At 39.5% G+C, this 71532-nt stretch overlaps 3 protein-coding genes across 5 annotated transcripts; 2 read left to right on the top strand and 1 right to left on the bottom strand.

Moving 5' to 3' along the window:
• The first annotated feature begins 22085 nt into the window (after positions 1-22085).
• ACTL6A (actin like 6A) lies at positions 22086-47583 on the top strand. 3 transcript variants are annotated; one of them, XM_016218091.2, is made up of 14 exons: positions 22086-22190; positions 31087-31163; positions 31331-31505; positions 34286-34386; positions 35242-35339; positions 37745-37839; positions 38140-38246; positions 38340-38429; positions 39534-39595; positions 40746-40860; positions 41009-41089; positions 42870-42965; positions 45848-45934; positions 47041-47583. In XM_016218091.2, exons 1-14 carry the CDS (start codon positions 22166-22168, stop codon positions 47119-47121), a joined length of 1290 nt encoding a protein of 429 aa, XP_016073577.1. In that variant the 5' UTR covers positions 22086-22165; the 3' UTR covers positions 47122-47583. The 3 variants fall into 3 exon arrangements, with proteins under 3 accessions (XP_016073577.1, XP_087674423.1, XP_016073578.1); XM_087818297.1 differs by lacking the exon at positions 22086-22190 and adding an exon at positions 22739-22837; XM_016218092.2 differs by lacking the exon at positions 22086-22190 and adding an exon at positions 22864-22951.
• A 232-nt stretch (positions 47584-47815) lies between these two features.
• On the bottom strand, positions 47816-57552 carry MRPL47 (mitochondrial ribosomal protein L47). The gene is made up of 7 exons (XM_016218087.2): positions 57442-57552; positions 54671-54816; positions 53596-53656; positions 50762-50858; positions 49616-49746; positions 48398-48493; positions 47816-48295 (listed from the first exon to the last, which is right to left on the bottom strand). Exons 1-7 carry the CDS (start codon positions 57537-57539, stop codon positions 48172-48174), a joined length of 753 nt encoding a protein of 250 aa, XP_016073573.1. The 5' UTR covers positions 57540-57552; the 3' UTR covers positions 47816-48171.
• A 105-nt stretch (positions 57553-57657) lies between these two features.
• Positions 57658-71320, top strand: NDUFB5 (NADH:ubiquinone oxidoreductase subunit B5). The gene is made up of 6 exons (XM_016218089.2): positions 57658-57855; positions 63437-63525; positions 64652-64718; positions 65530-65591; positions 67040-67146; positions 70624-71320. Exons 1-6 carry the CDS (start codon positions 57732-57734, stop codon positions 70742-70744), a joined length of 570 nt encoding a protein of 189 aa, XP_016073575.2. The 5' UTR covers positions 57658-57731; the 3' UTR covers positions 70745-71320.
• The last annotated feature ends 212 nt before the right edge of the window (positions 71321-71532 follow it).

Raw genomic sequence — 71532 nt, 5'->3', positions numbered from 1 at the left:
TATAAATTTCCCCTCACTTGACCTTTTCCTCTACCAGTAATTCTCCATCCCACGAAGATGTTACCATTCAACATATATTAATCCATTAATTTGTTCTGAGGATCCAACTAAAATCCATCTGCACACACATGAAATGCTAATTACTCTCAAGGAAGACATTATGAACCTGGGAAAGTTCCAAAGTAGAAACTAAAAAACAAACAAACAAAAAGCAAAGGAGAGAGAATGACCTCCAGGGGCTTGGACTCTGAGCCCTAGGCCTGTGGTAAAGACTCAGGAGAGGAGCAGGATCCAGGCCCAGGAAGTCAGGAAAAAAGTGAACTGTGGGATTGGACACAGAATTTTTCATCAAATTCCATACAAAAGTGCACATGGTTTGAAGCCTGCATCTTACAATTTTAAGATGAACAAAAAACATTATGCTACAATCTTACACACTTGGTACTAAGTTTACCGAATCTTTTGCCCAAGAAGTGGTTCAGGCTGAATATAGAAATTGTATCAAAAAGTTTATATTCAATCATGAAATCGACAATGGGTTATTAAGAAAACCTAAGGCTGTTTGAGGGCAAATATATTCCTGACCCTCTATAGTTGTCATCCTAGAGGGAAGTGTGCTCAAGAACAAAAAGTTCCTATATCTCATATATTCTAAAATGTTTATTTAAAAAAATTCTGTATCTTCCAAAGGATTTTCCTAGAAAACAACATTTGTTTAGTGTTTTCAATTTCAGTTGAAAAGTAAATAAATGAATTTCAATAATGCCAAAACATACAGACTTCAGAATATACAATAATAAAAGCTTATTTTGAAATAGAAGAATCATCAACAGAAATTAGAATACCTGAGATACATGCCAGCATTTAGTTTTCTAACATTAGGTTGATTTTATTTCAAAACAGAATGAAATTCAACTTACCTATGATGGGGTTTCTCCTCAACCCACAAGGTTAATTTTTTAAAAATTGATTCCAGAGAGGGAAGAAGGAGGAGAGGAGAGAGAGAGAGAGAGAGAGGGAGAGGGAGGAACATCAATGTGAAAGAGATACATCGCTCGGCTGCTTCCTGTACGTACACATCCTAAGTGGGAATCAGGCCCACAACCTTTCGATGTACAGGTCCATCCCCCAACCGACTGAGCTGCACGGGCCAGGGCCACAGTGGTCAATTTATTGCTGCCACAAAATAAAAACGTATTTGTTAATGTACTTTTGTGGATATAAAAGTTGAAATTAGTGTAATGGGACAGATCTGTTCCATTAGAAACATATCAATTAAACATGTTGATTGATAACACTCAGATTACTTCTTAATTTTTAAAAATTACTTTCCAAGGAATATGAAATATTCCTTTTTTAACAGGTCCTAATTTCTCCCATGACTGCATTTGAGGTAAACTAGGTCTTTCTATTGACTTTACCAAAATGATTTTATGAAATACAACCAGCACCTCCTCATGATTTTTTCCCCAGATAAAAACTGTAGCATATGTAAAAGTCTATAAACAGTTTTTTTAAAATCCAGTAATTAAAAGCAGAGCTGCAAAAAAGGGGAGGCGGTGGGGGAGTTCTTTACTGTGAAGTTTGGTTTTTCTGTGAAGTAGAATTTCATCAAACTGAATGTGTTATGAATTTTAAATATATTTGATGCTGAAAGGGAAAAAATAAGTATGCTGTCCTTTCTTGCAGGCTTTTCTTTAGATGTGTCTGGTCATTACCTTGGCAACACTTACAAATGCCAGCTGACGTCAAGAAAAGAGGAAAAACACTGCTGAGAGCATCCACTCCATGCATTATAGATCATTCCAAGGACTTAGCATTCTTAGGCACATGCAAGCACGAAATGGCTTTAAGATGAGCACAAACAATCTTCTACTTTACAAACATTCTTCATAAATTTTTAAGGACTTGCAAGTCTGAAAAGAGCATCTTTGGGTTTTTAATTTAAGCAAAACACAATTCAGCTATTGGCTTAGTTGTTCTGTCTCAGTAACTGCCAAGTCCACTAAAATGTTGGCACTAGTAAATCTCATAAACAAATGGAAACTGCCTTTTTCTTTTGAAAGTATATTTTCCCAACAGTTATTATAAAAAAATGTTTAGTCATAGAAAGTTGAATTTTATAATGAACATCTATATACCCGTCACCCAGAGTCTTCCATTAGTATTTTATCTGGCCTCATCACATATTTATCCATCTGTCTGTCTGTCTATTTATCATCTAACTACCTATCTATCTGTCCATCTATCCCTTAGCCATACCTTCATCCATCTCATTTTTGATGCATTTCAAACATCAAAATTGTAGGCATGAATATACTTACCCTTAAATATTTTAGCATGAATATCACTAACTAGAGTTAAATAGGTTTTTTTTTGATATAACATTTACAATGAAATGCACAAATTTTAAGTGTACTTTTGCTGAGTTTTTAAAAAATACATAAAAACATCTATCAAGATATAAAACATTACTATCACCCCAGGCATTTCCCATATGATTTTTCCCATCCAATCCCCACCCCACCCATCCTCCCACAGGCAACCACTCTTCTGATTTCTGAAAATATTTTTAAGAGCCTTGTAATAGGGCTGATTACTTCTAAGAACCTCCTCCCTTGAACTGTCCCAAGAACCTCATTCAACCTTTAGATTGTAAAGTGCACACGCCCGGTGTGTACTGTGAACGTGCTCAGCATTTGCTTTTCCTCCATTACAGCTTTTCCCCGACTTCAACCATGTACTCACAATATACCACCTCCAGGGATGAAACAGGCTACATAAGTTTCAAGGTTTAGTGAAAAATGAAGATGCAAGACCCTTGTTCAAATTTTATTAAGAATTTCCAGATGGTGACAGCCAAACATTAAACTAAGTGCAGGACCCTCCGAGCACAGCGCCTTTTCCATTGCACAGTTTGCACACTCAACGGAGCTGGCCTCAGTCAAAATATTCTTTTCCTCTGGAAACTGAAACATTTATTCAGGCAACTGTACAGCTTTATAAAGAAAAATAACAAAGGCAAATGTGTTAGCACTAGAAATTCTTAAGTATCTTAAGATCTACCAATTTCAACATCTGCTGAGTAAAGCAAGCTGAAGCAGGTAGCAACATTGTCTCTTAGTTTTCCTTTCCTTCCTTAGTGGCTGAATCAATGGATATCTTCATAAACAAAATTATGTTGAGTTAGTAAAGGTTAATTGTTTCACAGGACTACACATATCGTGAAACCAGTCACCTCAGTACCAGTCATCTCTGTCCTGGTTGTAATTATACAAAGAAGTCACCATATTTACATTTTAATTCACTAGCATCTTAGGGAACATATTTCACTAAAAATAAAAAACAGTTTTCTATTCAAAAAGTTAAGAAATATCTAGGAGAAAATACAAACAAATTCTAATCATGAAGCAGTATAATAAAGCAGTGGATGTCTTTCTGTTTAGAAATAACAACAGAACATTTTAAAGTGATGACCAAATGGATTCAAGTGTACTCTTAAGTGGCACCTAACAGAGCAAGTTTCACTGGACTCAGGAGCCTCTGGGTTAGCGAGCGTGGGGCGGTGCCGGGAGAGCCGTCACCAGGAGAGGGCCTGGAAGCCCGCACCCTTCCCCAGCCCTTGGCCTGCGCGTCCCTCCCATCTGGCTGCTCCTGCCCTGCCTCCGCCGGCCTTAGAAACAACGCCTCGGGGCTTGACGACATGGCTAGTCTTTTTTGTTTTTGTTTTTTGTTGTTTTTTTTGCAACTTCCCCAAATCTCCAGAAAGACCAGAGTTGCTTATTTCTTGTTCAACGATTCTAATCTGACATCATACAGATAAAACCACAGCATTTTTCTTAATCAGGCAAAACCAGTGGTGGGTTTAGAAATTGCCTCTGTCTTTCAAGTGACTCTGCAAAGCTCTCTGGTTAACGATGAATCAATGGAATTTTTAGTCATTCTTTCCTCTGCACAATTGAAATCCCTTATTAATGGCAATGCAACAGCCAAATAGAGAGATTCCTAGGGCAAGGTCTTGAACAAAGAGCTTCTGTTGTCATGGAGCTTGGGGCCCCGGCATGCTGGGACCTAAAAGCATCCTGAATCCCTCAACCTGGAAGCTCCCCGGTCAAAATACTTAACAAACTATATGATGTGGCCCGATTGATCAAATGGTAAATCAGCCATCGTAGCCAAGCTGAGTTGTGGAGTTGCTCTTTCCATAGCTGGATATTAAGAGGAGGTCTAGGGGATACGGTGAAGGGCCAAGGTGGTGGGCAGCGGAGAGGTACTTACTTGGTGGGTTTCAACAGTGGTTATCTAACACTGTATATGGGTGTGTCCGATTTCAGCCTTGGGGACGTCCCCGTTGGTGTCCACTGGCTTACCCTGTGAATCTGGCTCAGGCTTTCTTAGTCTTTCCTAAGTCGGGCAGTAGGCTTATAAACCAAGTTAGATTAATCAGAGTTCTTCTCTATGGTTTTTCTATTTGGAGCTGCAGAAGCAGTGCCTCCCCACCTCCTCCCTATCTATTGCATTCTTGTAAGACTACCAAGACTACCAAACCAGGGTTTTTCAGGGTTCTGATTACTTTCAAAGTGTAGTGGGACAGTTTTTCTAGATTTATGGTCCTTTTTCTCCAGGGTCTCCACACATTCTTTTTTAAAACTAGACTTTATTTTTAGAGCAACTTTAGGTTCTGAAGTACAGAGATTTCCCACATACCCCCTGCCTCCACACGTGCATAATTTCCCCTCCCCGAAACTATCAACATCATGAACTAGAGTGGTCAATGTATTACAACCAACGATCCTACATTATCACCTGAAGTCCATAGTTTACATTATTGTTCACCCTTGGCATTTTACATTCTATGGGTGTTGAAAAATGTATAATTGCATGTATCCATCATTATAGTCTAAATACAAAATAGTTTCACTGCCCTAAACATCCTCTGTTTTTTATCTATTCATCTCTCCCTCTCCCCTGTCCCTTGGTAACTACTGATCCTTTAGTCATCTCCATAGTTTAGCCTTTCCTAGAACGTCAAGTGGAAATTCAGGAAATGTCCAGTAGGCCATTGTGATTCAACTCAAAAGGTCAGGGTTGGAAATATTTTATTTTATTTTATTTTTTTTAATATATCTTTATTGATTTCAGAGAGAGGAAAGGAGAGGGAGAGAGAGAGAGAGATAGAAACATCAATGATGAGAGAGTCACTGATTGTCTGCAGCCCGCAACCCGGGCATGTGCCCTGATCGGAATCGAACCCCGATCGCCTGGATCCTAAGCTGCTGAGCCACGCCCAGCAGGGCTGGAAATATTTTAAAAATTGGGAGCCTTCAACATATGAGAGTGTGTTGGATATATTTGTAGGCCTTCTAGATTCTCTCCCTGTGCCTTGCCACCCCTGGTGTCTGCCTCTATACAGACTAACCTATATGGATGAATTCAATGGACTCCAACCCTCTGGTTTTCAGTTAGATTCAGCCAGCTGGGCAGCAGATCAGAAGGGAGGAGATCAAGATGAGACGGTTTATTCCTCCAGATCCCTCCCTGCAGTTCCCCCTCAGTTGCTTGAGTCCCTCCATGAAATTCACAGTTCCTGTCAGGCAAGTCTCCATATGGCTTTCTCTCTCCAGATGCAGCAACTGATCGCTCCTTTCACCTCTACAGGTCCTCGGGTGGTAACATCCCCTCCCTTTACAACCCTCAGAGTAGCGCTTCCCTTACACTTTTATAAATACAATAGTTCCCACCCCCATTCACAGATTCACTTTCCCTAGTTTCAGTTACCTGCAGTCAACCACAGACCAAACATATTAAATGGAAAATTCCAGAAATAATCAATACATAAGTTTAAAATTGCATGCCATTCTGAGTAGTGTGATAAAATCTCATGCCACCTCACTTCAGCCCACCCCATCCGTGAATCATCCCTTTGTCCAGCATATCCTCAGGTTGTAAATGATTCCCACCTGTTAGTTACTTAGTCACTGTCTTGGTTATCAGATCTACTGTTGTGGTATTTCAGAGCTTGTGTTCAAGTAACCCTTATTTTACTTAAAAATGGCCCCAATGTGCAAGAGTACTGATGCTGGCAATTCTGCCATGAGAAGGAGAAGTGTAAGGTGCTTCCTTTAAGTGAAAAGATACGTTTGTACAGGAAAAAACAGCATATGTAGGGTTTAGCACTATCCGAAGTTTCAGGCATCCATTTGGAGTCTTGGAATGTATGCCCTGCAGATAAGCAGGGACTAGGGACCACTGTAGTCCCTTTCGTGAATCCTGCTTGCTCTATCTTAATTCCAGTGTGCAATCTGTTTCCTTTTAGGGCCCCAAGATTGGATGAGATCATGTAGGGAATGGGAAGAGATAGAAAAGAAAAGAGATTTGAGGACTGACTCCGAGGACACTATTTAGGAGCTGGAAAGAAAAGTTCTGCAAAGGGGGGGATCAGTGAGGCAGGAAGAAAATCAGGAACATGTGATGCCTGGTGGTGACTCAGAAGGTAGGCTCAAGAGAGAGCTCTATTTCCCTGGGATTCCCAGAACCTCTTATTGCCCTTGCTTGTCATTCCTGACTCCCTCTTGCCTCCGGAGAATTATCTCCCAGAGGCCTTGTAATTGCTTTGCAATTTGGCTTCTGCTATCCCCTTATCAGCTGATATGTTGTATGGTTGTATGTATCTAACCTCAAGGGAGATGATGGTTTGCGTTCTCAGAAGCTTTGAGCAGCTGTGCAGATCTATAGATGGCAGGAGAGGGAAATAGAGGAACCTCCAAGGGACATGCACACATAGGCAAACACAATTATTTTTAAACCTGTCTCAGGTAATGTACTGTGAATATAACCAAGGCAGAAAGTATTTCATATCCACTGTTGTTGTTGAGTGCCTAACATGATATTCAGTTCACTGGCAGCTCGATATATTTTTTTGGATGAATAAATGTATTTTTTAAAAATGGCTTATTGTTAAACTGATGAACAAAATAGATCTAGAGACATAGAAGCATGGTACAAACTGAGGGATCTCAGAGGGGAGGCTGGGGAGGGGGAGTGGGTGGGGAGAGATTAATCAAAGAACTTATATGCTTATATGCATAACCCATGGACACAGACATTTGTTTGGGGAAGGTCTGGATGTGAGGTGGATGCAGGGTGGAGGGGATCAATTGTGGAAAAAAAGGGGACATGTGTAATACTTTCAACAATAAAGCTATATTTAAAAAAATAATAAAATGTAAAATTCATTATTAAAAAAAACAGCTTATTGTGACACAGTTATACTATGCTTCTGGCACATGAAGGCCCCTTTACAGAATTAACAACTAATCCTTTGAATTGCCCTATTATGTTACGTCTCTGATTATGCTTTTCTATACTACGTAATGCCTGGGTGTCAATGAATTTTTTTTTTTTAACACAATTGCATTGAGATGACAACATAAGCTCTGCAGAAACAAAGACTGTGGATTTTGGTCACTTGGGCTCTGTGGCCCTCAGATAAATGGATCAGTACCATACTTCTAACAGTGATCTGCTTTGTTTAAAGTGTGAAACTGCTATTCACCAATATTTTGATGCCATTTCTAGAAAGCATGCTTCATATAGTTGTCAAGTTTTTGCAGAAGTTCTTCTCTGTATGCATCCTCCATATTACTGATTTCCTCAACTCTCTGTGTCCTATCGTGACTCAGTATAGGTGAAAAACTCCTACTAAGTAAAGTTTGAATCCTGGCTGTGTCACTTTCACAAGCTATAATTTTGTGAAAGATCTTAACTGCTTTGAGTCTTAGTTTCCTCATCTATAAAATGGGGTTAATAGTACAGCTGATCCCCATTATTCACAGATTCCATTTGTGAATCCATCAAATTGCTGGAATTTATTTGTAATCCCCAAATCAGTACTTGCAACCCTTCTGTAGTCATTTGTAAATACATGCAGTGCAATGAAAAACTTGAGTCACCCAACATGCATGCCCCAAGCAGAGTTCAAAGGAGGTGATGCTTTGCCTTCTTGTCTCAGGTCATACTATAAACAAATAACCTTTTTTATGGTCTATTTAGTGCCACATTTTTGCATTTTTGTGCTGTTTCTTTAAAATGGACCAAGTGTAGTGCTGAAATACTGTTCAGTGGACAGGTCTTGGGCACAAGAAGGCTGTGACATGCCCTTGTAGAGATAATGCGTATGTCAGACAAGCTTTGTTCAGGAATGAGTTATAGTGCTGCTGGCCACGAGTTGAAAGTTTTAGAATTGACCATATACTAAATAAGGTGTTTTTAACAGAAATGCACATAAAAGAAGTTATGTATTGATTGGTTGATGAAAAGGTTGTGATCAGAGACTCACAGGAACTTAGTCTTGTATTTCACTTAGGAATAATCACTCAGTATTGGCCAATTCAGTATTTGCAATGAATTTATAATAGATAGTTAGGATTTAGATTAGGGTCCACATTGAAGACCTCATTTTAACTACCTCCTTAAGGAGCTTGTCTTCAAATACATTTGCATTTTTGAGGTGACTAGAGGTTAGGACTTCAACATATAAATTTTAGGGAGAGTCACTTCAGCCCACAGCACAAACTATTCAGCTTTAGTCCCCATATCTGATTGTAACTAGCCAAACTGGCCACTCGTCATTTCCTTGCCTCTGGGCTTTGCTCATAATATCACATCCTTACAGCATCCCCTATTCCTGCATATCAAAGACAAATCTACCTTTCAAAAACCATAGGTGAGTGTTCTTTAAAGAGATAATTAAGTTAAAATGAGGTCATTAATGTTGCCTTAACATGACAGATGTTCTTATAGGAAGAGAAAATTTGGACATGCATGTACACAGAGGGAAGACCATGTGAAGACACAGGTAGGAGATGGCCGTCTCCAGGCCAACCCTGCTGACACCTTGATCTTGGACTTCCAGACGCCATAAATAAATAAATTCAGTTGTTTTTTACCCAGTTAATATTTTGTTTTAGCAACCCAGGTGGACTACAGGCAAACGAGTTTGGGTTGAATTCTGTAGTTAGTGTGAACAACGGAACTTTTAAAAGAGGACATGTGATCTATGCTGTGCTCAGGAAAGGAACTGGAACCACCTTCTGAAGAGAATGAGCTATAAAGAGGAAAGGTAGAAGGCTGGGGAGACAGCTGCTGTTGGGACTGGTTCTTATAGGCTTATACACATATATTCGAGGCTTATAATATGTTCATGTATTGTTAAGCCCTGATACAAAAGCCTGTTGAAAATACTAGTGGAACAAGAGGGTCACAGTGTCTGGGACAAGGCCGGGTGAACTCTCTAACAACAGAGATGTCGCACATGCTCTAGAAACTTTTCGCAATAGCACTTTTGAAATTTTCAGTGGGGCCATCAGGACAACATAAGAATTTTACAGCAATGGCCACTGAACATAAGGTGTCTTATTTGCATGTGTGCTGAGGACATCATTTTGGATATGAAATACTGAGACCTAACTTGTAAATAGTAGATCTCTAGCAGGCATCCAACTGAGAGTCCTGAGCTGATGTATGTGCCTGGACAAGAGGTAACAACCTAAAACTTACTCCAATTTGTGCCTTTTCACTTCATTTGGTTTGGGGCTTTCTGGAGTCTGACCATACAAGGGAAACTGAAGCAATCATTGCACAAGTCTACAAAACAGGTAATGAAAGCCAGAACTAGTAGCTGTGTGTGTAGTAAGGAAGGTTTGGAGAGGCTTTAGAGTGTGCTATTCATAGGACTTAGTAACCTATTGGATTTGAAGCTACAGGGGAGACTGAAATTCCCTAGAACAACTCAAAGTTTGAATTTTGGAAGAGAAAAGTAATTTCCATTTGGATGTGTTGAGATTAAGGTACATTTCCAATTGAGACATGTGAATGCAAAAGTCTAGCAGGTCAAGACTGGAATATGTAGATTTGAGAGCTATTTGCCTATGGATACAGACAAAGCCAAAGGAATGGATGAGGTATTCAGGGATCTGCACTGGAAGAAGAAAGGCAGAGGCTGTGAATAGCTGTCCCCAGGCTGCAGAAGGGGAAAGTGAAGACACAGGAGTGGTCAGAGATATAAAAGGAACACCAGGACCCCAAAAACACCAGAGGAGGAACAAGTGATATGGTTAACTTTGGAAAGAGATGGATAGATGAAAATAAATAGGAATGGGGTTAAAGAAGAGGAAGTTCAAGACAGATGCATTTGAGTTTGGAGAAGTGAAAGTCTAGCTCATCTTAGAGAGTGGGAAAGGAATTAAGGAGAATAGAAAATGTTTGGACTAGTCACCATGAGGAATGTAATAGGAAGTAAATAAAGCTGAACAAAGGATGCTGATCCCAGTGCGAATTCAGTTGCTATTCTATAGCATAAAAATCTAAGGAAAAATTATATAGATTCCTGATGTTTCCATTAATACTTCACAGCTGTTTTATTCAGCACATTTTCAATTGCAAGTAATAGAAATCCCAATTCAGACTAGATTAAGGGAAGAGAGGAAATTTATTGGCTTATGTAACAGCAAAGCCTAGAGAGTATGACTCAAGGCATGATTAAATCCAGGGCCTCGAACAATGTCATCAAAACTATGTTTCTCACTTTGCAGGCCAGAAAGGAGGGGCAAGAAATATTCAAAGTGATGAAAAACATGGAACTACAATCAAGATTACTCTACCCAGCAAAGCTATCATTTAGAACTGAAGGTCAGATAAAGAGCTTCTCAGACAAGGAAAAGCTAAAGGAGTTCATCACCACCAGACCAGCACTACAGGAAATGTTGAAGGGTCTTCTTTAACAAGAAGCGAATGAACAAAAGAATCTGATGAACTAAATAGATCCAGAGACATTGACGCATGTAACAAACGATCATATTTCAGAGGAAAGAGGGAAGGGGGGTGGAGGGTGGGAAGAGATTAACCAAAGAAGTTATGTGCATATATGCATAAGCCATGGACACAGCCAATAACAGGGTGTAGACCTGGGGAGGGGGTGGGAGCGAGGTGGAGGGGGTCAATTGGGGGAAAAGCGGGACACCTGTAATACTTTCAACAATAAAGATAAATTTTTAAAAAACAAACTATGTTTCTCTCATTGTTTGGCTCCACTTTCTTAGATAGCCACTGGCAGTTCCAAGAATACAGTATGCCTGCTTTAGCAAACCCTCACAAAAAGAGCACTTCTTTCCCAATTTTTCCAACTAAAACCCCAGGGTAGACTATAATTGGCCCAACTTGGGTAGCATGCCTAGTGGCAGACTGATCACTGGGGCCAATGGAGTGGGATAGTTTTATAGCCTGGGCCTGGATCATCCATTCACCCCGGAAACCATGAATCTCATGGACCCAAAGTGAGGAAGGGGTGGTTTTTCAAAGGAGTGCTAGTCAGGCAAAACAACCAGGTCTGTTAAAGCTTGAGAGCATGAGTGGAGAAAATAGACGGGAGGATCAGTATCTGTCAGGATAGGTTAGATTATGCTGTAAAACAAACAACCCCTAATCTCAAAGATTTACAACAGCAAAGATTTGTTTCTTCTTTGGCTGCACGTCCATTGTAGAATATTTGGAGCCACTTTCCTCACTCAGAGAGCACTGCTGGTCACATGGCAGAAGGAAAGAGAACATGGCAAAGGAAGCGTTCTCTCTCTCTCTCTCTCTCTCTCTCTCAATTCTCACCCGAGGACATTTTTTCCAATGATTTTTAGAGAGTGTAAGGGAGGAAGAGAGAGAGAAACGTTGATGTGAGAGAGACACATCACATCGATTGGTTGCCTCTCGCGTGAGCCCCTGCCAGGGCCGGGGATAGAACCTGCAACCGAGGTGCATGCCCTTGATCAGGAACCGAACCTCAGCCCTTCGGTCCACAGGCTGATGCTCTAATCACTGAGCCAAACCTGCCAGGGCGAAGCTGCTGTCTGAAAACAAGACTTTTCATAACTACACACATTTCATTGGCAAAAAAAGAATGGGTGGGAAAGTAAGACCCTGCTATATACCTGGATGGAAGAAAACTATAGAAGTTTTTAAAATGGTCCTAATGACTACCCCGAGACTAACCAAGATTACAACACTGACAGAGACTATGGCAGAGAAACCAGGACAGTTACAGGCTAGGCGTGGGAGATATGAGAGTGGATGGAGCTGAAGTGTAAAAAGGGAGAACTGACAGCGGATCGGTGGTGACATGATTAAAGAAATAGATCATTACAGAAATATATCTGCCCTAATATCCTCTTTTGTCTATTTTCATGGACATAGCTATTGCTTTTATACTTTAGTTTTAAAGGCAGAAAATACTAATGGTGTTTGCCTATTAGTGTGTTAATCTAAGCAAAATTATAAAGTAGATTTAGTATATGACTGGATTAGGACTCCATCTGTAGTAGACAGTGTAGTGATCCCCCCAAAGATGTCCATTTCCTAACCCCTGGAACCTGTGAATATATTACCTTCCATGGCAAAAGGGGCTTTGCAGGTGTGATTAAGGTTAGGACCCTGAGATTAGGAGACTATCCTGGATTACCTGGGTGCGTACAGTGTAATCACAAGGGTCCTCATAAGATATAAGCAAGAGGGTAAGAGTCAGAGGGGTGTGTTGACAGAAGCAGAGGTTGGGGTGATGTGGGACCAGGAGCCAAAGGATGCAGGCAGCCTCGGGAAGCCAGAAGGGGCAAGGATGGATCTCTCCTTGAGCCTGAGAGGAAACAGCTCTGCGGACACTTTTTTTTTTTTTTTTTAAGAGAGAGAAACGTGGATTTGTTGTTCCACTTACTTATCCATTTATTGGTTGACTCCTGTATGTGGCCTGACTGGGGATCAAACCCGCAACCTTGGTGTGTAAGGATAGCGTTCCAACCAACTGAGCTCCCCAGCCAAAAAATATTGCTCTTTAGAAATAGCTATTCCATGTATTTACTTTTTGCAAGCTATTCTGTACAGTTTATGAGAAAATTAATTCCTAAGAGAGCGAGAAAAATCTCATGACAATAGATTTTTATGAACTTCAAGGGAAAGTATTTTTAAACTTTAATGAAAATTCCACACTGTCCTATAAATTATTATGCTGTAGTGTCATCCTCTAGGTCTTCTGAATCAGTTTATTTTCACTAAAAATTGCTACTTGTAATAGTTAATTTCATTACGTGTAGACTCTGCCCTCCCATCTCTCCCCTGCCGCGTCAGATCTCTCCCTGAACGCTATCTGACGTATGCTGCGATGTAGCCCAGGCATTTGACAGTAGGAGAGCATTATCTTCAGAGGCTAGTTGGATTTTTCTTACTTAATGGGTTTTTTTTTTCTTTCATGACAAATACTTATGTATACAAACTCCATACACAGAGAACTATTTGGAAAGGAATTTAACTTGGTAATGGTTCTGTTAGCCTTTCAGAGATAATGACCACGCAGCACACAGGGCAAGCCAAGAGGTCAGAAGTCGCAGCCAACGGGGTGAGAGCAGTTTGGAGGGTATGAGACCTATGGGGTCCCCGCAGCTGGGCGAGGCTGGCACTCTGAGAGTTAGGCTGTGCCTGGCTGCCAGGGGCACCCGGGCGGAGCCGGGGGAAGGCCGAGGCAGCACCCAGGCGGTGTCCTTCAGTGTGCCAGCCAGAATTTGGAGTTAGCAAGGAAATAGAGAAGTTCAGCCAGAGCCAGGGAGGATCAACTGAGATGCCAGCGGCTGAAGCACAATCAGGGCAGGGAGGCTGAGTCCTAGGCAGCCACTAGCCGCTTCCTACTTTGATTTTAAGCAGTTTTCCTGATGTAAATGGAAAAAGGATTAGCAGGCCCATCCAAGTTCTGAAAAATTCAGCACAGGGCTAGATTTTCTGAATACAAATGAAAACCCAGTTCTCGATAGCTAAGGGATGGATATTTTAACAACAGTGAGCTACCCACCTTTCTACACATGATACTAAAGGCAAAAATCACGAAGAAAAAGATTGATGTGGTAATATCAACATTTTTTAAAAAACTTCTATATGTCAATAAATATTGATAAATAGGCAAAGACATAACTATCCAAGCTATGTATCATACAAGATAAAACTATGATTTAATCTATATAAATATTTTATAATAGCAGAAAATTAGAAATGATTGAAATATCAATCAATAGGCAGTTGCTTAAGTAAATTCTGAAATATCCCTACAATGATACATAAAGTGTTTCTTTTTCGTAAACTGCCAGGTAATTAATATTTTAGGTTTGTGGACCATAAGGTCTATTTTACAACTACTCAATCCTGCAATTGTAGCACAGAAACATCCACAGATGATATGGAAACAGAAGAGTATAGCCGTGTTCCAATAAACTTAAAGCTCTGTTAACAAAAATAGGCGGCTGGCCCACACGTTATAGTTTGCTGACCCCTGTCCTAAACAATAATTTTAAAAAATTGTTTACGTATATATACAATATTCTGGAAACTTGTCCAAATTATATTAAGTGAATTATATTCAGAACTGAATATATATTTACATAGTGTGTTATTACTTTATTAACTATATATAAGATTATATAAAAATTGTTTATAACTATATATTATTCTATATGAAAATATTATAATTATATTTATAGTTTTACATAGATGAAGAGATAGCACAAGCTAAGGAAAAAAGCCTGGAATAATAGTACCAACATTTTAACCTGGAGATTAAAATCCCAATTTGGGATTGTAAAAGTATTTTCTTAGTGTAAAACTTTAAAAATGTGTTTTTTATTTTTTGTACTAATTTTTTTTTTTAAAAAGGCACCATGTTTTAAACTATTTATGGCACAAAATGAAACATTTGAAAATGTACACGTGCCCGGCTTAGCGGGGCTCAGCGGTTGAGCATCGACCTAGGATCCAGGAGATGGGGCTCGATTCCCCGTCAGGGCACACGCCCAGGCTGCGGGCTCCATCCCCAGTCGGGGGCGTGCAGGAGGCGGCTGATCAGTGACTCTCTCATCATTGATGTTTCTCTCTCTCTCCCTCTCCCTTCCTCTCTCTGAAATCAATAAAGATATATATTTTTTTAAATGTACACGTGACCCCCAGGCACGTGCAACCATTTTCGTTTCTCCGTGCCCCCTTCAGTCCTCCCCGCACTGCGGGCTGCGAAGGCACGTGCGTTTTCTGTCTTTCTTCCTGCCGTGTTCTCGGGGCCAGCAGTTGGCGTGTCATTCGACAGAATTCAATGACTATCAGTTCATAGCTGTGGTTATGATCATCGTGCTAATGTGAAGTAGAGCAATTATAGGCCACGCTCTAAATTAAGGATTCTTGGGGGAAACTAGCAACTGCAATCACAATGGTTACCGTCAAGGGTTACTCAAGACCCTTTCAAAAGGGATATTGTGTTAAATCCTTCAGAATCTTTGTTGATATGACCCAGGGGATAGACACCCAAAAGCTTCCCGAAGCCTTGCTACTGCTACAGCGGGAATGACGTGGATGCTTCCAGCAGCTGACAGAATAATATGGGATCATCCAAGTTTCGGCTTGTAAATTATTCTACTTGCTTCTGTCATCCAGAGTCGAGAGCCCCCAAAACACACTCCTGGCTCTAGTGCACCGCTGATGGTACGAACAGTAAAATCAGAGGCTTTTGAACCCCGCATGGGTTAATCAGGGCCTGAGAGCTGACAGGCAAGGCGAGTAATGGCACAGTAGCGTGCGTGGTGCGGGCCTGTAGGCCAGACCACGTCAACAGGCGGCAGCGGGAGGTTCGCCTCAAGATTCACAACCGCATAGTGTTGATTAGGCACAACAGGCTAATCAGGACTGAATTTAATCAAATTCTTCAATGACTGGGTTTTTCTATCTGGATTGTGGGCACTTGCTTTTTTAAATCCTCACCTGAGAAAAAGAGAGAGAGAGAGAGAGAGAGAGGGAGAGGGAGAGAGAGAGAGAGAGAGAGAACATCAATGCAGGAGAGAAACACTGATCTGTTCCCTCCTGTACCTGCCCCGACCAGGGATCAAACCGCAAGCTGGGTATGTGCCCTGACCAGGAATGGAACCGGCAGCCTTTCAGTGATGGGACAACGGTCCCACCAACAGGGCCACCCAGCCAGGGCTGGATTGTGGGCAGTTTCTGATATTTTTATTAGAAATCAACCAACATAACGGCAAACTGAAATATAAGCTTTCTTCTGGTCAGTTTAGGTCAAGCTGGAAGGTGGCAGTTATTTAAATTATCTTCAAAACCTGATGGCTTTGTAATTAATAATTAACTCCTCAGTTTCCCACATATTTTTCTTAAAAACTTTGATGTTCTCCCCACCCCCCCCAAAAAACATATAAAGAGACACCTTCTCCCTACCTGCCATCAAAACAAAACAAAACGAAACAAAGGCTATAGCCTGCTCCCTAATCAGAGATACAGCGCACATGGCAATTAGGTGGGCCGATACCTTCTTTTCTGTTTGCAACTCTTACTCATATGCCAGAGGAGAGATAAAAGACTTTAAATGGAAGGGTTGTGTAACCACCACCCACATCTTGTCAGCTGTGGTGGAAGCTAAGCTTAAGTGAACATTTGGGATCTATTCCGCAGGCAGCAACTGGGATGTGTTAGCCATTTCTCCCACCGTGGGAACCCTCAGCGCTCCCTGAGCGGGGCGTGGCTCACCTCTTGTGTTCCCGGGGCCTGGCCCAGGGTGAACGCTCAGCGAGTTAGCTGATTGGGGGTTCAGCTTGCTTTTGTCATCTGGCATCTAGAACCCCCCAAATGTATTCCTAGATCTGGTGCACCATTAACGGTATAATCCGTAAAATCAGAGGCTCTACCTAAACTGCTTGGGAGTGAATCAAAGGTCTTATATGAAAAGTCCATCTCGACAGAAGTTTTGTGTTGGTGAGGTTTGTAAGAAAAAGTGTACTCCCAAACGTGTTAGTGGGGAAATGTAAGTTGTATAATCTCTGTGTAATTTGGAAGGACCATTCAAATAAATACATATTCCCTGCAACCCACTTCTGGGAATTCATCCTCATAAAAACTCTCTTAAATATATACACAGAAAACAAAATGTCATTGCAGGATTCTTTATACTAGCAAAAAACTAGAAATAACTAAGCGTCCATGTATAGAGAACTGGTGAAATAAATCATGGTGTATACATATAATGGAATTCTGAGCTGATTGAAAAATGAATGAGACAGCCCGGCCGGTGTGGCTCAGTTGGCTGAGCATCATTTCATGCACCAAGAAGTCACTGGTTTGACTCCCTGCCAGGGCACATGCCTGGGTTTCGGGCTTGATCCCCAGTAGGGGGAGTGCAGGAGGCAGCTGATTGATATTTCTCTCTCATCCATGTTTCTATCTCTCTCTCCCTTTGTCTCTCTAAAAATCAATAAAAACATATTTTAAGCAAAGAAAAATGAATAAGATAGAATTACACCTACTGACATGGAATGATCTCCAAGATATGATGATTAACTGAAAAAAGTCAGGTGCAAAACAACGCGTTCAGTATGCTAGTCTTATGTAAATAAACAAAAATAGTAGAGGGAAAGAATGGAGATATATGCTTTTATTTGAAAAGACTATCTCTGGAAGGTTACAAAAGAAAATGGTAGCAGCGGTTCAACTTGAGGAAGAACTAAGAAATATCAAGGGTTCGAGGCAAGGAGACTTGCTTTTCACTCTTTTGTATTGCTTCACTTCTATCCATGTGTGTAGACTGCCTACTAACATTTTAAAAATAAAGATGTTCAAAAGTAAACATGTTAAAATTAGTTTCCAAGGAGAATGCTTGTTAAAGCTCACTGGCATCCTGTGAATTACCATTTTTGTATCAGAAAAATAGGGGGAAGGGTATATGTCTACATAATTACTTGTAGAAGACTAGAACCATCTCTGATGAGAATTGGGTGGCCGGGGACTGGAGTGGGAGACATACTCCTGTGTATCTTTTTGTACCTTTTGATTTGTGTGTGTGTGTGTGTGTGTACACACTTATTATATACACATATAATAAACATTAAAATGGTTGTTTTTAAAGTTTACTAGAAGTGTAGAGGAAGTGTAAAGGAAAAGGTATCTTAGGAAGTAAGAACAGCATGCTTGGTAGGGTCAGACAGCCCTAGTTTCAGATCTGGACTCTTTCAATAACTGTGATCTTGGGCAACTTGCTGAATCTCTGTAGAACCCACATGGGGATTTTGTATGGATTACATGGAAAATATTAGATATGGAGCACATTTTCTGCCATAGCACATATTGGGGAGTCAGTAATTTGTGGTCATTATCATCAGATGGCAGATGAAATCCGTCCAGTTCCAAAGCAGTTTCAAGGGTTCTAAAGCAGCATCACAGAGCAAGAACCTCGAACTCAGTTCAGTGTTGCCCCTTGGATGGGGTGAGAGCCCCATTACCTGGCGCTGGCACTGACCTAGATCAGTGGAAAGCCCATGCCTTGCCCCAAAGTAATCCAAGGTGGGATGGTGCCACTGTACAGCATCAATTGATTAAATGTTGGTGTTTCTTTCTCATTTTGTTCAGCTATGTCAGGTGAACAAAGATTTTTAAAGGGATAATGAAGTAACAATAAAGGCTTGTAAAATTCACACAGCATCTAGCACTTTATCCTTCGCTTTTGCCTTCAAGCATTGTTAATACTAATCTATTACACAGCTATTGGTATGTTATAAGGTACCAGCTACGACCAAATATAACTTGATTTCCTTCTTTATCCAGGTCATATTATTTGGAATAGCTAGCAGATCTCTTACTAGTCTAATGGCAAATAGATGTGTGAATCTCACTGATCATGTATCTACTGGTGAAAAACTCCACACTCCAGATTTGTTTCCTTTATCTCAGTGGTGCTTGCATATTATATTTTTTGGAACTTCGATAAACAGAGTATGGTATTTATGACTCCTTATACATACACATATACACACAAAAATTATATTTAAATTTGCTTTTCACAATTGCTAATGACACATATTTTGCAGCATGAAATAAAATAAATCTAAATACGTACATTTTTGTGCAATTATATTTAACAGATGATAATCTCCTGAATGTTTCCTAGCTTGCATTATAACAGTTGCGATTTTTCTTCAACTCTGAACTTGTTAAAGGCTGAGACAGAGGACAAGATCAGTAACATTTTGTAATGACTGCTGTGATTCCATAATCTGAATTCTGATAGAGTCGTGGAAAAAAGGAGCGAGGCTGTAAGCTTCAAGTTCTGGTGCAGCATTACAGGAATGGAAGGGCAGCGACCCCGTGAGGCCAAACCAAGTATTGCACTTGGGTACTTCAGGAAATTCTTGATGCTTGCAGATTACAAATGATTTTTGAAAGGACATTTATTTTTATATATCTGGACTCAGTCAACCACTGAGCATCTAACTGTGGGTTACACAAGTTTGCATACATGTTACTTCAATATATTTTATTTTTAGGTTGACACGGAATATGCTGGCTGGGGGTGAGGAGGTAGGAATTGCAAGCATTGATTGTTTTGATGTATAATGCCCTTGAGAATTGACATACAAACAATAACCTTGAGTGATTGTGTTTTTGTTTTTTAATCTGACCAGCTATCAATGACAAGACTGTCAGAATGAAGATTCCCTCCACCCCCCACCCCAAACTCCAGTGTGTTCTCTGTGGGAGAATATAATCACAGCATCTTAAACCTCCCTGAAGGCTAGGGGTGTGGTCCTCATTAACACTGCTAAACTGTTTTATTTTCTGGCGAACTCTGAACTAGTGGAACAAACATTTTGCTCTTTTTCAGCCCAGATAGTATCTTATTTCTATATTCACAGGAGATGTTAGAGATAGGGCTCAGAGATATCTATCTAATCTATTTAACTTGTACTGTATAAGAAATACTGTACTCTAAATGGTAAATTCATTTAAATGGACTATTGTGTATTATAAACAAAATATTATCTCTTTGATATTTAATTATTACCAAAGGAGCAGATATTTTATTTTTATATTATATATATATTTTTAATTTAAATATATCTTTATTGATTTCAGAGAGAGGAAGGGAGAATGAGAGAGAGAGAGAAACATCAATGATGAGGGTCATTGATTGGTGGCCTCCTGTACACACCCTGCTGGGGAACAAGCCTGCAACCCCCACATGTGCCCTGACCTGGAATCGAACCTGGATCATAGGTCGATGCTCAATTGCTGAGCCACATTGGCCAGGCCCAAAGTAGAACATATTTTATAACTCATCAGTTTTATTAGTCACACAAACATAAAAATATACAGTGCAAATAGAAATATTTTTTGGTATTTGATATACATCTACTGGGAGAGCTTTAATCATGGGGGTGACAACAGTTAACATAGAGTAGTTAGGTACACTGTGCTAGAAGTGTTACGCACATTATCTCAGCGGTCAGTGAGCTCTTCCTGTAAAGGGGTCTAATAGTAGATATGTTCCCCCCTGAGCGGGTCACACAGTCTCTGTTGTAACTACTCAACTCTGCCCTTAGAGAAAATAAAGGAGCTATAAATGAATAAGCTGGGCTGTGTTCCAAAGAATCTTAATTTATGGTCATTGAAATGTGAATTTCATATAATTTTCTTATGTCACAAAATATTATTCTTAAAAATACTTCTAAAAAATCATTGAGAAGTGGAATAGTCATTCTTAGCTCACAGACAATGCAAAAACAGAAAGCAGGTTGGATTTAGCCCAGGCCCCCAGGCCCACAGGTTTTGGTTTTTGTTTTTTTAATATATCTTTTTATTGATTTCAGAGAGAGGAAAGGAGAGGGAAAGAGACAGAAACATCAATGATGAGAGAGTCATTGATGGGCTGCCTCCTGCATGCCCCTGACTGGGTACCTAGCCCGCAACCCGGGCCTGTGGGAATCGAACCTGATCGCTGGGATCCCAAGTTGACCCTCAACCGCTGAGTCCCCCCAGCCGGGCTAGACCCATAGTTTTGTTGATCTCTGCATTATCTCATTAGGTTAGTGGGGGTTTCCTAAATAATCAGATATATAGTAGTTACACTGTCAAGCCAGTGGGAAACAGTGTTCTCACTAGTCTTGCTCCCCACCCTACCATGAATCCCTGTCTGCCACCCTGCGGGCACCGCGACTAACCGGGGGTCTGCGACATTGTTCTTCAGGTTAAGGGCAGCCCCTGCATGTCTAGACTCCAGACAAACCAATTAAGAACTGCTGTCCACCGCGGGGACATACCACTGATCCCGAGGGTCTGGGTTGGAGTGGTGTCACACAATTGGGTGTTTGCACAGATCAAGCTGCCGGCAGTGTCGCCACGAGGAAGCAACAGGTGGCAGTAATCCAGGGGAGGGCGGCGGGGATCTCACAGGGCGGGCAGGACGGGGGCTGGCTCTGGAGACGCGCGCACGAGAAGGTGCCCGCTTGGACGCGGACGGATTACACTGTTCTCTGTCTGTCTCACAGGATAAAAGAGATTGAGGATACTTTAATAACTTTTATGTAACTGAAAAATAAAAATAAATTTTAAACTACCTAAATTTGGCACTTTCTTCTTTAATTTATTAATACCCATCTTAAAAATTACAGAACCATATCGGTTTCTCTGATTTTCTGATTCCCCTACCCCAAAGTGGAGCCTAATATATTTATTATTTCAATGTAAAAGTTAGTTGAAAATACTTTTTCGGGGGAAAAAAAACCTGCATTCACCACACTCCCAAAGCGGGAGTCACCCCGTGGAGACACTTCCTCTCAATTTCCGCGCCACTCGCAGAGGTTCACCGCGCTCTGCGGGTGCGCGGCCCCTCCGCCCCAGCAACACCCCGCACCCGCCGCGGCGCTTTCCTCCCTCCGGTCCCCCTCCCACCGCCCCCGTCGCCCGCCTACTCGGGTAGCTCCGCCCCCTCCAGCCCCGCGGCCCAATCCCTTCTTCCCTTTGTCGCTTTTCCTCACCCCGCCCCGATGGCTGCCTTCGATTGGCTAACATGACAGTGCCGCGGCTGGATGCCCCGGAGCCCAGTCAGGATTGGCTGAAGGACAGCCGGGCCTCTCGCGATTGGCTGAGAAGAGAAGACAGCAAGTGTGACTGCGCACCGGGTGTGGGGACGCCGCTTTGTTGCCTGAGGGGGTGGCGGTGGAAGTTAAGGGGGTCAGAGGCTAGCGCTTCCCGGGACCCGCGGTGGCCGTCGTCGCAGTCCCGTCGCCCGGTAGCCTTCAGCGTAGGAATCGCGCCGACAGCAGCCATGAGCGGAGGCGTGTACGGGGGAGGTGAGTGAGCGCGGCCGGACCACAGCGCGCCGTTCCTGTGTGCGGGGTTCGTAACCGCCGCCCCCAGCCCTGCCCGCCCCTCCCCTCGGCGGCGGTCCCTTCCGGTCTCCCCCTGCCGCCTCCCCGCCCGATCCCCGCCGGATCCCCGCCCCGCGCTCTGCAGACCCCCGGCGCCCGCCCGGATCGCTGAGCGCCTCGGGCTCCCGGAGTCTCCGCCCCCTGCGGCCCTTCTAGCCTCTGGCGCGGGAGGAGCGGGCGTAGGGGCTGCGCTCCGGCCTCGCGGCAGCAGTGAGGCTCTGTCCTGGGGTCGGGCGGCCGAGCCCGCGTGAGTGACCGGCCGCAGGGTCGCGTCTCTCCCGTGTCTCCGTAACTCGGCTGTGTGCGGGGCGCGCGCGCGCGAGTTTCAACTTGGGAGTTCCCGCAGTTTGCGAGCGTGGACGGAGGGCTTCCGCAGCGGCCGGTAGAGGGCGCAGCGAGCGCGGGAGGTGGAACTGCTGGAAGAGGCGGCCACGCAGGACCGGCCCCGTGGCGCCCGGCGCCCGCGCCGCCTCGCAGCCTTCGGGACGCCCGGCCTGCGTGCGGAGCGCGGGCTCTCCACGCGACTCCTGCGGGGCGGCGCGGGCTGAGTTAGGAGCACGGCACTGAAGGTGCTTTCCTTGGGTAGACGCGGTGTGGCAGGAAGACGACCAGGGCCAGGGAGCGGCGGGGACCGGGCTGAGGTATCAGCCTCGCCGTTCCTGTAGTGCTGTGGCCTTGAGCAGGTGACTTTTCCCAACTTCAGGCGCCTCAGTTGTAGGGGTTCAGAACTAGACGCCCCGAGATGTGCCTTAGTAGCATGCGGATTATTTAGAGCTAATGTCAGTTTTAGCCTCAGGCTCTAGAGAAACTTCTTCCCCGCCCTTTACCCCGAAGAACTTGAGTTAGGGGTCTTGCCCGCAAGAGACAGTCAGCAGCAATGTCTCCCTGACCACCTGTTCGGCGCAGCAGAATTTATTTACTAAACACCGGTTCGCACCATCCTGCAGTGACCCTTTGAAGCCCCCTTACGCACCTAGATACCCCTTTCTGTCTCTGAAAACCTTGTGCCTGGGCCGGGGGGAGGGGTGTGTCTCTGACGCGTGTCTACCGGGCTCCCAAACATATGTATGTATTAAATTTGGTTACTTTCTTCTGCTAATCTGTTCATGTCTATTTAACCATTAGACCAGTCGAAAGAACCGTTGCGGGGGTGGGAGCTTGTTCCTCCCCCGCACCGCCAATGGGCCGGGTGTGGAGGTGGAAGGAGAGAATGCTACACTTGCACTCCAAGCGTGGTCCGTGGGCCAGCAGTTCAGCGTCAGCCGCAAGCTTTTTAGAAATTCACTCAAGTCCCAGTGTAAATCTACTGAATCAGAGCCTCCATTTTTGCACGATACCTAAAGGAAGCCCAGATGTGTGTGGTTCTTTTTTTGTGTTTGTGTCTGATGAGTGGGAGAACAAGGAGACAGAAGCAGTTCTGCTGTTGCTGTGTCTAGTAAGGATGCTGTTTCCGAGGCGGATGGCACTTTATTGGTAGGGGATACAAATAAGGTTTTCAAAGTTCTTAGTTTTCACGTGTAGCTTGAATCTATTTTGTATCTCATTTTGTATTTAAGGGGGTTGGTTTTGATTTCTCAAATGTGAGCATCAGTAGTTTCCCATTTTCCTTTGGAGAAAGCCAAGTGGGTCCTCATGACTTACCTCTTCCCCATCTGAAGGTGCAACCTGACAGAAAAACTGGATCTGCCTGCCTTTGCCTCCTGGAGGCTCTTGACTCTATTTTGACCTTAAGGTTCACTGATCCAAGGATCTGGAGGCTGTGCATTCAGTATTTCATTAAAAGGAATAATTTAATATGTGTAAGGTAGAAATGGATACCAATAATGCCAGCAGCTAATGTTTATTGAGTATATACTGCGTACCAAGAACTGTTCCAGAGGCTTTTCACGTGTTGGATTTAATATGTTGATCAACTCAGTTAATTCACAACAACCCATAGGAGATGGTACTACTATCCCCATTTTATTAAAGAAGAAAACAAGGTATAAAAAAGATTAAGTAACCAGCCCGAAGTTAACATACCTTCCTAGTAAGTGGGGACCAAGGCTCTCTGGGATGAAGAAAAGGCATTTTGGTGAAAACATTTAAAAACAGATTTTTGGTGGTTTTTCCGTAAGTCATTTTTCAAGTATGTAACCACAGCATATTCATGTTATAGGTATTCAGAATAAATATTTTGTTTCTTATTTGCTGTGTAAACAGGTCTTAAAGCCTATTTCACATAAGTTTTTAAAACTCACAAAAGTAAGTGTATGATTTTGTGTTTGAGTTATCACTCTGTGGCTGGTATTCATAGTGGGTCACATTTTCCAAAGGGTTTACTGTGTAGAGCAACCAAACCTCTCACCTAAATTTTGTGTAATTAATAGTAGATTTTATTTTTTAAGTTTATCTTTATTGTTGAAAATATAGATTGTATTTTTTAAAATTGATTTTTAGAGAGAGAAGGGAAAGGGAGAGCGAGAGAGAAACAATGATGTGAGAGGGAAAAATTGATGAGCTGCCTCCTGCACACCCCCTACCAGGGATCTAGCCCACAGCTTGGGTATGTGCCCTGACTGGGAATTGAACTGGCAACCTTTCAGTGTACGATGCCCAATAAACTGAGCCATACCAGCCAGGGCTAGATTGTATTTTTAAATTTCATGCTGATTAAAAAGATCTGTATAAGTTTTAATTTTTAAATTTACAACTGTCTCATTCCAGTAACAACGTATGACCAGATTGGACACTGATCTTTAGCTTTAGGAATCGTGCATAATTCGTCCAGATTTCTGTACTATGTCACTGGTTTCTGAGCCTACTCATTGCTCTTTGCAATCATCTCTTTTTTTTTTTTGCAGTCATCTTTAATGGTATTCCTCTACTGTAAACTCCTTTGCATGATAAAATGAACACGTATACACTACCAGCTCAACTTTGATATAGTTCTATTACTTCTGCACTCCTAAGTTTCTCATTTTAAAACTTTCTCAAAATTCACCTTCCTTATGAGTTGGGGCACATTAGTCCATACAAAAAAATGAGCCAACCTCCCCACCTCCCAGACTCATTAGCATTCAGTATCTGCTGGAATGCTTTAAGACCAGGTTAGAAGATTGCCCCATTGCTTTGTGCTTTCCCAGAAAGAAATCACATCATTTCTAAACTTGGAAGTCGTCTACTCTGGGGAAAAACATAAAAATCCTCAAAAAGTGAAAATAGTAGCATCTTCAGTAGAAAAGGGATCAAATCCTTGAGGGTTTTTATCCATTAGAATGAACCCTAGTTTTTATTATTATTATTATTATTATTTTTAATATATCTTTATTGATTTGAGAGAGAGGAAAGGAGAGGGAGAGAGAGAGATAGAAACATCAATGATGAGAGAGTCATTGATCGAGCCCACAAACCGGGCATGTGCCCTGACCGGGAATCGAACCCCGATCGCCTGGATCCTAGGTCTACACTCAACCGCTGAGCCACGCCCGGCCAGGCTGAACCCTAGTTTTTCAATACCCAGACCTCCCAGGTTTTCATTTTAAGCCTTCTGTTTACCTTCGCCGTTCTCCTATTCTGGGTTCCTTGGTGCTTGGTTTTTAACAAAACAAGGTACAAGAAGTAGATGTTTCTCCAATCCTTGAAAAGTGGGAAAATGAGCAGGTGCAAAATTCTAAGTGTGAAGCATCTTACTCAAAATTCCACGGTGCCCAGGATACATACTAAGACAGGAAAATAACTGATATATTATATTTTTCATTGTAACAAAAAAAATTTTTGAGTGCTTGCCTATGTCCTCTGACTTTAAGAAACTCTTATTCTTCTGGTGAGTCAGTCAAATAAATAGACATTGTATTTCATTTATTTTTAGTTGTACCTTTTTTTTTTACCACACTTAAAGAGCAGAACATTTCTTAATATTGATGGTGTGGGAGAATTTAATTGGCAGCATGTTTTTTCCTTAGTGGTGCATGAAATAGTCGTGCATCTTATAGTTTGTAACATACTGATGAGAAAGGGTAACTCAATTAAGTATGTTCAGTAATGACAATATATATGTGGTAAAAAGGTAACAGACAAAGTTAATTAACTCAAGAGGACATACAGCCCGGCCAGGCATGGCTCAGCGGTTGAGCGTTGACCTATGATCCAGGAGATTGAGGTTTGATTTCTGGTCAGGGCACATGCCCAGGTTGCACGCTCGATCCCCATTTGGGGGCAGCCGATCAATGACAACTCTCTCATCATTGATGTTTCTATCTCTCTCTCCCCCTCTCCCTTCCCTACTCTCAAATCAATAAAGATGTGTGTGTGTGTGTGTGTGTGTATTTTAAGAGGACATACAGATGGCCAATAGACATGTGAAAAAAATGCTCAGTGTGACTGATCATCAGAGAAATACAAATTAAAACCACAAGTAGATATCACCTCACACTTGTCAGAATGGCTATCAAATCAACAAACAAAGTGTTGGTGAGGATGTGGAGAAAAGGGAATCCTCTTGCACTGTTGGTGGGATTGCAATTTTGTGCAGCCACTGTAGAAAATAGTGTGGAGGTTTCTCAAAAAATTAAAAATAGAATTACCTTATCACCCAGTAATTTCACTTCTGGGTATTTGAAGAAATCCAAAATACTAATTCAAAGTGATATATGCACCCCTATATTCATTGCAGCGCAGCATTATTTACAATAGCCAAGCTACAGAAACAATCTAAGTGTCCATCAATGGATGATTAGATAAAGATGTGGTACATATATACAATGAAATATTACTCCGCCATAAAAAAGAATGATATGTTGCCATTTGTGGAAACATGAATCGACATAGAGGATATTATATAAAGTGAAACAAGTCTGGCAGAGAAAGACAAATACCATATGATATCACTTATATGTGGAATCTAAAGAATTAAATAAATGAACAAACAAAACAGAAACAGACTCATTGAAACAGCGAACCGCTAATGGTTACCAAATTGGAGGGGTGAAAAAGGTGAAGGGATTAAGAAGTACAAATTGGCAACTATAAAATAGTCATAGGGATGGAAAGTACAGCATAGGGAATATAGTCAATAATATTATAGTAACTATGTATGGTGCCAGGTGGGTACCTGGCTTACTGAGGGGGATCACTTCATAAGTTACTTAAATGTCTAAACACTGTGCTATATATCTGAAGCTAATATGAAGTATTATTGAATGTCAACTGTAATTGAAAAAAGGTATTAACTCAGTGTGGAGCAGTTAGGGGACTTTACAAGAAAATGTGTGGGGATGTTGGAAGAGGCCTGGAGAGGGACAGGATATGCAAAGGTTAGCTGAGTGAGATTACATGGCGTGTTTAGGGAGCGCATATTGGCAGTTACGCTAGTGGATGAGGTGGGAAGTGAGACTGCTGCCAGTTACGCTGGGCCTTGAATATCAGCTGGGTAGAATGACTTGAGTCTTAACTTGTAGATAATGAAAAACTACTGAGTGAGTCTCCCTTTTCACTGAAGGACTTATGTCCAGAGTTACAATTTAGGAAGATTGTAGTGTAGCAGTTTAAAAGAAGGATTGAGATGAAGACTAGAAGCATGATACCTATGCTGAACTGTAATAGTTCCCTGTTGAGATGAGAGCTTGACTCGTGGCAGGGGCAGTGGCACTAAAGAGGAAGGGATTTGAGAAGTATTTAGCAAATATTTGGCAGAAATTGATAAGGTGTGAGAAATATGAAGGTGTTCATTCTGAAGAAATTCAGAGGTTTTTGCCTCTGGGTCCACTAACTGTGATAAGCAGTGCTTCAATTAGGTTAGGCAGGATGGGGGAAAGACTGCTTCAGATATGTTGAATTTGAGGTGCGTGTGGACATCAGGTGGAATTGATGTTGATGTACAGTAAGAAGTTAAAGATGTGGATCTAGATGAAGGTGAAGGTTTGAAAGAGATTTGAGATTGGAATTATTAGTATTTAGATAGAAGTTGGTGCTCTCGGAGTGGAAGATTACCTAAGAAAAGGTAAATGAGGGGAAGGGCTCCTAAAATGGGGTCAGTTCCTGGCCTCCCTAAGGGTCCATGGATAGAACTATAATTTATTATAATTGGTTTTTGATTTTTTTTTTTTTTTTTTTTAAGAGGGGAAGGTAGTGGGATAGAGATACAAACATCGATGAGAGAGAAACATCAGTTGGCTGCCTCCTGCACGCCCCCTACTGGGGATCGAGCCACAACCTGAGTATGTGCCCTGACGGAAATCAAACCAGCGACCTCTTGGTTCATGGGTTGATTCTCAACCACTGAGCTACACTGACTGGGCTATAATTGTTTTTTTTAAAAAATATATTTTAAAACAGTCTAAGAAGGGATTCATAACTTTCTAAAGCTGTCTGTATTAGTTTGCTAAGGCTGCCATAGATTTGCTAAAGTACCACAGATTGAGTGGCTTAAATAACAGAAATTAATTTTCCTACAGTTCTGGAGACTAGAGTTTTCTTTATTCTAAGTTTCATTATTCAGTTTTGAAATACTTTAAACATACTAAAAAATAAAATGTGTATGTAAGTTTGTATGTGATACTTCTGTACTCACTACTTGGTTTAAATAGATGTAGTATACTGCATATTTGCCTCAGATAATTTAAGAAATAAAATGTTACTGATATTGAGTTCCTCTCTCTCTCCTTTAGAGATATACACTGAACTGAAGTTGGTGTAACATTCTCAGACCCAATGCATATTTTTATACTTTTACTAAGTGTGTATGTATCCATAATGAATTAAATAGTATCATAATGTGTGTATATAGGCAGGCACACACATATTAGCTTTTTAAACTGATACTTTTGGATTTAACCATGTTAACACATTGGTTACACATTGTAGATCTAGATCACTCCTTTAATTGGTGTAGTATCTCACTATATGGATAAACTGTAGTTTATCTATTTCCCTACTGAGAGACCATTAGGTTATTTCTACCCTTTCCATGGCAAGCCGTGTGACAATAATAATTATCATAGCAGCTACCACTTACAGTGTTTGTTATGTGCCAAGTATTGTTATAAGTGCTTACATACATTAAAACATTTAACACATTTAATCATTATAGCATCTGTGAGATAGGAAACTGAAGCAGAGAAGTTAGTAAATCTCCCAAGATCGCATAACTAGTGAACATTCTCATAGATATCTTTTTATATATATGTAAGATAGCTTCTCTAGAGAAGGTAAGTGTAATTTCTGTGAATGCACGTTTTCAACTTTACTAGATATGAGTAAATTGCCCATAGTGTTTGTACCAATTTACAGGTTTTACTAGCAGAGGTATAAAAGCACCTCTTTCCCTATATCTTTGACAACACTTGTCTGTATAAGACTTATTATTTTCACCAATTTCTTGGGGGTAAATAGTATTTCTTTATTATTTTTGATAATTGGAAAAAATCTTTCTTTGAAAAATTAGTACCTTGAAAATCCAAGTGTTTTGTTTTAGGAGGCGTGCTCTTTGGGCTGAAGTAATTTTTAAGTATAATTACAGGCTTTTCTCTGCATTTGAGTGGGAAAAAAGTTACTAGCTTTCTCTCTCACCATTAAACTTTATGTCCTAAAAATGCTTGAAATGTGCAAACTTTGAAGATACCTTTATTTCAATGATTTTTCCTTGGCCTATATTCTTATACCTTAAACTGTTGTTCTTCAGGGTCCCTACTTAGGATTTTGCTAAATTTCTTTCCTAATTGCATGGCATATTATTTCTCTTAATGTCTGAAAAATGGTACCTAAGTGTACTGGATATCTTCCCTTTGCACCTCCAGATTCACCTCCCTCTCATCACCCTCTCTGTGCCCCTTCTATACTGACCCTTGTAGACTGCATCAGTGGGCTTCCTTGGCCTCTGGTTTAGACAATGGTAGGGTAACCATACTACCTGCTTAGTGCCTCTTTTCCTGGTACAATGATTAATAGGACCCCTTTCACATTCTGAAGTAGCCCAGTTTGGATGAGACATTACAGGATCACCCTAGCCCATGAGGAGGGGAGCTAGAGAGGTTGGCATGTTTATTAGCCTGGTTCCTTCCCTTCAGTCAGCCAAGGCTGTGACTGCATCCCTCAACTGAAGGGCACAGCTCCTGTCAGGAAGCGCTCTGAACACAACTCTCTGGGCTCTGGAATAAGTTTCTTCTCCATTTCTTCAATACTAAGGTGACAACAGATCACTGATATTATAAGTCCTAGTGTATAGTACTGTCTTTTCTTGTTTTTTAATATTGTGAGAATATCTTTGTGAATAGTCCCTTAAATAAGTAAACTCTCAACAAATTACCCAATTTTAGTGTAGCATCTTTTTCCTGATTGAACCTCTACTTATATACCATGTATGACATTATATTTTAATTAATTGAATCCTTAGTTTAAGGTGTATTTAAAATAAAGCTGGTTCAAGGTAGTAATAGTATGAATGTAATACCTGTTTTAATTTTTATAGAGCTTTCACGTATGTTCTTATTTTAAGCATAAGTAACTCTTAATTTTCCTACGATACTTGTAAGTTTTTGTTTGTTTGTTTGTCTTTTCCTCATCCAAGGATATTTTCCCCATTGAGTTTTTAGAGAGAATGGAAGGGACAGGGAGAGACAGAGAGAGAGACATTGATGTGAGAGAGACACATTGATTGGTTGCCTCCCACACGCCCCCTGACCTGGGCCGGGGATCAAGCCTGGAACCAAGGTATATGCCCTTGACCGGAATTGAACCCAAGACCCTTCAGTCTGAAGGCGGATGCTCTAACCACTGAGTGAAACCAGCTAGGGCAATACTTGTAACTTTCTAAATGTTAATTATCCTCTCATCTTTTCAGACGAAGTTGGAGCCCTTGTTTTTGACATTGGATCCTATACTGTGAGAGCTGGTTATGCTGGTGAGGACTGTCCCAAAGTAAGTGTAATGTTAAGAGTTAATAGGATATGTAAGGGCTATTCATGTAGAATTAAATTCATGTAGAAATTCCGACGCATATATAATAAAATACATTAGTTTGGGGGGCAAAATGACTCCTTGATAAAAGCAAGTGAAACTAGTACATCATGTTTTTGATCTTACAGGTGGATTTCCCCACAGCTATTGGCATGGTGTTAGAAAGAGATGATGGAAGCACACTGATGGAGATAGATGGTGATAAAGGCAAACAAGGCGGTCCCACCTATTATATAGATACGAACGCCCTGCGTGTGCCCAGGGAGAATATGGAGGCCATTTCACCACTGAAAAATGGGATGGGTACGATGTTTTTGTTTTTGTGTCCTATGTAATTGGTTATAAACATAGAGTATACTGGGTGTAATTGGTTATAAACATAGAGTATACTGGGTGCATTTTAGATGTAATGCAATGGCTTTTTATAAGTTCCACATCAGCAATTTTTAAATTTATTTTATTCCACAAACTGATGTTCCAGGCACTGAGGGTACAAATATGCTGTAAACATGTTGCTTTTCCTGAAGAAACTCATAGGTGGGGAGATAGATGGATATATGCAAATGTGGATAAGTGCTCTAATATAGCTATGCCTGATAACTAGTGGGGTTAGAGAGGAATGGCATTGACTCTTTCATTGGGGGTCAGTGATGATTTTCACAGGGAGGTAAATTTGGACTGAATATATTGATCAGTGAAGAAGAATTGGCCTGACTGACAAGAATAGGTAAAGCAGAGTGGACAGTGTGTGTGAAGAGATGGTGTGGAAGAAACTTACATGTTTAGAGATGTCAGTTACATGTGGCTGTAACATTGGGTGCCTTATGGCCAGTTGCAGGGAAGGTAGGCAGAGAGCAATCATAAAAGGGCTTGTAAACCATGCTGGGGGTGTATTAAGGTGGCAATAAAGGTAACCCCAAAGGAATTTAATCTGAGATGTGAAATGTTCATATTTGCCAGCTGGAAAGATTATTCTGAGAGCAGTGTGTAGACTGGAGGGAGATACTAGAGACAAGTGGTTCAGTTACAGTGGGGGGTCCAGTGTAGAAATGAGAAGGATTTAGATTACAGCACTGATGGCGGATCCTGAGGTGGCTTTCCGAGACATCCAGGAGACAAGTGGCACTTAGGTGACTGGGGGTGAGAAGAAGGGTTAAGAAGGTTTTTCAGGTTTTCAATGGGGCGACTGAGTTGAGGGCACCAGGCACTGAGGCGGGAGTAGAAGGCAAAAAGTGTTATGGTCTTAGAAGGCAAGCGTATTGCTGGTGCCCAGGATCACTCTGAAATTCACTTATTCCCCAGGAGGACTGACAGCACTCAGCATGTAGTTGTCCTCACCGCTAAGGTTATTACACTAAAGTGGCATAAACAAAATCAGCAAAGGGGAAAAAGGGAGCGTGGAGTGAAGTCCAGAGGAAACCAGTCCAGATTCCAAGGGTCTTCTCACAGTGCATTCATACAGGATGTGCTCAGTTCCTGCAGCATCAAGTTGTAACAACCTGCAAAGTGGTGTCCACTAGGGGAGCTCTTTGGAGATTCAGTACCCCAGGGTTTTATTGGGGGCTGGTCATGTAGGTACCCTGTGCCTAGCAAGTACCAAAATCCCAGACTCCCGGAAGGAAAGAAGGTGTTCATCATAAGCCACATTCTTTGCACACACTGTTGAGGCACAGTGAGCTACTATTATCATTTAGAGAGAGTCTTTTTTTTTCTTCTTTTTTTTTTAAACTTTGTGGGGTTTTGTTTAATATATCTTCATTGATTTCAGAGAGAGGAAGGGAGAGGGAGAGAGAGATAGAAACATCAATGATGAGTCATTGGTTGAGCCCGAAACCCGGGCATGTGCCCTGACCTGGAATCGAACCCCGATCGCCTGGATCCTAGGTCGACGCTCAACCGCTGGGCCACACCCGGCCGGGCCATTTAGGGAGAGTCTTATGTCAGTGTAGGAAACTGTTTATACCAGCCACGTTCCCAGATGCCAGACAGGGGTCCCCTTGCACTCAGGCCTTTCTCAGGCCTGCTGTGTTAACTTGTTTCTGCACAGCAAGGAAATGAATTTGTTACTGAGTTCAGAGTGTTTGGACATAGGTGCTGATGTTGTGAGCAGGTGAGAAAGATTAATTTAAGACGTGGAACTGCATTATATTTCCCAGGAAGAGTTTGAAACATAAGTTCTGTATTAAAGATGGGTTCCTTGTGAAAACTTGTTCTGTATTTAACCAATAGAGAAGAAGAGATGCCCATGACGGTGAATGTGGAGGAACATTTAGGGGTGTAGGAGGAAATTTAGGAGGACAAGAAGAGAAAAAGTTCTGGAAGCTTAGAAGTCCAGCGGTTCTCATTATTCTCAGCTGTGACATTTAGATTTACACTAGGAAGGGGAGAGAGAAGTTAGAGCTATTAACAAAGGTCAGTGACCAAAACCTGTATCCTGCTAGGCCTTTGGAAGTATGGTACACAGGTAATGACATTTCTTCTTTAGACTTTGGCAGAAAAAGTTTGTAAACTCTTGGGTAGTCAGTAGTGTCAGATAATTTAGAGAGTCCAAGTGAAATTATAGATGTGATGTATCCACTGGATTGCTTTGTTAGAAGGTCATTGGTGACTTAGGCAGTTTTAATGGAATGTTCAGGTGGAAGCCAAATTGAAGACATATCTATTATTCTCTGAATTTTTTTTATGTCTCTTAATTTTATTTTTTCAAATATATGGTAAGGTTTTTGAATTCCAGGTCTCGGTCATACGATTCTTTCCTCTTACCATCCGATTGCATACTGGGCCTCTAATAAGTATTTATTGGGTAATATTTATGTGGTACTTGAAGTGTGTTATGTACATTACTTACATTTGGCACAGGTCTTGGGGTTGTGATGTTGGTGCTGGAGGAACCAAGAAAAGGTTCTATATCTACAAGGAAAGATGATGTCTCTATAAAGTACTATGTTATGAAGTAGGTCTGTAGAGTAAGTAGGTTCTGTATATTAAGTATTTAATGCTAAATTTTAGAAACAGTCTTGTAAAAGATGCTATATTCATCTCCAACTAAGCATTGTTGTCAATGTATTGATTTTATATTCTAGTTGAAGATTGGGATAGCTTCCAGGCTATTTTGGATCATACCTATAAAATGCATGTCAAATCAGAACCCAGCCTGCATCCTGTCCTCATGTCAGAAGCACCAGTAAGAACTTAGACTTTTCTAGTTTTTTCTCATTTCCTCCCCCCATTCATTTGAAAATTGTTTTCTTTTTCTTTAAAGAGGCATAGAATTATATATTTTGATGTTTGAAAATTAGGGAAAGGGACATTACTTTTTTAATAATAATATAGTTTTTATATATTCAGTAAATAACGTATTCAAAGAATAATACCAAAGCACCCTAATGTGTTCTTTGGTTATTTATTTATTTATTTATTTCCAGGGATGTATTTTATACTTGAATCCTTGAGCTGCTTTCCATTTGGATTTATGAATTGCCCCTTGTGCAGCAGGGGCAGTGCATATCTGCCTTTATACTCAGGTCTCTAGGAGAGAAGTCGAATGTTGAATGAGGGCTGCCAGTTGCTAGACCGAAGTCTTTTGTGAAATGCATAAATTATCAATATTCTGTTATTGTTTCTAACCTCTAGTTTCTTTTATGAGTAGCCACTGTAAGTGTGAGACTTTGGTGGTTTAAAATTCATACTTAGGATTCTGACTACTAGATTCACTCTTAAGATTTAATAATACTTTATGTTTATAACAATCCTAATTCCCTTAATTGAAAACTTGGTAATTTCTAGAAATTGCAGCAGGCACTGTTACTTCTTATTAAATAATAACCAAATTTTAATTTATATTTATTTATTAAATGTATTTGCCAATAGAAATGAACTAAATATTATAAAATTGTTATGAAGAGCAATTGTTATGGTATTTTATTCTATTTTTAATGCTTTACATCTTTGTTAACATAGCGCTGTAATGCATCTTGAGGTAAATCAACATTTTAGTTTTTAAACAAGAGACTTGCATTTCTTTTTCCCTCTTCTCCAGTGGAACACTAGAGCCAAGAGAGAGAAGCTGACAGAGTTGATGTTTGAACACTACAACATCCCAGCGTTTTTCCTTTGCAAAACTGCAGTTTTGACAGCGTATCCTTGAATGTAATGCTTAGCTTTTCTCTAAAAGTAAATGCAGTGCTCCTGAGGATGATGCCCCCCAGCAGGAAGCCATAAACCAATTCTTGTTCAAAACTTTGGGGTGTTTTCTTTCTTGCTTTTTTTTTCTTTTAAAGAACTTTATTGATTTTAGAGAGAGGAAAGGAGAGAAACATCGATCAGTTGCCTCCCATATGCGCCCTAACAGGGGATTGAGCCCACAACCCAGGTATGTGACTGGGACTGGAACCTGCCACCTTTTGGTGTACTCGATGCTGCTCCAACCAACTGAGCCACACTGGCCAGGGCTAGTTTAACATACCAACAATAGACTTATTAATGTTAACACAGCATTTTTATGAAAACTATAATTATATTTTTTAAAACATTAATGAAAAGAGTGGCATTGTTTTATCTGGCTTCATGGATGAAAGCTGAGTTCTCATGTCTCCCAGCCGCAGACTGTGTCCTCTGCCCCCTTAAGCTAGTGAGGAAGACCTAGTTTTCAGCTGTCCAAACTTCGTACATCAGACAGTGCATTTAGCTAAAAAGTATCAAAGGTCAATAGAATACCAGTAATAGCAAAGATAAAAGACTCCCCTTTTAGCAAAAAGGGGATTTTGCTCCCGATTTAGCAAAGATAAATCGTCTTTCTGACGATTTATTCTCAGACTTCTTCCCTTGGGTCATCCCTACCAATTCCTCTTCAGTTTCTTTGTTGCCCTTAGCCCTTCATCTCTTTTCACATTCTCTTTCTGGAAAAAGTTACCAATTTTCTTGACTTCAGGTACCAGTTATTCAGTGACAAATTCCTATTCGTGTCTCTATCCCAGATCTTTCTTGTGAGCTCCAGGCTCAGCTGCCTCCTAGAACATTTTCTGTTATTTGTATGAGCACATTAGACTCATTATGTCCAAAACTGACCTTGTCTTCTCTCTCCTCAAATTTACTCTCCCTTTGCGTATCACCCTACTCCCAGGTGCCAAGACCAGCAGCCTTCTCTTTAACCCTTCAGATGTATCAGTTATCAAGACCCATGTATTCTTCCCCCACCATCTCTCAAATCCATTTATTTTTCTCTGTCCACGACCCTTGCATTAGGTGCCAGCTGTTACCAGGATTACTGCAACCCTTCCTCTTACCTGGCCCGTTCTCCACACTGTAGCTCTTACCATCGTTGTTAATTGCCAGCCTGCTCTAAGCCAGAGTCAACTTTCACATTCTTTCCTCCTCCTTCTCGGCTGAACTGCTGGCATTTCCCTGACCTCACCGGCTCTCTTGCCTCCTGGCCTTCTCTGTGCTCCTGCTCTTCCCTATGTCCCCCTCCCCAGCTTACGCTTGGATTTCCCAGGGATTGGTTAGGTAGTCTCTAATACCCCCCAGGGCATCCTGAGCTGTTCTTTTTACAGCTTTACTTACTCATCTCTACTTCACTAAACAAGATACCCTTCTAGGTAAAGACAGATGGTTCACCTTTGTGTGTCTTCTGTGTTTAAGGAATGCTAGTAACGGACTGACTTCTTTCCTTCCCTTTTTTATTGAATATCAGACTCATTACTGGGCACATAATAGATGCTCAGTAAATATTTGATGACCAAGTGAATGGCCCTATTCCTAAACAGTGGTTTAAGAAGCGTGAGGCAAAGCTGTGGGAAATGGGTTGTGTCCATATTCACTGGCTACTGAGTCTACGTGGAAGGAAACTGCCTCTCAGCTGCCACACTGCAGAAATACCTCTTTATCCTTTGTGAGAATGGTTTAGTTCCTAGTTCAAAGTCCACAGCCTCCCACTGTTCTCACCAAGCTCTTTGGATTTTGTTAAATAAATGCTTCTCAGTTTGTTATAAGCCATATGATGTATCTCCAGGAACTTTGTGTGATTGTGTTAATTTTGACCAACTTAACAGATCTCTCTCTCCAGGATAAAAGTTTCCCCAAGTTCCTCACACCAACATTCTGGAAGCCCATCCTGCCTGTTGTCATTTGTTTTTAAGCCACAGTCATGATGGCTTAAACCCCTAGATTTACTTTAACACATTTTAAGCTATAATGCCTATTTACAAAGACCTTAATAAAACCTTCCCACCCTGGCCAGTGTTGTTTAGTGGTTAGAGCATCAGCTTGCACACTGAAGGGTTGCCGGTTTGCTTCCTGGTCAAGGGCACGTACCTAGGTTTCAGGTTTGATCCCCAGCCCTGGTTGGGGCCCGTGCAGGAAGGAACTATTTGATGTGTCTCTCTCACATTGATGTTTCTGTCTTTCCTCTCTCCCCTTCCACTCTCTAAAAGTCAATGAAAAAAATATCCTTGGTGAGGATTAACAACAGAAACCCTTCCCTTTATAATAACCATTATTTTTAGGAGCCTTGGTCCTTACTTTTCCCTAATGCTTTAAACTAGATTTGCTAATGGGCGTTCGACGGGGCTTATTTTAGACAGTGGAGCCACTCACACCACTGCAATTCCAGTTCACGATGGCTATGTCCTTCAGCAAGGTAAATGTCATTACCAGCATGCACCAAGACAGTGTTCACGGTCATGAGGATTCAGATGATGACACTGGGCTGTCAAAACATACCAGTTTCCAAATAATGTCTTTTGTTATTTTGAGGATTTAAAAAATTTTTTGGTATGTAATGTAGATTTAAACTGATGCATGACTTCATGCATTCTTTGAGGTATAGTTCTGTTAGTTCTACTTGAAAACAGTTATTCATACATAAATCCACAGAGGACATTTGTCCCAAGGAGTTTGGACTTACTGCTGTCTTAACCTTGTTTAACCTGTTTCTTAGGCATCGTGAAATCCCCTCTTGCTGGAGACTTTATTACTATGCAATGCAGAGAGCTCTTCCAGGAAATGAATATAGAACTGATTCCTCCGTATATGATTGCATCAAAAGTAAGTGACAACTGAATTTTCTCCGGAGTTTATCTCCACCTCTTCACCTCATGTCGTGAGCTCTGTTAACTAGCCCATGCTCTTGGCACTCAGGAACCTGTGCGTGAAGGATCACCAGCAAACTGGAAAAGAAAAGAGAAGCTGCCACAGGTCACAAGGTCTTGGCACAATTACATGTGTAACGTAAGCAACCGTTGTCCTCTTTGTAAAAGTTATAGCCTCTAAGTCTTTGAATACAATGTGAGCACTTTTTTCAAACTTTATATTTTTAATGCTATTCTAGAAACAGAATTAATAGCTGTTTTAGCTTGGGGTGGCTTTTCATACTTGCCACACAGGTCATCAAACTACTGTATATTCATTTGGATTACTGTGGTGAGACCTGGAAGGAGCTTTGGTTTGGGGGTAAAAACAGGCATCATGCTATTCTGGACTTTTTTTTGGTGGCAAAATGGTTTCTGTCTATAGCAATCTCCTGGTATGGCTCAGTTATGTTTGTTCTCTTGCCTAACATCAGTCAGCCATATAAAAAATGTGGATGATTGTACACAGCAAGGAGCCAACACGAGATTCTCTTTACTGAAATCCATTTCTGAACATAGGACTTACAGGGGGAGAGGTTAATAAAACAACCTCTCATAGCACAGATATAAATTCATTTCTCATAGTAAAAGGATATGAAAGTCATAATTCACTATGGCAGGGATATATCCTATCTGACTTTTTTTGCACCTGAAGATGAAGGTTTTTTGTAGGTGTTCGGTACAAGGAAAAATTGTGGAAATGATTAACAGTTTTGACTAGATATTAGACAAGATTTATACTTAGCAGCCCAGAGGTCATGTATTTCAGAGCAAATTTTAAAATTGTTTTACACTATGTGCAGTCATGTAAAGTTGCATCTAAGGCAGTGTGTATGCTTGTGTGTATATATATATTCAGGCAATGAAATCTTGCTTCTAAGTCTAAGCTTATTTTTATGGTTAAACAATGTCCTGAAACTGGTTTTGTTGTGCAGGCCTGTGGTACAAGAGTTCCCAGTTTTTATCTCATCATCATTCCATAACTGTTGTGATTTAAGATTTAAATTTTCCTTCTAATTCAGATGCTTGGGTTCTTTGATACTCAAGAGTCCCTGCTGGATAGATTTATACCCTTGAAATTACTTACCCATCCACGAACATTGCTAATTTCTGTAAGAAAAGTATTTTATAGATGTTATGAAAGTATAGATTGCAAAGACAAATCTCAATAACCTTGTTTCTTAAACTTCATTTTTATTTGTAGTGTGTTATCCAGGATTTTCAAGCTTCAGTACTTCAAGTATCAGATTCAACTTATGATGAACAGTATGTTTTCTTATTTTGTCTACAAGACATTATTTATTTATTTATTTATTTATTTATTTATTTATTTATTATGTTGAGAGTACATTTATTACAGCTGGGGACAGTGAAACAAGGAAGGGCTTAAGATAGAAGAAGCAACAGGACAGAGCTAGGCTGGCTGCCTTAGCTCTCTAGAAATGTCATAGGAAAGAAATGAGCCTAGGCAAGGCTGCTATTGGCTCACTGAAAAGTCAGAAAAGGAGGCCTGGAGACAGGTACAGGGGATTAGTACTGGACGAACAGCCACTGCCTATTGCTCCCCTTGGTGCAAGTTTTGTGGGAATCTTGTGGGGACCCTTAGAGTTTAGGAGATGCATGCCTGAGAGGGAGGAAGGGCGTGGGTGTGCTCCTGGGTGGAAGAGCTTGCCACTAGACATAACAGCTCATTAAAACCTTCACACTAATCTATTTTTTTTATCTTCAACTGAAGATATGTTTTTTATTGATTTTAGAGAGAGGTCTGGAAAGGAACATCTTTTGGGTGTCTCCCCAAGCTTCCTGACTGAGAATCCAGCCTGAAACCTGGGCACGTGCCCTGACTGGAATCGAACCTGCAACCCTTCAGTGCATGGGACAACGTTCCCACCTACTAAGTCACACCAGCCAGGGCTTCATACTCATCTCTTTAAAAACTGTATACTTCCTAATGAGGAAAGAAATTGATTTGTTTAAGTAAAAAAAGAATATTAGAATATGCTTAACTGGTCAAAAGGTAAAAAGGTATGTTAAGAAATATGGAATAGCCCTAGCCGCTTTGGCTCAGTGGTTAGAGCATCAGCCGGAGGACTGAAGGGTCCCAGGTTCGATTCCGTCCAAGGGTATGTACCTCAGTTGCAGGCTCGATCCCTGCCTGAGGGAGGCAACCAGTTGATGGGTCTTTCTCACATCGATGTGTCTCTCTTTCTCTCTCTCTCCCCCTTCCACTCTCTCTGAAAAGCAATGGAAAAAGTATCCTCAGTTGAGGATTAAAAAAAAAAAGAAATATGAAATAGCATTTGAAAAGAAAATAGATATTCTCACTCTGCTTTCATATGAGTTGATTCCTTGTAGTTTACCAGTTTTAGAGAGGATTGTTTTTGCCTTTGTTTAATAATGTTTACTGTATTTTCAGAGTAGCCGCACAGATGCCAACTGTTCATTATGAATTCCCCAATGGCTACAACTGTGATTTTGGAGCAGAACGGTTGAAGATTCCTGAAGGGTTATTTGACCCTTCCAATGTAAAGGTATGAAAGCTTGTTTCATAGTTAGCCTGGCTTTTCCTGTGTATGTAGAGATCTTGTGTAATTATAAAACCTATATAATACTAAATTTTTTGGATGCACATCATTGCCTGAAGCTCTCTGTGTCACTGCTCATTTTATTGTGTTGTAGGGATTATCAGGAAATACAATGCTGGGAGTCAGTCATGTTGTCACCACAAGTGTTGGAATGTGCGATATCGATATCAGACCAGTAAGTGCCAGTCTCCTGTTCATGGCATAAAGGTATCTTTTAGGGCACTGAAATGTCCCCTGATCATTAAAGTTGGCAGCTTTGGTCATTGACTTTGAAGTCCATTTTCTAACAGAATATGTAAAAAGATGGAGTACTAGAAAAGGAAAATGCAAAACTCTGAAGCTGTGGTGTCCAGTATGGTATCCACAGGCCACATGGGGCAGTTTAAATGACAACAAATAAACATTTCCAAGTTACTTCTCTAGTTGTACAGGCCACATTGTAAATGTAGCAGGTAGCCACTGTATGACAGTGCAGATACACAGCATTTCCATCATCACAAAGTTCTTTTGGACAATGCTGGTTTAGAGATTACCTAAAAGGTAGTAAGTCAAAAAATATATTACTGGTGATTTTTCTTGTATAAGGTACAGTTTTGCCTTTATTTTTCCAGAGGGTGTGATTTAAATTATGTAATTTTACAAGGAGTGTAGTTTAAATGATCTCCTTACCTTCATATTTTTGTGCTTTTCTAAGTTTTAAATATTCTGTATTCTAATACCATACTGATTATTACATTGATTATATCATATCTATACCCTGGATTCAATTGGTAGCCAATACAGGGGTGAGCAAAAGTAGGTTTACTTTTGTTCCTGTAGAAAGACATCCAGGTCTTGATTATTACCATAGCTTTTTTAACTCAAAAGAATGTTACAACTGCAAACCTCCCTTTGCCAACCCCTGTATCCTGGGTTGATTTTCTTTGGGTTAATTCCTTTCCTTAGAGCATAGTGCCAAAAGCTAGGAGTGGATTTAAAAACTGTATAGTTTAAACAGACTTTGGGTGGCTATGAAAAGTGTTCTTTATTTCACCTAGTTACCTAGCAGGCATGTACTCTTTCCAGGACAATAGGGGTATAAGTGGGGAATTTTTTAATGCAAACTCAAGGCCACTTTTGGGGGAAGGCAATTGAATTGAAGTACATTTACTGAAAGGGAACGACAGCTTTCTGTTTTTAGTGAAACTTCTTTTAACTAGTGATTGCAGAGGAGATTCTTCTGTATTCCATTTTCTTTCAAAAGGTGATTCAGGCATTTGGAATAAATTTTTTAAATATGAATTTAGCCATTATAGAAGCAGACTGACATTTAACTTTCTGATGCATACTTGCAGATCAGAGGTAAATGTATTCTTTCCAAGTAGAAATTTATTTTTATTTGGAGAGGCCTCAGCATGCGGATTTTGTAAAGCTCACCATGTGGTTCGATGCACACCTGTGCAAAAGAGAAACAGCAGTAATTTTCCAGGAATATTGTCAGAGTGTGCATTGTCCACCAGAACTGTCAAAGACTCACAGTGTCTAATTTTAAATACCAGAATGTCTGGGTGAGCATTCTAAGTTGAAGTCATTATAAAATATACCTATAATGAAATATTGGCAGCTCTCTGCTAAAAAATTGTGATGGGTTATAGAATAATGCCTTTAAGTTAGTGGTCCTGAAACTTTAATGCATGTTAGAATGGTCGGATTGTAAACAACTAAAACTAAAAAAAAAACCCCATCCTACAGATTTTTATTTAACTGCCCAGGCACTGGTGTTTTAAAATCTGCCTAAATGAATGGAATGTGCAGCCAGTATTGAGAACCACTAGATTAAGCTACTAGGTCTATATAGGAGTAAAACAATTTTAAAAGAAAGGGAAACTATAGTGGCGGATATGGTTTTATTTGTAGTTGTGTTTAAAAGCTGTTGGAAACATTTGGAACGAACTAATTTTTGTTTTATATCCTAGGGTCTCTATGGCAGTGTCATAGTGGCTGGAGGAAACACGCTAATACAGAGCTTTACTGACAGGTTGAATAGAGAACTCTCTCAGAAAACCCCCCCAGTAAGTCCCGTTTGTTATTTCGTGGTATTCTTCAGTCACCTGTATCCTCACCACTGGTGCAGTTTTGTAGATAAGGTTTGATTTTCAGCAGATTGATATTTTGTGTGTGCCTGGTACAGGGTTACTTCAATAAAGTTAAAGTCCCTCATTAATCACATTTTCCTAGGTGACATCTATTAGGTACTCTTGCACTATTTGAATCTCATTTTATTCATTGATTCCATACCTTAGTACCTGTGGTCACTAGGGGATATAAAATACAGTCCTGCCCAGCAAGTGCTCAGACATGGACAGAATAATGACTGTAATGTGCTCAGTGGTTCAGTGTGTCATGAACCAGGAGCTCTTGGGAACACTGAGGAGAGGAAAGCCTCATGAAGAAGCTGTTTGAATAGGAGTTAAGTGATTGGTAACTTATGCCAGGACATCTAGGTGGAGGGAGAACCATGCGCACAATATGAAGGGAAGATGGTGCACAATACTACAGAATCTCCAAGTAGCTGACTTCTCTGTGTAGAAGTGGGGAGAGTGATGAGGCTGGTTAGATGGAAGGTGTTTTAGTTTCCTAGTGCTGGTGTAATAAAGTGCCACAAAGGGGGTGGCTTAAAACAACAGAACTTGATCTTTCTCTCTTTACCCATGTAAGGACACAGGTAGAATTTGGCAGTCTATAAGCCAGTTAGAGAGCTCTCCCCAGAAACAGAATCGGCGGGCATAACGATCTTGGACTTCTGTCGTCCAGGAGTATGAGACAATAGATTTTTATTTAAGCTAAAAAAAAAACAAAACACCAAAAACCAACAGAAATGTATTCTCTCTCTGCTGTGGAAGTGAGAAGTCTGACATTAGGGTGTCCGCAGGGCCATGCTCTCTGAAACCTACAGAGGAGAATCCTTCCTTCCCTCTTCCTAGCATGAGGCTTTACCACCAATCCTTGGTGTTTCCTGGATTACAGCTACAACACTTCAGTCTCTATCTCTGTGGTCATATGGCATTCTCTCCTTGTGGGTCTGTTCTTTTCTTATAAGAACACCAGTCATCATGGATTAAGGGCCCACCTGCTCTTTGGGGGACACAGCCACAGATATGTACCAGGTCAAGTCGCTTATTAATAGTAAACATAAAGGATCGAATTTGGCAGAGGACTGAAGAGCTCCTAGATTTGTTTTAAAACAATCTCTGTGTGCACTGTGATCACTTTTAAAAGGGTAGGAGAACCTGGTTTGAGAAAGTGGTATACATGGTATATTGATAATAGAGTAGCAGCCATAACCTTTAGATCTTAAAACTTCTATCACATAGTTTCCTGCAAGGTATTCTAAAGTTATTTTAAAAAATGTATTAGGGGTGCCCTGGCGGAGTTTGATCCCCAGTCAGGGCACATACAAGAATCAACCAAGGAATGCATAAATAAGCGGAACAAATTGATAATTTCTCTCTCTAAAAATCAATAAAATACAAAACTTACTAAGGGTAACATAGACACTAACAGTATTTGTATATTTATTTGATAGTCTTGGTTTCCCATATTAAGGAACATTTTACATATGCCACATTTTTGTAATTGTGTTAAATATTGATAGAGGCACAAATTGACTTTTGCCTTGTATTTACAATATTCTTGGAAATATAGTCTGATCTGGAATATACCTTAATTAGAGTGCTAATCATTGGATTTCTTAGAAAATCCTTGAATAGTGAATATAGACATGTTAGGTACTATCTTATTCTTTAGGAGGCAATTAAAAATTAATGAAATAACAGGCAAAAATTCCGTTGTAATAGATACCAACCAATTTCTCACCTACAAAAACCCTTGTTCATCCCTCCCCTTCCCAGTATCCCTTCCTGCCCATACAACATAGTCTACTCCTGCCACATGTTTATTTCACTGAAAAAGACTCACATTATGAATATCAACAATTTGTGAACTATGCCCAGTAGCAAATTCTTAGGTAGATGGCAAAAATGTCTTGATTCAGGAAGTAAGGGTGATAGTGCTGAGGCAAAAACATGTTTATGGAGAGAGAGTGAGTTCAAAACAGAAACACTACTTAGAAAGGAAAGCAGTATGAATAAAACACTTCCCTGAGGTCTGATGTCTGCATTTTCTTTTCTGAGTGGGAGAGAGTGTGGGGTGAGGAGGGGAGAACTGAGATAGAAGGGTTGGGGTAGCGTGAAGCCTGTGGGAGGAGCAGTGAGGAAACTGAGGACTACAGAAGGGCTGCAGGTTGGCATAATAATTGGAGTTGGTGTTGGAAGAAATGAAGTAATATGCGAAGCACTTAGCACCGTGCCTGATTTATAGAAGAGTCAAGAATATGTTTGCGGTTACAGGATAGAAAAAGGAAATGCTATACTCTACTATGTAGTTTTCTAAGGTTTGTATTAATTTGTTGTTTGTTTTGTTGTTTAATCATCACCCAAGGATATTTTTTCATTGATTTTAGAGAGAGTGGAACGGAGGCAGAGAGAAAAACATCGATGTGAGAGAAACATCAATTGGTTGCCTCCTGCGTATGCCCAGACAAGGCTGGGGATTAAACTTGCAACCAAGGTACATGCCCTTGATCAGGGATCGATACCGAGACCCTGTGATGCAAGGGTCGACCCTCTAACCACTGAGAATACTGGTCAGGGCAAAGGCTTATGTAATTTATTTTCTTACTAAATATTACACATAGAATCCATAAAGTACTTTAAGAAATCTTCCTATACAGTAGTTGAACATATGCCTACTATAAGCCTAGCTTTTGCAAAAATATCATGTATAATCTGTTTAAACCAGTCATTGAGAAGTCCTCAAAGCTAAATTTCCTAATTTGAGTCACCTGTTGTATTTGATCACATTAATAAGACTTATTCTTCCCTCTCAATTCTAGAGTATGCGGTTGAAATTGATTGCAAATAATACAACAGTGGAACGGAGGTTTAGTTCATGGATTGGTGGCTCTATTCTAGCTTCTCTGGTGAGTAGATAAGCTACTCTGAAAAATAGTTAGCAATTGGTGTTGAGTGATTTAACTTAAATATACCCCTGAAAACACTAAATTTAGTAAAAAGACTAAAAGTAATTCCAGTGCATCATTTATATTTTTGCATTTTATAGCTATCAAATGAGCAGAGGATCTAATACCAGTTTCACATGTTGAAATGTAATAGAATGCTTTGTTGCCTAATTTCAGTATCCTCTCAGATGTGGGAGTCTTAACATATTCACCCCTTTCAGTAGCACTCTCACTGGCACTAGTCAAATCTTACCTGCAGCATTTTTGAAACGGAATCAATCCTTCTGAGGTTCTGGTTGCTCCCTGGCCTGTCGGTGAGGTAGAAGAAATTGAATTGGTTCTTGGGGCAGATGGTGCAGTCACGGTGCTGGGTTTTACATGTTGCTTAGTCTGGCGCCTTTCTTGAACTAGGAGGAAAAATCCTTGTACTTTCTGCACCCTAGATGGGAGAATGTCCCCTTCTCTTCAGGGCCATCAAATAAATGTCACCAAGTTCTTATGCTAAACACTTTTAAGCAATGAAATGTTTGGAACTTTCCATGCATGTGTTTGTTGTGCAGACCTTAGGTCAAAACCTAGATACCATGTATGAAGGCACTTGAAGAGTTAGTCATGTAGCCCAGGTTCCTTCCTCCTTGGGTCACTTTCCTCCTTTCACCTTCTGTTTGTTTGGTGAAGTGCTTGTTACTATCACGTGTACTTGCAAAATTTTCTCCTAGTTTTGATGAGCACTTTTCAGTTCTAAATGTTACCATTAGTCAATCCTAGACCATCTCTTCAATTCTGTACTAGGCTCAAGCCTTCCAACAGTTTCTGTTGTTGCCTTAGGTTGGCACCAAGTCGTCACAGCTAAACCCTCCACCTGCCTTTCACAGCCTTTCTCTCCTGACAGTGTAACGGGTATAGGATTTAATATTCTTTCTGACCTTATGTGGTGTCCGTGGGTGCTCTGGAGGACAGAAGTAAGCGGAGGGGAATGGAATACTGTTTGGGGAGAGGGGGTTTAAGAGTTCTTCAAAGATAGGAGTTGTGAAAATAAAGATACAATTTTTCTTTCCATTTTACAGGGCACCTTTCAACAGATGTGGATTTCCAAACAAGAATATGAAGAAGGAGGGAAGCAGTGTGTAGAAAGGAAATGCCCTTGAAAAGTGCTCCCACACCTCCACCTTCCTGTCACCTTATGTTTCATAGCTTTAGTACACTCAGGAAAAGAATGACCATCTTTTGTAGAATGTTTATACATTTTTGCATATTTCAATTTCCACTTAAATTTTTCAAGGCTTTAACTGACTATAAATTAAAATAAGTTTGTGCTTTCCTTGGAATGCACCTATTCTTATTACAAGCATTTTATAATTTTGTACAAATGTCTATTTTCTCTAAATATTTTGCTTTCAGTCAAATGCTTTCCAACTCTGCCTAGTATATTAATTACCAGTGGATTGGTAGGATTGCTTTTTATTGATGAGTAAAACATTGCCTATGCTTTTTACCTTAGGCTTTCAAAATTAAATAAAAATTACTAGCCATTCCAGAAACATGTTTTTGAACTGTTATGACTTGCTACATTAAGTACTAAATATATTTATCAGTTATTTTCAGTGGAAGTACTGTTTGTTTATTTTTTCTTGTTTATTTTTTCATTAATCCTCACCTGAGGATATTCTTTCCACTGATTTTGAGAGACAGTGGAAAGACACATTGATCGGTTGCCCCCTGCAGGTGCCCCTACTGGGGCTGGTGATCGAACCTGCAACCCAGATGCTTGCCCTTAACCGGGAATGGGACCCCTGATCCTCTGGTGTGTGGGCCGACGCTCTAACCACTGAGCACGCTGGCCATGGCCTCATTGTTTATTGACAGCAGTACCCACACCACCTCCACATCCTTTTACTATTAGTCAAGATTTAACTGGAATTGCCTTCTCTGTAGATGTTGACATTACTTCCCCATTCTAAGACAGAGGTGACGTTGAAGTCTTCTTAGATGTTATAATTTATAACATAAAATTTTAATCTGAATTTTATATCTGATTTTCAAAAGCATGAGCACTTCCAGAATTAGCTTGCCATATTAACACTTAAAATAGCTGTTTGACTAAAACAACAATTTCTTCATAAACCTCTTAACATGTAGTTTCTTATACAGATTATTATCCAAGAAAAACAAAACGGTAAATCAAGAGTTCAGACATCTTAGACAAGACTTGACTTCTGGGCTTCAGAAAGATGTGGAAACTTTTCCTGAAGATATTTTGCTTTCTTTTTCTCTAAACTTTTCTTCCTTGTTTGGATACGGGCTTGTTTCTCACGTCTCAGTCTAGAATAATAAAAGCATAACAGTGAATATGTATTTATGTAAAAGCTTAACACATGTCATCTGATGTAAAGATGTTTCATTAGTAAGGGTGCTTGTGCTCACCTGTCAAAACGTTCCACATAGGGCATTGCAAAGAATCGTTTCCTGTTGTACCTTTTATTTAGGTACCAAGGTATAGGCCACTGCTTGAACTTGTGCCTGCAAAGAAAGCAAAAAGGTATCACCTTATAGAAAACATTTAATACATATTTAAACAGATGAAGAGTTTTAGCCTTCTTTGGGCTAAATATGTTGTCAATAAATCAAAAGCAAAATAAAACCCTTATTTTAGAATTTAGAAATTCTAAAATTGACAGATTCTCTCCCTTTTCCCATCCTTTCCTAACTGATCTCAACTGGATTAATCCAAGTAAGAGTTTGTAGAAAACAAAATAGACCAGAGTATTTAGTCAGAAGTTTTAGCAATTTATATCTTTTCTGTATTGGATTATATGGTTAAAGACTCCACAGCTACTCCCCTCAATGTGGCTCCAAGCAGCCTCACTACCACAAACTCCATTACAGAATCCATCAAATGAGTAAGTGCTATGACGTGAGAGAATTTCAAGAGTACAGGGAAGGTTCCAACCACCAAAATGCCTTCTCCATTTGGCTGACCAATGTTTAAAATTCTATTAACGGTGTTTCCTTTTGGCAGTTCAACCTAAAAGTAAGTAAACCCCTGGCAGAGAGAGAACACACTGGGTCTTCTCAGTTTTTCTATCGGTATAAATGCTTATCATCAGATCTTTTCCCAAGGTCTGGTAGCACTTCGGGAACTGGACTCAGGAAACAAGATTAGAAACTGTTTCATAATGTGGACTAGGGCTTACTCTGGTTCACGTCGCCTTATTCCTTGAAAACTTCTTTGCAATCTTCCTAGGTTCTCCATGGGCAGAGAGGACAGATGTGTGCCTTAAAATTAGTTTCATGGCATTTATACCCTTCTGATTTACATACACATACACACTTTTCTGGGGAAAACATCTACAACTGTCATCAAATCCTCAACAGATCACGATTCACATAAGATTAAGAACCACTGTTATAAAGTACCTACAGATAGCAGAATCATGAGAATGGGATGCCTGGACTACTAGATAAATCTACATTCATATCCTAGAGTTCCAAAGGGGTCTTGGGACCTCTGTTCATAACAGCTGTCTCTCTAAAATATCTAATATATCTTACACAGTGAGTTTTCTTAAAAGATATTGGACAGGGGAAGAGGTGTGGGACTTCCACTCCCATCTTAGAAAAGCCACAATGTTAACCATGTACCAGATGATTCTTCCAAAGATGTCTTTTCTCCAAGCACCAGGTCTAGCTTTCTCTTGACCAGTCTGAAGGAGTCTTATGGCATCTTCTCGTTCCTGGACAACTTTATCTAATGCATCCATAGATTCTATTACCTGAGAAGAATACAAAGATACAGTTTCAATCACCTACAACAGAAATGCAAAGAAAGAGAACATAAAAAGATTATGCTACAGAAAGCCTATGAATACTTTTGTCAAAGAACCACTCTGTCAAATACTTCCTAAAAATCTTTTTGGCACAGGTATACATGGGTGTCTGTAACATCACTTAAAAAGTTTAGTTTCATTTAAATGAAAACCTATTTAGCTCAGATTTTCTACAAAATCTAAGCGGAGAAAATTTCTGGTGAATAAACAGGAAACACATTCGACTGATTATCTTTAGGAAAAGAAAAAATCCAACGGATTGTTTTAAATGACAAATCCCAATTTAAAAAAAGAGTTGACCTTTTCACAACAATGTAAACATACTTAACACTACTAAACTGTACACTTAACATAAAATTTACTATTTTAATCATTTTTATGTGTTTTTACCACAGTAAAAAAAAAATTTTGACCTAGTAGGCAAGGAAGTGGCTAAGCTAGAACTACACATGTAAAATGGTGCAGCTACTTTAGAAAACAGTTTGGTTTCTAAAATGTTAAACACAGATTTACCATATGACCCAGCAATTTCACGCCTAGATTTGCCATATGACCTAGCAACTTCATATCTAGGAGTCAGGTGATGGAAATGTTCTAAAATTAGGCAGTACTGATGGTTATGTAACTAAATTTATTAAAAATCAAATAGAAATAGAAAATATCTACTTGACAAGAAATAGAGGAACCATACACCCATTCCTGTTAACTTTATCCCACAAAACAGGCAGCCTCCCACAGCCTTACCTGTTTTCTTTTTTAAATATGTCTCTTGATTTCAGAGAGAGGAAGGGAGAGAGAGAAACATCAATGATGAGTCATTGATGGGCTGCCTCCTGCATGCCTCCTACTAGGGATTGAGCCTGCAACCCAGGCATGTGCCCTGACCGGGAACTGAACCTCCATCTCCTGGATCCTAGGTCCATGCTCAACCGCTGAGCCATGCCAGGCGGGCCAGCCTTACCTTTTCTAACCGCTCTGGGCTTGGCATTGGTAGTATCTGCCGCTTGGCCTCCTGCTCTAGAGTTAGAAGCATGTTTCTTTCTTTCAGGAGGACATACCTATATCAAAGAACACAAAGCTTGTGATTTAAAATTTTTAAATTTATTTTATTGATCTTAGAGGAGGGAGAGGGAGGGAGGGAAGGAGGGAGAGAGAAACAGAGAGAGAGAGGAACTTCAATGTGAGACAGAACATCGATCGGTTGCCTCCCACACACACTCCAACCAGGGATCAAACCCACAACCTGTCTGTGTGCCCTGGCCCAGAATTGAACCTGCCATCCCTTGGTGTATGGGACGATGCTCCAACTAACCAAGCTATACTGCCAAGGACTAAAGTGATTTTTGACATCAAAATTAATGATCTGTTCTCAAAAGTCTTTTAGAAATCTCAGTAACATTACAAAGAATAATCATTTAAACTGAGCTATATCTATTTTTACTCATTTGTTCAATAAATTTTCCATGTGCCACACATTGTATTAAGTGCCAAGAGAGTTACAAAAAAACATAAAATATAGTCCCTATATTCCAAATGGAGAGAGAAGATGGAATATAAATAACATTCAGTGCCTGTTATATTGTAGGCAATGTGCTAAATACTTTAAGTTTCATTTAATTCTTACAACAACCCTTTGACATTATTTCTAAACTTTTTTTTTTTTTTTAATATAGCTTTATTGATTTCAGAGAGGAAAGGAGTGGGAGAGAGAGATAGAAATATCAATGATGAGAGAGTCATTGACTGGCTGCCTAGTCTGCAACTCGGGCATGTGCCCTGACCAGGAATTGAACCCTGATCGCCTGGATCCTAGGTCAACGCTCAACCGCTGAGCCACGCCTGGCCGGGCTATTATTTCTAAATGAAGAACCTAAGGCTGCGAGAAGTAGGGTATTCTGGGGCACATAACTAACTCACGATTCAAATTCTGGACTCCGTGTGCAAAACCTACTCTATCTTTACTCCACTAGGCTGCCTCCGAAACTACAATGTGATGTGGTATATTGGGTGGTACAGACAGCAAGTACCACAAGAATTAAGTGGGAGAGAGGAGACGTTTTTTCTAGCTAAGATGATCCTGGAAAGCTTCACAGAGATGGGATTTGTTAGGATGGAAAGGAAAACAAAATCAAAAGTACTGAGTTGCAAGGCTGAAGTTAGGGTAGGTTTTGTGAATAGCTGTCTGATTAAGAATTAGAAAGGAAAGAAAATAAATGTAGAGGGCACTGAACAGGAGACAAAGAAACTGGGGTACTTCATGCTATGGAAGAAGAAATTTTGGGGGGAAGCAGTGGCAGAAGACGAATTGGTGTTTGTCATCATGAATACTGAAACAGCCCTGCCTGGCCGCTGTGGCTCAGTGGTCAAGCACCAAGAGTTCAAGGGTTTCATTCCCAGTCAGGTTACGGACTCCATTCCTGGTGGGGGGCGTGCAGGAGGCAGCCAGTCAATGATTCTCTCACAGACGTTCCTCTCTCCCTCTCCCCCCCCTCTCTCTTTAAAATCAATAAAAATATATTAAAAAAGAAAAAAGAAGAAAAAAGAAACAGCCCTAACTATCCTTTCACTAATAACTCAGAGTAATAGTGCTTTAGGCACAACTTACACATCGTATGTTTAATACAACTTATTTTTCTGTAATAAATCTGTGCTGTCTTACACACAACACTTCTGACACCAAATGAGAGGTTTTTTCCCTTCTTGACACCAAATGAGCTGTCTTTTCCAACACCACTTCTCCAACTCTGACACCAACTACCTGGAGTTAGTACCAGATTCCAGAGATTTAAGGGTTCAGTCCCACAAGACTGTCCCCCACTTCAGATGCAAATAGCAAGTTCCAGGGCCACCATACATCTGACTGTCCAGCTATAAAGTGGGAGTTCCAACGACCCCTTCCTTGGGTTCAGTAATTTGATAGAATGACTCACAGAACATAGAAAAGCACTTTATTTATTTTTATGTTTTTTAAAATTGATTTTAGAGGAAGGGAGAGGGAGAAATAGAAATATCAATGACGAGTCAATACAAATATTGAATCATTACACTGTACACCTGAAACTAACATAATGTCATGTCAATTATACCTTAATAAAAAAATATATACATAAACAGTCAATTAAAAATACAACCCTGCCAGGCCAGTGTGGTTCAGTTGGTTGAGTGTTGTCCCATGAACCAGGAGGTCATGGTTCAATTCCTGGTCAGGGCACATGCCCAGGTTTCAGGCTAGATACCCAGTGAGGGGCATGCAGGATGTAGCCAATTTTTCTCTCTCCTCTGTTTCTCTCTCTCTCTCTCTCTCCCCCTCTCCCTTCCTCTCTCTGAAATCAGTAAAAACATATTAACAACAAAAAAACCCTGTCTTAAATCCTCTCAACTCTAAATTCATCAGGAGAAACTGCCTGAAAATCTACTTAAATTTCCAATTAAATGCACCTAATACACTTCCCCCAAGCAAACAAACTAAAGATTTCAGACCATGCAAAGGGTAATAAAGAGGAAGGGCTAAATGTGACCAACTCTTCTCAATTTCATTTTATTAGTTTATTGGAATTGTTAGTATAAAGGTGTAATATGACTGGTAGCAGTAAAATTTCTAAAACCCCAACTACTTGAGAACTCAGGTACATTTAACTTAATATAACTTAACCTGTCATATTTATAAAATCTTTAGTGATCTTATATATCATCCACAGTACTATAAGACAAACCACTTTACTCAATTTCTTATACCTCATTGTTCTACTATAACTGCTTCAAATATGTGGATGTTTATGTACTCAGTATACATACCAAAGTTTATGTAAATCTTCATTACTTTTGTTCCTTAATTGCTGACAGGTCCATGCAGCTCCTATTAAAATGATACATTCATAACATGAAATAATTTTCTAGCTATGTGCACTTTGGCAAATTACTTAACCTCTCTAAACCAGTTTCCTTATCTGTAAAATACATAATAGCTTTATTATATTACAGTATAAAATATAATTAGAATTAAATTGGGGTTATGTTAGCTAACACATGAAAATATGAGTAATAAGACTGGCAATAGCATTCAAAAATGTTAGTATGACTACCCTAGCTGATTTGGCTCAGTGGTTAGAGCATTGGCCCAAGGACTGAGGGTGCCGGGTTTGATTCCAGCCAAGGGCATGTACCTCAGTTGCAGGCTTAATCTCCTGCCCCAGTGAGGACTCAAGGGGAGGCAACCAATCCATGTGCCTCTGTCATATCAATGTTTCTCTCCCCCCCCCTATTCTCCTTCCACTCTCTCTGAAAAGCAATAGAAAAAATATCCTTGGGCGAGGATTAAAAAAAAAAAAAGTTAGTATGACTATAGAATGTATAATGATACTTTTATCATTATAAATTAATTTTCAATTATCACTAAAAAATAAAATCTAGGCCCTGGCCCGGTAGCTCAGTTGCTTAGAGTTTCATCCAGATACGCCAAGGCTGTAGGCTCAATCCCTGGTCAGGACACATAAAAGAATCATAAACAAGGGGAGCAACAAACTGATGTCTGTCTGTCTCTCTGTCTCTCTCCCTCCTTCCTTCCCTCCCTTCTCCCCTCTCTCTCTAGAAATCAATACATTTAAAAACAAAATTTTTTTAAATAAAATCTGAAACAAACGCCAAACAACAACTCAGTGGAAAATTTCAGCTTACTCTTCTTCTAAACCTTTTGCCAAGCTGCCAAGGAACAATTAACTCTATTATATTGTCCTTTTAATTTTCACTATAGACATTCCCAAAGGAAATCAAAAAAGGAAACACCCAAGTAATTCCTAAACTGCATAAATATTCCCAAAACAATGGATGATTCAAAAAATATATTTAATACCAATCAACCCAAATATCTCACCAGATTTCACTTTTTCTTCTCCCCAATTCTTTGGGTCATCAAAAAATTCTTCCAGTCCCTTCCTTGACAACGTGGTATGAAGTACTCTACACTGGTGTAAAGATGTGACACTTGGTTTATTCTTAGGCACCAAATTAAAAGAAAACCTGCAATTGAACATACATAAACAAGTTATTAAAGTTTTACATTTGAATTTTATAAGCAATAAATGGAACTTCCTCATCTACAGTGTTAAAAAACCTACTCATGGTTTCTGCACAAGAAACAATAAACTAGAAATTACTTTAAATATTGCATTGTACATGTTGCTACCTACCCTATAACTTCAGAGGTAATATATTTACATAATTACATATATATATATATATATATATATATATATTTAAATATATCTTTATTGATTTCAGAGAGAGAGAGAGAAACATCAATGACAAGAGAGTCATTCATCTGCTGCCTCCTGCACGCCCCCCACTGGGAATCGAGCCCACAACCCAGGCATGTGCCCTGACCAGGAATTGAACCCTGATCTCCTGGATCCTAGGGCGATTCTCAACCACTGAGCCATGCCCAGCCGGGCTACATAATTATATTTTAAGGTAACATCTGTAAATCCTTCATAAACTGCTAGTGGCTATATGAGTAGATTAAAATTATTCTGGTGGTTAATTTTGCAACATACATTAGAGGCTCCAATGCTTCTTCCCTAACTCATTAAGTCCACATCTAGAAATTTCAACTAAAGAAATTATCATAGATGGGAATGGATACATTCAAACATCAAAACATTATATATATTAAAAAGTTGGTAATGTAAATGTACAACCAAATAATTTTAAAAATTACTGTGTGTACATCCATATGACAATCTATTATGCAGTAATTTAAAAATCATATTTTTAAAGAGCATTTAATGACCTGGGTAAAAAATTTAAAATACAGTCGTGAAATGTGCCAAGTGTTGCATTCCTACCATAAGAATTTAACCTGAATCTAATCATGAGGAAACAATCAGACAAACCCAAATGGAGGGATGTTCTAAAAAACTGATCTTGCCTGGCGAGTGTGTCTCAGTGGTTGAGCAATGACCCATGCACCAAGAGGTCAATGGTTCAATTCCGGGTCAGGGGACATGTCTGGGTTTTGGGCTCCATCCCCAGTAGGGGGTGTGCAGGAGGCAGCTGATCAATGTTGATGCATTCATGTTTCTATCGCTCTCTAAAAAAATCAATGAAAACATATATAAAAAAAATATTTAAAAACACTGATCTTATAAAAATGCCAATCATAAAAGAAAAAAAAGGAACCATTTTGGATTTTAAAAGACTAATGAGACATGACAACTAATGCAAAAGAATGACTGTTGTTTGGACCCTGAATACAAAATTAAGAAACGAAAAACAATCACCAGGACATTTGAATTTGGGATACATGCTAGATAATAGTAGCAGAATAATGGCAGTGTATCAATATTAAATTCTCCAGTGTTATCACTGGAGTATTGTGGTTAAAATACTGTTCTTGTTCTTAAGAGATATATGCTGAAGTGTCATGATGCTTGCAATTCTGACATGCCTCAAACAGTTCAGGGGAAAAAAGCCATGGATGTAAAGAGATATAGAAAAATATAACAAAATGCTAAGGATTAACATAGATAAAGAATATATGGTTATTCTTGGTACTACTCTTACAGCTTTTCTGTTGGCCTTAAAATTTTTAAAATAAAAAATTGGGGAAACAAAGGTAGAGCCCAAGAATGCATATATGTCAATACACTCCTGATTTTAAAATTATATGTATGTGTATATATCCAAAGTTAAAAAGGGAAGGAAATCTATTTATCTCTGAGTGGTAGAATTACAGTTGATTTCTACTTTCTTCTTCAAAATACTTTACCCTATTTTCCCAAGTGTCTGCAAATGAACATATTATAATAATAAAAATCTAAAATTAATTTTTAAGGAAAAAGGCTAACTAGATGGAAGAGACAATGGATTCATTTGCCATTTTGATCAAGTTACAACCTCTGAGCCTCTGTAAAATGTAAAAAAAAAGTTTATCTCTGAAGTTAGTGTACGTAATACTGTAACACAATAGATGCTCAATAATTGTGCTAGATTAAAGAGCACATATATTACTTCCTTTTAGGAAAAAGTCGGGCATACCCAACCATTTGTAAAATTCAAATCATTATAGACAAAAGCCAATAAAAGGGAGGAAACCATACACTCTAAAGTAAAAAATGATCGGTCTGACTAGGAGACAAGCCGACTTTCCAGAAATAATGAACCCCCTGTTTAGGATGTTCCTCTCTCCTACCTGCAAGGGCAACTTTTCGTTTATTTGGCTGCTTTCATTTACTCACCCAGCATTACTGAACAATCTCTTTGGGAACATTCCATATGTAGAAAGGCCCCTTCTTTATCCACCCAAGCCTGACACTGCCTTCAGGTCCACAGCCAAAAGCTCTTCAGCGAATTTTCCCAACTCCCCCAGCCAAACGGGATATATCTATACCTCTAGCTCCAATTCAACCAACCCCGGGCATCTACAGACCCCGTGCACAGCCTAGTCCACAGCAGGTGGCAACAAAAGGAGGCGGGAACGGAAATGTCGGTGGACGACTTGGAACGAGTCACTCATTCCTCCCAGGTTGGGACTCGCACTCAAGTCAACCCGCGGCATTCCCATCCCTGAGCTGTTCTCGGCATCTCTGCAACCTAACAAGATCCAAAGCTGGAGAGGCGGACAAACCTCCTCCTCGCATCACTTACCCTGCGCCAGCAGGGGCCTGAGGACTTATTAACCACCTGGAAGTCTTCAGAACGGCTGACACTTTTCTGCAAAGAACGGCTACACTGGCAGCAGCCATTCTTTCTCGCCTCAGCAAATCGCGGGTCCTCCGGTGATTGCGTCACTTCCGGTGCCTCACTCCGGCCGGAAGGAGAGGACAGAAACAGCCTTTGCCCTCACTCAACATGGCCGCCTTCCGCTTGCCCTGGATGATAAATTGGCTCTCCCGGCTCCCGTAGTCTCCCGGTTGTTCCTCTTGCCCGGAGTAGCCATGGCGGCTATGAGTCTACTGCAGCGGGCTTCGGTCACTGCGGTGGCCGCGCTGTCCCGCCGCCGCCTCGGCCCTCCACTTGGACTCGGGGGCTTTCTCGCGCGTGGCTTTCCGAAGGCTATCGGTGGGTGTTGGCTTTGGGAGAAAGCGCTCCCAGGGGAAGCGGAGTGAGAGAGAGAGAGGACTTCCAGGGTGACCTTGCGGGGACCCGGAGGGAGGCGGGAGAAATTGCGGGCTTGGGCTTGAGGGTTTTCCTGAAGTAATCAGATCGATCGCGTTTAAATTATTCAGTAGCGTTTATGAGACACTTGACCATTCAGCCACCCCAGTCGGTGCGAATTTGCGGCTGAAGCTGCGACCCGCGTGTCTCGGGCGCCGGGTTTGCGTTGTCCCCTGAACAGGTTCTCCTCCCGCAAGGTGGGAAGTTACGTTGCCGAGGTGCCCGCCGACGCGCAGCAATGTGCAGACGGGCGGGCAGGCTCGCGATGAGGCGTCATGCCTCGGGCCTCGCTGGACATGATGGAAAGAAGGTATTCAGCAGATCTCCAGCAGGAATTTGTACCGGTTACAAAACTGCTTTGCTAACATTCCTTGATAAAATCCCTTTGTAAATATTGCAAATATCCTCTTCTTTAAATTCTAGCCAGGACAGTAATTCATCAGGCCTAGCTGGAGGTAAACTGAGGTAAAAATTCCCCGCTTACACACTGTCCCCCGTTCTTGGAGTTATGGAGGGATCGTTGCAGGTAATCTATGCCCTTCCCACTGGGAGCAGGAAAGGATCTAATAGCGCAGAGGGTTACTGTGTTTCCCCTGTATACCTGCTTTCTAAAGTGTTCCGCCTGTGAAGCCTCACCTGTCACTGTGCAATGAAAGGTTTTAGTCTCATATTAGTTTCTGTCTGCTCCTACAGAGTGTGAGTGCCAGCAGAGTAGAGAGCCTCCTCTTCTTTTGTTTCCTCTGGAGTTAGATTGCCAAGGTTCGAGTCCTGGCTCCACAGTTTAGTAGCTGAGTGACCTTGGGTCATCCCATTTTAGAAGCTGACTGGAGGGCACTTAATCGCTTGAAACCTGTTTTTTTAAATCTCTAAAAAAACAGGATGTTTATTACAAGTGTGCTTGTTCTGTTTGCTTCTCAGGGAAATAAAATAAAACTAATCTTTTTCCTATTGACAAGTATTTAGAAGCCCAAAATGTATTTCTGCGTAATTTTGTATATTTCTAGAAACATCATTTTGAAATGAGCTTGTTTCTTACCATAAGAACTGTAAAAAAAAAAAAAAAGAGAGAGAGAGAGGGAGGGAGAGAGAGGATGATAATTTGAACCTACCTTTTAAAATAGTTGTGTGGAGTGAGTGGGAAAAATGTACAGCACTTAGCAAGCCTTTTATAGAGCCCTGTGGCTACATCTTTCTTAAACAGCTAGTACTGTCCTGTTATTTTTATTTACCCTCTGTGAAAACCTTTTTCAGAAACAGGCAGATTAAAGTATTTTCTCTATTTAATTAACTTGTTTATTAGATGTCAAATAGCAGGGGATTCAAGAAATGAGCTTAAAGTTCTCCCCTTAGCTGCAGTGAACTTTAATGTTGAAGGCTAATGTGCGCATATTTTGTTTTTGTTTCTTTTTTCTTTCTTAGTTTTGTTTTTTTTTTTAGTGTGCATATTTTGGTTTTAAAAAACAGACTAGTATTAAAATTATTATATAATCAAAGTGGCATGGAGTTAATTCATACATGGAAGATGGGGCATTATAACTGGATTCTGAGGTAGTTTGAACAGGTACAAATACAGGAAGAAAAGTAAACTATGTTTTCTGATATATCTGAATATGGGGCTCTTGGGACATGTAGCTGTTTAGAGAGACGGCTAAAAAAAAAGGGAAGTTGGAGAATAGTCACAGAGATGTATATTACAGCTTAGGGAATATAGTCAATAATATCATAATAGCTACGTAAGGGGCCAGGTAGGTGCTTGAAGCATGAGGGGGACCACTCTGTAGAGTACATGATTTTCTGACCACTATCCTGTACATCTGAAACTAATGTGGAATGGTATTGAATGTGGACTAATTGAAAATTTACTTAACCATTGAGGTGAAGAGAGCATGAAAAGAAATGGAAAGTTTGAGTCTTAAAATTAAGAGACCTTGACAACTGATGAATGAGGGGTAGGTGCAAAGAAGATGAATGAGTTTTTTAGCCAGGCTGATTGAGTTAGTGCCATCAACTGAGAATAGTCTGAGAATGAGGGAAAGAAAGGGACCAATTTTCCATTGTTGTCTTGGAAACACAAAAAAGCCTACAGTATTTCCTCTGATCCACACAAAGACCATGGTTGTCAAAACATAACTTTCCAGAAGTTAATTTGTATTTTAAAAAATTGTTATTGAAACCTAGTTCCACATAATTAATGAATACTTGAGAAATTCCAGGCTTTATAAAGTAGTGGGAGATGCCTATTTTCATGGCCAGAGGGTCTGAGTTGCACAAATCCTGGCAGTCATCTGTGTGTAAGCAATGCTCACCCTAATATTTTTAAATTGTAAGCACATGGCTGTAATACATAAACAAGTATGAAAGCTCAGAATACTTGGGAAGAGTTTAGTGCTATGAAATATACTTTAGAACACTTAATAGTAATGAGTTTTCTAGCACATTTAATGCCATGAATAATTGTTTTAACAGTAGAGTAATTATATGTAAAGAAAGCAAGCAGTTCACATTAATAGCTGCATTAATATTGCTAGAGTGCAGCTAGACTAGTCTTCCTGTTTTTTGTTTGTTACATTTTCCATACCTATTTATAGTGTCATTTGTAATCATTTGTCCCTAAAACCACATCAAGTTTAATTTTTACATCTTTCTCTGTGTGGCATGCATGCACATGTGTGTCTGTTTGATTGATTGAAAGGGAAAGTTGGAAGTACACTGTCTCTTCTAAGTAGGTTTACTTTCAGGGACTAAGGAAAGATCCCTACCAACATTTAATTTACTTAAGAAATGTAAATTCAGCAATATTTATAGAGCTCCTACCATGTGGCAGACACTAAAGGGTACTGGAGATACAGTCCCTGACCTGTTGGACTTTAACAAAATAATTGGGCTTAGCACTCATTGTTCTAAAAGACATACAGGTAGAGCTCGGAGATATTGCTTGTTCAGTTCCATACCATTGCAATGGAGTATCTCAATAAAGCGAGTTGTGATCTTTTTACTGGCAGAGGATCTTGCCTTCAACATGCAACATCTGTGAAGCACAAAAGCACAATGAGACAAGGTATGCCTGTAACCAGGTAGTATTAAGGAGAGTAAGTGGGAGGCCAGCTTTGGATAATGTAGTCAGGAAAGACCCCTTTGAATAAGTGACATTGGATCTTAGCCCTGAAGGATGTGTGGAGGCAGCCATTCAGAGAGCCTGGGGACATGCTTCCAGGCAGAGGAGAAAATAAGTCCAAAAAGAGTTCTTGGAATTGGAAGGATACCACTGAGATTGATGAGTTCGTAAGGTATGCCTTTTTATTCTAAGAGAGGCCATATAGTCAGATTCTTTGAGGAAAAAGACCTTAGAATCCTCTTGGTCAACTCCCTATAGTATACTAATCCTTATTACATCCCATTTTTTATATTTGAATAACTACCTAATGGAGAGTTGGGGAATTGGTCCACTTTTATTTTCAACCACTGAAATTGTTAGAAACTTCTTTCTTATATTAAGCTCTAAATTACTCTTTTACACATTTGAAGTTCTTCGGTTCAGCTCAACACAATACTGTATGCCCTTTGTCATGGGACAGCTCTAGCTCCCTAAAGATTCTCATCTGGTCTCTAATCAGACTTTTTTATAGACCAACCAGTTTCAGTTCTTTAAGTTTCAGTATGTCAATTCCCATTTGTTTTTCATCCTGGTTGCATAAGTGGGGGCATGCTCCAGGTTGTCCCTCTAAAACATTATACTCAGGGACAGACACACTTATGGACATTGGGGTGGTGGTGGGCTCCTCCTGGTTTGACATTATACTTTTAATACATCAGATTAAGATAAAATTACCTTGGCTTTTTTTGGTAACCACATTATACCAGTGACTCTTATTTTAATTTTGTGAGCCACTAAACTTTTGGGGGTCCAGGCAGGCCTCTTCATTTATTTATTTATTTATTTTAATTTATATGTTTTTATTGATTTCAGAGAGAGGAAGGAAGAGGGAGAGAGAGACAGAAACATCAATAATGAGAGAGTCATTGATCAGTTGCCTCCTGCACGCCCCCTACTGAGGATTGAGCCCAAAACCCAGGTATGTGCCCTGACCAAGAATTGAACCAGCAACCTCTTGGTGACGATGCTCAGCCAACTGAGCTACAGTGGCTGGGCTGTCCTGTCTAAATAAGAACTTTACTTCTGGGCCGGCTCTTTTCTGATACTGCATCCTGTTTCTTTCTTTTGTTATCCTTGTAGATTCATAATTATGTTAATCTATTTGTTTAGTCTCTTGCTTCCATCAGACTTTAAACTCTAGGCCTAGCATAGGACCTGCATATAGTAGGTACTTATACTATAATCCAGCCCATTTTTTTCCACCTAGTTCACAAAAAATTCCATACCTTTCAAGTGATTTGCTGAAATACATACATTGTCAAATTCTCTTATCTTGTTATTTTGAAAGTCTTAGTAGGATGAATTGTACTTAGTAAACTCGTACCAGCTTCTAATTTTTGTGTGAATTAACCTGAATTCATTGCAAGCTGCTGCAGGTGATACTAAAATTAAGAGAACAGTTTCTGTCTTTAAAACATTTATATTTCACTGGGGGAGTGAAAGCAATTATACCCTCTCCTAGAATAGACAGCAATTCAGAGGTAAGAGAGGTCTTACCTGGTTGGGAAGAATGGTTTCTTGGACTATAAGATGTCATCTGGGCCTAAAGAACAGCTTCCAGTAGAGGGGAGGGATTCCAGACACTAAAGCTTGAGCAAAGGATACAGAATGCAGTTGCACAACAAAAACAGAGGAACCCTCAGTTTCCCTGTAACAGCCTTCCCTGCTTCCAGAAGAAAGGGCTTAAGAGTGCCTGTGTGATCTTTCTAGACTTCCAGGGAAGGGAAGTGGTGTAGAAAGAAAGTCCAGGAGTGACGTTTGCCTCACCTCATGTCCAGTAAGGCTTGATTACACCATCTGGGGAAGGATTTAAAGAGGAGGTACTGGTAGTGAGCAGTGGCTTACACCGGGATTTCATCAGGGTAGTAGAGGGTTTACTTTTGTAACAAGTTCAAGTTCCTGCTGGATGTATGTTGAATAAATATTTTTCCATGTGTTTTGCAGCAAGTTCTAGTGTTTATCGCCTTTTATGGAATAGTATAATTTAAATTTATTTCTTTTGCAGCATTAGCAAATATTTATTGCAGAGGGTAAAAAAAGTAGCCCACTAGGAGTACCTGACTTTCCTGCCTGCTATTGAAACAAATCAAACAATTGTTTAGATATTTCTTTAACATTGAATAAAAATGAGGAAAGCTATTGTTCAGAATAGTACATCAATCTCTGTTTAAAGGTACCCTATCTGCCCTGCATTTAATGCTTAAAGAACATGCACTTTTTATCTTAATTCATGTTAAACATTTATGCATATACATTTTCTTATAATCTGACTTTATCTCAGAAAATACGCATATGAAACTTGTATAAAACAGGGAAACTTAATATTTCCAGCTCCTGTGAGACACAGTGGAGACCATGGGAAAAGACTGTTTGTTATCAAACCTTCTGGATTCTATGACAAGCGTTTTTTGGATTTACTGGTGAGTTAAAATTTTTGTTGAAATAAATTCTTTTCATGTAAATAGGAAGAACATTTTGGCCTATTTAGAAAACATCTTTCATTTTGTAAAAGATTTTATTTTGTAAATACATATTCTTTTCTCAAAAGATATTGAGATGGGTAGTAAGGTCAGATTTGTTATTGAATTTCTCTTTAAGTTAACCTTTTTTATTCAAAAAAAGGATTTATGCTTATTGGAGGTACGTATTGAGCCATTCCTTTCTTCTCAAGATTATGCAGTTTTGAAAAATAATCTGTGTTTCTCAGTAAAAATAAATCTATAAATTATAGAATTTTGAAAACAGACTTACTTGTGGATAGTTATTTGTATTACTAAAATATTCTTTAAATTACCAAAGAACTAGTTGAAGTATTTCTTTAAATAAGGAACTCCATTATTATGAGATATGATCTTATTTCTGTATTGCTCAAGAACATTGATTCAGAAATTGAAGCAGGGTACTGACTGTATATTATTATCTGAAGGCTCTGTAATGGAAAGTAGGGGCATAGAAGGTGGAAGACTATCTCGACTCCCTGCTGCTGTTTCTAAAGCTGTGACCCACCATTTGAGCTTGGGCTGCCCCAGACCTTCTCTTGCTCTGTCCTTGTGCTTACTGCCCCTCTCCATCCCCTTGGGTGAGCTCCCACTATTTTTGTCATGGCCAACTCAGACTTTATATAGTGACTGAAAATCAGCCTGATGTTTTTACATTTTTCTTCTTTTTTATTGAGTGTATTGTGGTGACATTGGTTAATAAAATAATATAGGTTTCAGGTGTACAAGTCTATATGTTCTTTTCTTAATACAAAAATATCTAATTTTCATTACATTGTTTTAACCAAAAAATGAAAAATTATTTAAATACATATTGTATTATACTTGTACAGTTAATCCTTTTTTCTTTCATTTTTGATGTTAAATTTAGGCATCTAAAAACTAGAGCAAAAGAAAACCACAGAAATAAATCTTTTGATACTGCATCTCCAATTTGGCAAGTTTATTTTATAAAAAATAACAGGAAATCATAATAAGGACAGTTTGAGGATGGGGAAAGAGAGTTAGGAAATGGTTATGTGAAAACTTTTTTTTTTAATCTTAACAGAAATTCTACATTATGTTGACTGGGATTCCAGTAGCAATTGGCATAACTCTGGTGAATGTATTCATTGGTAAGTCCCTCCCTCCTGAACGAATTGATAAATTTTAAAAACCTATGTACATTAATAGAAAAGAAATTATTGATGAAGGAAAGCTCTTCAAATAATAAAATAAACATAAGCATGGGAATTCATTTTAAAATAATTAAATCTTAATCCGTAATAGTGTACAATGATTTTTTTTTAAAGCATCTTGGTTTCCTTCCAAAAAGCTTTAGGTCCTCGACTCTGTAGCGGCCACATAAAAGGCTTCAGGAAGCCTTGTCTTCCCCCTCATTTCTCAAACCCAGCTTTGACAAGACAGAATAAGGAAAATAGAAAGAGATACATGGAAGGGAGGCTGAGGGGTGGCAGAGTGTTTTTACCGTCTTAGAACACATAAAATTATAATCTTAAAAAAGAATGGAATTGTGGATGACAGTCAACATTAGATTTTCATGGGAAATTCTACTCAAAGCACTGCTAACATCTTGAATCCTAAAATGTTTTGTCTAGTTGGTATTGGGAAAACCAAAAGGAATAATATGTCTTTTATTATACCTTGGTATACTGTATAGACACAAAATGAAAAACTCATCTAATCCTTCAGACAGTGCCTTGCATATAGAAGACATCTAAAAATGTCTGCTGAATGGATTTTCAACCAGATTGAAGTGAATTTAAAATATTAGATATCTTCGTTGATACAAATAAAAGGTCACTTTAAAACCTCAAGAGGTTGCCTTCTTGCTTCAATAGTGCAGACTTAATATTATAAGTAATATTATAAGTAATATTATAAGTCCTGATGCTGAAGTTGAACATCACTATTTTCTCTCCCAAGGGGAAGCTGAGTTAGCTGAAATTCCAGAAGGCTACATCCCGGAGCACTGGGAGTATTTCAAGGTTGGTGGAAGTCACCAGAAGTTAGCTTTCTCTCAAGTGTCCTGTCAGTGCACTGATTAATGTCTTAATTTGGCAATTAAGATAGTTTTATATTCAGTTTTTGATATCAAATAGATGAATACATTTTGTGCTCACTTTCTTTTTTTTTAAACCTCACCGGAGGATATTTTTTCCATTGCTTTATAGAGAGAGTGGAGGGGTGTGGGGAGAGAGAGGGAGAGAAACATTGATGTGAGAGAGACACATTGATTGGTTGCCTCCTGCACGCTCCCACCCGATGGGGGCCAGGGATGGAGCCTGCAGCTGAGGTTCATGCCCTTGGCTGGAAGTGAACGTGAGACCCTTCAGTCCACAGGCCGACACTAACCACTGAGCCAAACCGGCTAGGGCTGTGCTCACTTTTTATAAGGAGCTTCTTTTGGTTATTTTCTGTATTGTTTTATTATTTTAAGCTCTATGGTTTTTTAAAGGATGACGTGTGTTCTTGGACTAGCAGAATAACAGTCCCAGTTTATCCCAAGTTCAGTGCCACAGGAAAGATTTTATCAATACGAGTGCTCGCTGTCATTTATTGAGCACCTACTGTGTATCAGGCACTGTGGTGCTTTGCAGATGTTTCACTCCATATAAAAGGTACTGTATTATTCCCACTTCAGAGGTAAGGAAACTGGAGATTCAGTGACCTGTCCAAGAGGCAGGGTCAGTATTTGAACCCAGGTAGTCTTGCCTCCAGAACCTAAAATGACTACTGTTCATTAGTCATTTTACCACACTCACTGCTACTAAAACCCAAAATTAATTCTGTTACTTGTTTTTATAAGTGTTGTAGTGAGTGGCCTTATTGGAGTATATCCTTTCATGTTTTACTTTCTGAGTGAAATATATCATAGGAAGAAATACTTCATTATTAAATTTTAACATCTTGCTGATTGGCTATTTCAAGCCAGAGCTTGCTCATGTGGCCGGTTATTTTTCTGTCATGAGCGGTCAGTCAACAAGGTGTTTAAAATTACTTAAATTAGTGTAAGTACAGATACGAGTTATCTCGTGACTGGTCAGCAACATTCAGACATGGAAACGTGTATACTCATGACTGGTCAGCAAGGTAAGCCATACGATTAGTTTATCTTTCCTAACGGATAGAAAGATCTCCATATTTTGGATCACAAAACCCTGGGTTTTGCTCCTAAATCTGCCACTTTAGATACTCAGCACAGGTTTCAGAATCAGACAGACCTGGCTTGAGTCCAGATGCTGTCACTTAGTAACTATAAATTTGTACAATTTGCTCATCTGTAAAATGGGAACAAAAATAGTATCCACCTAGTGGATAAGGTAGTTGGAACATAGTGTTACTGGTTTATCTGAGATTATCATTTTAAAGAATAGTGAGCTGGAAAAGCAAAATACTGTTCAGAAACTAATATTACACAAATTTTCTCTTGTAGCATCCTATATCAAGATGGATTGCCCGAAATTTCTATGACAGTCCTGAAAAGAATTATGAACGAACAATGGCTATCCTTCAAATTGAAGCTGAAAAGGCTGAATTACGGTAAAAGGGGTGAGGGGAGTGGGAAGAAAATCCTTACTATGGTCAAATCATAATAAAATCAATAAAACTATTTCAATGCTATAGGCTACTCTATGTAAAAGAAGGAAGATGAGTGAGAATTAGCCTGTTTGGAGTAGAGACTGTGAGCTGGAGACTAGGAAACAATTAGGAGATAATATCTGTCAGATTAAAAGTAATTCTTTTTAAAAATACTGTACTCTTTTAAGAGCAAGGCACTCCTCTCCTCCCACCTCCCCTCCCCCAGTTCCTTTTCCTCCTGCACCCAGTCTATCCTTAGAGGTGACCACTATTTAATGATTTCTTATATATGTTCCTAGAAACAAATTTTATGCATCAAAAAATATATTTTAGCCCGGCCAATGTAGTTCAGAGGTTGAGCACTGACATATGATTCAGGAGATTGCAGTTCGATTCCCGGTCAGGGCACATGCCCGGGTTGCGGGCCTGATGCCCAGTGGGGGGCGTGCAGGAGGTGACCGATCAATGACTCTCCATGATCACTGATGTTTCTATCTCTCTCTTCCTCTCACTTCTTCTCTCTGAAATCAATAAAAACATTTTTTTAAAAGCTTAAAAAATACATATATATATATATATATATATATATATATATATATATATATTTTTTTTTTATGTATCATTTAAAAATATATTAACACAGTGGAATCCCCTTATAAACATTGTTCTGCACCTTGTCTTCGTTTCACTTAAAGCTATCTTGGTGATCTTTTTCTGATGGTATATATGTCCTCTTTTTAATGGCTGCATCATATATTTCACTGGATGGATGTGCCTTAATTTTTTACCAGTTTCCTATTGTCGATACTTAGGTTCTTTTCAATTTGTTTAATATTCTGCAAAGTGCTGTGGTGAATATCTCTTACATATATTTTTGCATATTTATTCAGTGTATCTGGAATTTCTAGCAGTGGTTTTGATAAGCCAAATGTTATATGTTTTAAATTTTAGATGTATATTGCTAAACTCTTCCAAAAAGTTTGCCAGTTGTCTTCTCTGTCACCAGTGCATGATAATTTCTGTTCCTCCATAGCTTTCCTTGTAATGGAATTTATCAAACCTAAACATTTTTGCTGATGAGATAGTTGAAAAATGTTATCTCATAATTTCCATTTTGTATTTTTTGTAAAGTTGAGCGTTTTTTCATATATCTATTGGTTGTTTACATTTCTTTTTCTATAAATTGCCCATTTTTTTACTCATCTATACACTAATTAAATTAATTTTTGGGTCTTTTTGGTAGATATGTTTTCTTAGCTTGTCATTTGTCTTTTGACAATGTTGAATGTTTTGCAACATGGAAGTGTTTTTATGTTTCAGATAACAAAAATTAATAGTAGCTAATATGTTTTGAACACTGCCGTGTAACATTGCTTTAATTATTTTATATTTATTTACTCATTTAACTGTTGTCAGGTTTGCCAGTGTTTTTCTTTAGCTTCTGAGATTTTGTGTTATATATAGGTCTCTGATAGTAACTAAGTAAATATATAAGTCCAAAATTATTTTTTTAAATGGTCACTCGTGTTTCCTCCAGCTACTTTTAAATTTTATGTTATCTGAGACTTATTTAGGTGTTTGGAGTGAGTTTACATACAATAAATGTACACATTAAGTTCAGTGGGGGTTTGACAAAAGTATACAGCTGGGTAACCACCACTGTCAAGGTCACTTCAATCACCCAGTGAGTGAGCCTCTTTCCTGCCCTTCCAGTCAGCCCTTCCCTTGCTCTTGGCCACAGACTACCATTGATCTGCTTTCTGTTCATTCTGTTTTAATCTTTGTAGTTTATAAAAACTGCTATGCTGTTGAAAAGTATTTTAATGATTAAAAGAATACATGATTGACATATTTTCTAAATATGTAATTACATGTATTTATAGTTACCACATAGAGCCGTCATTAAGTATTTATGAGTATGGAACAACAATATGGCTTATACTTAGTAACATTGGACTTTGTTGAACTTCAGACATATACCTGTGAGTTCCAATTAAAAGACCAGATCCCAGAATTCTTTAGAAATACGGAGATCCTAAACAGTTTCAAAATAAACAAAGTGAAAACAAAACCAATACCCCTATTTCTACCCCCAGAGGAAAGATGCCAGTGTGAGCGTGCAATCAGGAGTACCTACAGTTTTTATAAAGTGTATGTTTAGGTATTTGAAAAACCGAAGTATAAAGAGAGATAAAATAGAAAGGAATGATCTCCCATGATTGACTCCCCCAGAGATAACTGTTTTCTTTAGTTCTCCAGGTTTTTTAATACCTTGTGCATGTGTACATATGCATGGTCACAAATCATTACGTTCTTCTTTTAATGAAGTGGGAAGGTGCTACACACTCATTTCTTACCTTGCTTTTTCAACCTAAAGGTGTATCTATCATCTCCTTCCATGTTACTGTATATAGATTTTCCTCGGGTGAATAATTGTCCTAAAAATTTTATGGGTTAACCATAACTTATTTAACCAGTCTTCTTTTGTGAATGTTTTAATTATTTGGGTTTTGGATAATTATATTCTAAAGAATAGAAAAGGAAAACGATAATGATTAATCCTAAATAAAAGATAAATGTGCTCTGCTAGATACACAGTCACAAAGGTATATAATCTCTCCTACCTAGGATTAGTGAGCTGGTCAAGGTGAATAAAGTGAATTATTTGAGTGTGATAAATTTATAGTCATGAAGAAGTTGATATGTAGTCTATAAAACTAAAATAAAAGGTTCAATAGAGAGGGACTCTTTAGGAATGTGGTAGTTTGAACAAAGGCTTGGCTGTAAGAGAGGAAAGGACCTTTAGAGAGTAGAGATGATTCATTTGTGAAGAATGAGGGCCTAGAGTTGGACATTGTTTTTCTTAATCCTGACTTTTCTTTCTTCTTTTCTTTACAAATACCGGTTGTCTGATGTTGACCAGGCTCAGTGTGACACAGGTGGCTGGTAAATAAGATACCATTCCTGCTCTCAACAGGTTTTCTGTCTAATGGTGATGGACAACCAGTATGAGCAAGGGGATGTGAGCGCCTCCAAGAAGGCATCTTCATGTTTGAATTCCTAGCACTTGGCACAGCACACAGCCAGAATAGTAGGCATTAAAGACAGTACATGCATTACCACAATTCAGGGGAAAGTCATCTGTCCCGACAAAGCAGGGACAGAAGGAGAGAGCTGATTACCAATTCAAGTAATGTTTTGTGATTAAAAACAATACTTGTTGGCTAACTGTATAAGCAAGATAATAAAAGTAAAAAATAAGTCCTAAATTTTGCTTATAGGTATGTATCTCTTTTATGCATACATATGGATCTGTAGAAGGACATTATCCTTACATAAAGCAAAAAGCTCTGTAGTGATTGTTTTCTATGGTGGTAATTCATTAAATTTGTATTTGGAAATGTTAGAATCACAATATTGCTATTTCATTTGTTACAGGTTAAAGGAGCTGGAAGTACGAAGATTAATGCGTGCGAGAGGTGACGGTCCCTGGTTTCAATATCCAACCATTGATAAGGAGCTTATTGATCATGCTCCAAAAGCAAATCCTGACAGCTAATTTTTTATTTCTCTAAATACGAACTACATTCTCTTTATGGGAAAATGAAGTAATAATATATTCTGTATTTTTGCTCAGAGTGATGAATAAAAAATATCCTCTTCGATTGCTCTGTTTCTTAGTGTTGGTTCAGACTAAGGTTTTTGTGTTTGATTTAATTTTTTTAGCTTTATTAGGTATAATTGACAAAAGTTGTAAGATATTTAAAGTGTACATCATGATTATTTGATATATGTATACATGTGAGTGGCAGATTAAGGCTTTTGATTTGGGAGTTTCAGCTTCCTCTTTTAAGACGGTTTAAAGTTTTTTTTTAACTTGGAGGAAAAAAAACTTGGAGGAATAGGAACTCCTTAAAGGTGTAACTTTGAAAGATTAATGTTTTACTTGTCTGGTAAATGGAAGTTAGAGAAATCTGAGTATGTTAAGTATCAGGAAGTATAGTAGTTTATGTACATGTCTATATTGTAGACAACTGGATGATTCAGGGGCAACTCAAAAGAGTTTTAAATTATACAAATATTGAACCAACTATATAAAACATTAACATCTTAATAAACATTTTCAGTGAACAAATCTCAAAGTTTGTTTTCATGGTTTTTAGCCGTCTATCATGCTTTTTAATACACAGACACACACACGGTTTTCTTAGATGCAATCTCTAAGATTCTTTAGAGTCCTTTACAAACACTGGAGAAATTGTTCCAAAAAGTAAAATGATTACCACAAAGGTTATGAAATGTGAGTAAAAGCTGAAATAATAGCTGTCACTTATTAAGCATTTACTG

The sequence above is a fragment of the Miniopterus natalensis genome, chromosome 6, assembly GCF_054644295.1.
Source record: "Miniopterus natalensis isolate mMinNat1 chromosome 6, mMinNat1.hap1, whole genome shotgun sequence".
Taxonomy (NCBI): Eukaryota; Metazoa; Chordata; class Mammalia; order Chiroptera; family Miniopteridae; genus Miniopterus; species Miniopterus natalensis.
This window is presented reverse-complemented; position numbering and strand designations above follow the sequence as displayed.

Excerpts from the sequence above, each read along its gene's own strand:
- ACTL6A (XM_016218091.2), top strand. The coding sequence starts at position 22,166 with ATGAGCGGAGGCGTGTACGGGGGAG. Across the intron at positions 39,596-40,745 it reads GATTCAACTTATGATGAACA|AGTAGCCGCACAGATGCCAA; the intron begins GTATGTTTTCTT and ends CTGTATTTTCAG. Across the intron at positions 42,966-45,847 it reads TCTCTCAGAAAACCCCCCCA|AGTATGCGGTTGAAATTGAT; the intron begins GTAAGTCCCGTT and ends TCTCAATTCTAG.
- MRPL47 (XM_016218087.2), bottom strand. The coding sequence starts at position 57,539 with ATGGCTGCTGCCAGTGTAGCCGTTCTTTGCAGAAAAGTGTCAGCCGTT. Across the intron at positions 49,747-50,761 it reads GCCCAGAGCGGTTAGAAAAG|GTAATAGAATCTATGGATGC; the intron begins GTAAGGCTGGCC and ends TATTCTTCTCAG. Across the intron at positions 48,296-48,397 it reads TATGTGGAACGTTTTGACAG|ACTGAGACGTGAGAAACAAG; the intron begins GTGAGCACAAGC and ends TTATTATTCTAG.
- NDUFB5 (XM_016218089.2), top strand. The coding sequence starts at position 57,732 with ATGGCGGCTATGAGTCTACTGCAGCGGGCTTCGGTCACTGCGGTGGCC. Across the intron at positions 57,856-63,436 it reads TGGCTTTCCGAAGGCTATCG|CTCCTGTGAGACACAGTGGA; the intron begins GTGGGTGTTGGC and ends TAATATTTCCAG. Across the intron at positions 63,526-64,651 it reads AGCGTTTTTTGGATTTACTG|AAATTCTACATTATGTTGAC; the intron begins GTGAGTTAAAAT and ends TAATCTTAACAG.